The sequence below is a fragment of the Gobio gobio genome (assembly GCF_949357685.1).
Source record: "Gobio gobio genome assembly, chromosome: 1".
NCBI lineage: Eukaryota > Metazoa > Chordata > Actinopteri > Cypriniformes > Gobionidae > Gobio > Gobio gobio.
The window spans coordinates 42,211,804-42,283,892 of NC_137097.1; the positions used below are offsets into that span (position 1 = coordinate 42,211,804).

Sequence of the window (72,089 nt, forward strand, 5' to 3'; positions counted from 1 at the left end):
TTCTGTAAAGCTGCTACTTTCTGTAAAGCTGCTACTTTCTGTAAAGCTGCTACTTTCTGTAAAGCTGCTTTGAAAAAATGTGTATTGTGAAAAGCGCTATACAAATAAATTTGAATTGAATTGAATTGAATTAACCAAACCAAAAAGTGTGTGACCAGCCAACAAGGGAAAAAGATAAACAAATATACTAAATTATCTTTTTTAATGTAAAAATGCAGAAAGTTTATAGGTTTAGGTGTAGGATTATTGAATATACAGTTTCTACGGAATAAAAAATCATTACGCCAATGGAGAGTCCCCACAAAGATAGCGAAACCGAGTATGTATGTGTTTAACAAGTATTAAACATATATATATTTCAGTAAACCTAGTGCAATCAAATTTGCACAAACTTGCATCTCTAAACTAATAGAGAACACTGTGGATATCTCAGATGATACTGCCCTTTTTTTGTCCCATATTATTTGAGACCAACCACAAAAAGAATCATGAATGAACTGGAAATGTTACGTGGAATCAGGATCAGAACTACAATCGTTAAATTCCTTAAAATTCCCAAAAGTTAAATTTTGCTTGTGCAGGTAACAGACAAGGACTTTCTTCTCTTTTGCCCTCTCCTTCTCCATCTTTCCTTCATAATGTACATAATGAAAACAGAAGAGTAAATAGTGTCATAAAGAAAGAGGCCCTGCCTGGGCACTGAGTGGGATTTAATTGACCATATGGGGGCGTTGAAGTTGATCTCTGACCCTACCTCCATCAACCCTTGGGAGCGCCCTAAAATTATATAATGGACAGAAAAGTGGGCCAGCCAGCCAGGCAAAAAAGGATGATACAAATGAACACACACTTCCATACTATGATGTCTGTATTAAATGCACCTCTTAACATTTCCCTATGGATGTGCATGCAGAAGCTTGTTGTTTCTTACACTCCCCAAGTGTAAGAAACAGCTCGTGTTTTGAGGCCGCTCAGCAGTCTGTCACTTGGTTAGACTCCCCACCATGGCACTTCTTTCCTCCGTTGCCAACATTCTCTCCCCCATTTCTGCTCATGCATATGGATAAGCTTAATTTAGAAGGACAACAGAGCTGCTTTAAGATCTGTCGCAGAGAGACAACGTAGACTGACACATGAGAGCAAAACAATGCAGGCCATTCGGTGTCCAGGGCAGCACTGAATGTGAAGGAGTGCTGGACAGAGGTCTTGCGAGCCTTTGATGGGGAAACCAGTTTTGTAGGGTTACCTCTCTTTTTTTAAGGTGAAATGTGTATTTTATGCTTAAATGTCTATCTAAAACTGAACCAAAAATTGTCATTAATTAAAAAAAATGTCAAAGTCCATTTCAATCTCATGCAAGGCAAATAGTTTCTTCATGTTTAATTTCATTAATTCACATACAGTCTGAATTATTGGCACCCCTGGTAAATATGATCAGAGATGGTTGTAAAAATAAATCTGCATTGTTTATCCTTTTGATCTATCATTTAAAAATTCGCAAAAAAATAACCTTTCATTGAAGTAAAAGAATGGAAAGTCACATTATGAAATAAATGTTTTTCTCCAAAACACGTTGGCCACAATTATTGGCACCCCTAGAATTTTTTAGGAGTAAAATATCTCTGAAATATATTCCCATTAATTTTTTTATATTTTAGCACACCAGGTTGACTAGGAACATGAAATTGTCCGGCTATGACGTCTTGTTTCACAGAAGTATAAATATGAGGAAACACAACGGCCAAATTCCCTTAATCATCATCACAATGTGTAAAACCACAGAATATAGTTCTGTTGTGCAGCAAAAGATTGTTGAGCTTCACAAAATAGAAAGTGGCTGTAAGAAAATAGCTAAAGCATTGAAAATCCCCATTTCCATCATCAGGGCAATAATTAAGAATTTCCAAACAACTAAAGATGTTACGAATCTGCCTGGAAGAGGGCGTGTGTCTATAATGTCTTAATGCACGGCGAGGAGGAAAGTTTGAGTGGCTCTCCAAGACTCAAAGACTCTCCAAGGATCACAGATGGAGAATTTCAGGGATTAGTTGAGTCTTGGGGTCAGAAAGCCTAAAAAAATAAAACAACCCCTACATCACCACATGTTGTTTGGGAGGGTTTCAGGAAAAATCCTTCTTGCTCATCCAGAAACAAACTCCAGCATATTCAGTTGTCAGACACAACTGGAAATTCAAAAGGGACCGGATTCTATGGTCAGAAGAAACTATAAAAAGACATTACAAAACAAACATTAAAATCAACACACAAATGTGTCACTGAGCACAAAATTAAGCTTCTGCCATGACCATCCCAGTTTCTTGACATGAATCCTAGAAAATGTGTGGGGTGAACTGAAGAGAAGAAGCACCAACATGGAGCTGGGATTCTGTATGGAGGAATGGTCTCTGATCTCTTGCCAGGTGTTCTCCAACCTCATCAGGCATTATAGAAATAGACTTGGAAAAAAGAGGTTGCAAAAAGTATTTAATAAAAGGGTGCCAATAATTGTGGCCAACGTGTTTTGGAAAAAAGCATTTATTTCGTAAATGTGATTTACCCCCCACTTTCAATTATTTTACTTCAATGAAAGGTTAGATTTTTGTGAATTTGTTGAATAAAAGATAAAAGGATAAACAATGCAGATTTATATTTACAGCCATCTTTGATCATATTTACCAGGGGTGCCAATAATTCTGACCATGACTGTATTTCCTTGATGGTTATATGACAAACTTGCGAAATCTCTTTTGTGAACACTTAACTAGGAATAGTTCACCCAGAAATGAACATTCTGTCATCATTTACTCACCTTCATCTTGTTTCAAACCTGTTTGACTTACTTTCTTCTGTGGAACATAAAAGAAGACATTTTGAAAAATGCTGGACTAATAACCAAACAGTTTTGGTTCCCATTGATTTCCACTGTATGCACAAAAATTACAGTGGAAGTCAATAGGAACCGAAACTGTTTGGTAACCCAACATTCTTCAAAATATCTTATTTTGTGAGCCAAGAAAGAAAGAAACTCGCACAGGTTTGGAACGTCATGACGGTGAGTAAATGATGACAGAATCTTTCATTTTTGGGTGCACTATCCCATTAAGCACATAAACCATTAACAAAACAATTGCATGTGTTGTATTTCTTCGTATAAAAGCACCTGCTGCTAAATGAGTAAACTTTCCCATGTGTCAAATGTTGCTTTTCATTAACTATTAACATCTTACTCATTGCATTTGCTGTAAGAAACAAGACCTTTTCCCCAATCACTATTCCACCAGCCGATCCAGATCTGGCCTACCGTCATCTGTTAACATGAATCTGAGAGTTTCAAGATGACATGAAGCCGTGCAACCTGCAAACTTTCTCCCAGAACACTGTTCTGTTCAGCGTCAGCCATTTCTGCCTTTGAGGGATTAGAGTGATGTCATCGGCAAGGTCTCAACCCTTTTCGCTGTCATCCTGGCTCAGGTCGCCGTTAAGTCCGAGCACCGCAGCTTTTGCATGCGCTATAATTCAGACTGTGACTTTGATGATAATAGCACTAATAATGGCCTGACAGTGACGGATGGGTGCAGGCAATTTGGGGGCCCGTGAAGTGACCCCCGGCCCAATCAGAGCACTTCCAGGTTAAATGTGACCCCAGGCAGCCGGCAAATAGGGAGAAGTGCTGAATGGATGAAGGAGAAAGAGAAAGAATGAGGGAGAGAGAGAGAGAGAGAGAGAGAGAGAGAGGTAAAGCACTGAAGTGAAGAACACTCCTCAGGATAATAAGTAATTGCTGCTATATGCCATTTATTTCCTGTTTGGATGCTTCTGCAAGATTCCGAGAGTAGAAACTCTGTCCGCTAACCACAGAGGCAACCACATTCGAATCCCTAGAGCTACACTCGAAATTCTGCCGCGTTGCCAAAACCTTTCGGTTTCACAAACCAAGTCTTTGGCCGCAAACACAGTTCTCTTAATCAGTCCAAACACCTCCCCGGGCAGCAGTGGGAATGCTTGGCCAGGCCATGTGTTAGACATTAAACGCAATCAGTGACGGCGTTTTTTGAGTGCTGGAGAGATTGAGAGGAAGGGAGATCCAGGTTGATAAATAGCAGAGCCACTCAAATGCCCGTCTGTTCACGGGGAGTCTGGGTAATCAAACCAAGGCCTGTTTGCTTTATTTATGCCGCACGTCAAAATGAGAGATTTATCGTTATTGCGAGGCAGCTCTTGATTAGTGAGGAGAATGTGGGAAGCTAACCTGGAAAGGCTCTACTGGCGTTTAACGTCTTCTTGTCAGGATGAGCACGAAGCAAACAATAGATGCATGCTGGTTAAGATGGAAAAGTGACAGGGATTAAGCGTTCTTTGTGGCGAATGCAATCCTGGGCACAGCATTTTCTCATGATTACTGTACGAAAGTGCTCTCCAACTCTGTTCAAAAACAACCAACATCTGATTGCCATTCATCCTTTAGCGGTATCATCTGCAGATGGGAATTGACACCAAAGACAACATGAGCTATGGAAATGATTAAGCAAGACCTCCACAGCAAATAGCTTGGTTATGCAGTACTATAATTTCAATTTCCTTTGCAAACAACTGGTTCAATATACGCCTGGACAGACCAAATAAACACTTCTGACGTACTTACGGTTTCTTGAGACATATAACCTTTTATCTTTCCCTGCCAGAAACAAACGGCATGTTAAGAATTAACGTAAGGTTCTTCCCTCTAGGTCAACACCGTTCCTAGCCGTTCCTGTATTTTTCCATTAATCCTCCTCCATCTCCCTTAATCATACTGCTGGCCCGGCGACTTGAAAGGCGCCAAGTAACACGCAACCTGTCAGATCTAGCAAGGGAAAAATGAATTAAGTCCAGAGGGTAAAGTTGGGACGGAGAGAAGTGTGAGTGGGCCGGGTATTGAGCCCTGGGGCACCCCGAAAGTCATAACTCAGAGCTTAGGTACCGCGGCCCGCCTGAGGAGTTACCGTCTGCCAATTGATTTAGTGTCATCTGAGGTCTTGGCCGCCTCTTACGATTATGTGCCTTATTAAGTGATTCTCTGAGCATGACAGCTTTAGGATATTAGGTGGTACTTTCTGTGGCCTTTTTCTAAGTACATGAATCGCCTGCTTTTATTAGTCTGAAGGACACTGCTCAATCCTGGTCCGATGCTGTGAATCCTTTCCTATATAACGCCAGTTGGAAAAACACACTCACATTTTCCATTTGCCGCAGTTTCCCTTCAGCTTTCACTAAGCATCTCTACAACTCTAGTTTTAACATTTTGAGGTCGCAACCCTCTGGACTTCAACATTTCTAAAAAACTGAAACACAAATATTTTATTACCAAAACATGCTATAACACCAAGAGAGCGTGTTTCCTTTAGAAGGACATTTCCTCTGGATAGTGTTTATTTTCTTTCACCTTTGTTTGATGGAAAGGTTACGCAAACATATATAAAAGAACGATTTTTGTTTGATGTGTGTATATCTGTGCCTGTGTGTGGATGTTTATGTGTGTGCAAAGAAGCCAAAATTGCGAGTTAAATATTGTCATAGACATTCATTAGCCAAGTGCAACAATTGCAGGGGACTTTTGACCAAAGTTACAACTGCAGGATTATTTTATCAGAAATCACATACACAGAGTTCCCAGAACTCACCAGGAAAAATCTCTTCATCCTCCATGTTGGATAAAATTCCTGTACGAGATATGCTGTTTACCGTGACTCCATGGCTTCATGCATTACTGGAAATAGACAAAGAGAAACCAAAAAAAAAGATAAAATAAAGTCTTACACTGTTAGTAATACATATACTGTTTTCATCAAATGTTTCAGGGGTTTCAGTTCTGCATTTTTAGATGATTTGAATCAGGCACAATTTAGAATTGAACAAATTGGCTCATTTTTCAATCAATGAGTCAGCATTTGAACTGCATTGGCCACACCCTGGAAGTCGAACTGGATTGACAGGAACACATAACTATTCATTCAAAGCGATTCATAAGATAATGCCTTCTGGGAGTGTGCTTCCCTTCACAAATCCATATGTCTATTTATAAATAATTGACATGTATTAGATTATATCAGATAAATGTATATATCTGTCTTTGTGCGTGTGTGCATGCGTCAGATGAATGTAATACTACTGTTTAAAAGTTTTCAGATACAGAGCTGTTATTTTAAATTGCAATAAGATTTCACAGTATTACGTTTTTACATTTGAGGGTTTTTTTATATCAAATTAATGCAGCCTGGTGAGCATAAGAGACCTCTTTCAACAACAAAAAAATATTTGAACAGTAATATATACTATACAGATGAATGCATCTGTCAGCCTATAATACTGTCAAACTTCAAGGCTTTCAACATTTTAAAACAAGGCTGTCATCAAACCATCATTCAAAGTTTGTCTTCATGAAGTTTCCTTTGTCTTAAAAAAAAACCTTGCATTACCCCCACATTACCTTTAAGGACCATCTCAAACTTCACATTCAGCAAGAATGTCAATCACCAAACATGAAACTATATCACAGCCAATGTGTTAAAGATATAATCGTTTCACAAAGATAACATTCAATATATGCAGTACTGAGAAATGTTTCCAGGGTCAGGACTCTTTAGTCAAGGGTGTTTACTGCTGAATCTTTATGCCAAGAGTTTGACAACATGGCATTATGTGCAATTTATGTCAGGCTTGGTTTTGTGTGTGTGTGTTTATGTGCAAGAGTGTCTATAAAAGAGAGTGTGACAGAGATTGCATTCATATGTATGACCTTCCTCTTTAGAGGCATCGTCAAAGATCACAGTCAGTGTTGACAGAGATATTTCTCCCATGCATTGCAGCGGTGAGGGCTGCTGTCTAAATGCTTACTCACCAGGCGCCGACTGCACAGGCCGCCAGCAGAGCCAGCCAGTGGCCCTGAATGCCCTTTTGCTGACTAGACTGTAGCAGCCAATAAATGGAGCTGTCACTGCTGTCAATCTTGCTTTCTCAGACACAATCGCCCTATCACGCCCACACATGCCATCCTGCCCGCCTCAATTATGTCCCTAAAAGGACCGCTTTCTCTGACAGCCCTGCCTCTTGTATGACAAAATGCAAAAATGGCCAATCATCTCAGTCTCCGCCCTGGGGATTGAGAAAGAGAGAGAGAGTGAGAAAGACTCTTTCTTACGCAATGTTGTATTTAAATGTGTAGCTTAAAAGTCAATCTCTTTAATTCATGAAGCATATTATGAAATTATGTTTTTGAATAAATGTTATCATAAAATCTTCCCTCATATGATGCATGTGATACCGTCACTAAACTTTCACAAATGGGGTCAATCACATGACATCTCACCATACATAAAAACAAACATAACAATTAGTAACATAACAAGTGACTGATGAAGAATTCACACTGCTCTGTACCTTCATACATCTCAGATTCTTGGGATTTCATGGATAACCTGAAAAGGGAGGAAAAGCAAGCCAGGTACAAGGCCTCAGAACCTCCCGTCGGAGCCTGTCTGGTCCACCTGCATTTTGATACTCTATCGCCATCTACTGGATGGAAGGTTGATGCGCAGGTTTGCTGTAAAAACATAAATATGCGTGAAATGTTTGTTCTATTTGTAACATTAATCAATCAATATATTGAAACCATGCTCATAAAAAGTATTTCATTTGATATTTACTGATAAAATAAACATTTTTACAATATTAGTCCCATTATGTCAAGGGCATTTTCATAACCGTGACAAAAATAATCATGAAGGTCTCATTTCAGAATTTGTTATCCTTACTTCAAAAATACCAATTTACATCTTATGTCTAATTTCCTACACATTTTTTAATTTTAACTTTTATCAATTTAATGAATCCTTGCTGAATAAAAGTATTAATTTATCTCAAAAACATCTTATTGACTCTTTATTTATTAACTTTTGATAATAAATATATATATAAACAATGAATATGCTACCTCCAAGTGATTAAAGATCTTACATTCCACTTTGTGGTTCGAAAGAATAGAAACTACTTTGCCAGCAGGGAGGGTTTCTTTAAAAATGCATTCCATACAAATTACTTAATAAAAAAGCATTCAGTAACATGATCAAAGCACCACAATATACAAGTAATGTAATCTGATTACTTTTGGATACCTTTTAAGGTCACATATAGGGTCAAGTAAGAAGCAATAAGGAGAATGTCTGCGCATGCACCAGTAGGTGGCTCACGTGAATCATGACTGGCAACAAAACCAGCTGCCAATTATGAATCAGTTCTAATGTCAACCGAATTCGCAGTTACTATATATCATCCACCCGCCACCCACCCAAACCTTTGTTTTTCTCTGATTTAAATATCCGCACCCGGTCCTCACAAAATATTTAAATTAATAAGTAAAAGAGTGACGCATGTTCGTCGCGTTTACCGTGAAATATAGTTCCGTTTCTTTAAAAATCAACACATTAATGATTTCTCTCATGGATCCACCTGCAAATAATTGGTTATTTTTTATTACTTGGAATAACTACAACAGCTAACAAGGTAGGGGCTAGCTGTAGGCTATTTTGAGAAATGAATAATGGTGTTTATAGCTCTATATATATATATATATATATATATATATATATATATATATATATATATATATATATATATATATATATATATATATATATATATATATATATATATATATCACACCTAATCTGTGATATTATTTGAATACATTGGAGTAAATATTAAGCTATTTAGAATAGCCTAGGTTAGACCAACAAATACAAAATAAAATACTCAATAAAACAATCAATATAGGCCTAACTATTTCTATTATTGCACAATTATTCAATACTAACCCATTACTTTTTGTAAAACATTTAAAATAATATTTCTCTTAGTGGCTATCTAGGCCTACTATTGTCATCTTCTATATGGGACCTTGACGTTTGATACATTGGCTACTGGCTCTCGGCCTGAAAACTTTATCATTTATTTCTCTAAACGACCTCGCCTATACTTTCCTCTTGATTACTTTTCTGTTGACTATATACTCTGTGAAAGCTCTCAATTCCACTGGTCTCCTCATATATTCAGAGACCTGTCGCCGTGTTTACCCTTCGCGAGGATAAATCGTGTTTTTTCCTATCCCGCGCTTCCATCTCGCGCCGAGCTCGAGCGTTCCGAATGGCGCGAGGGTTTATTTGTTTAGGAGAGCGGCATTTATTTTCCGCGTGGTCTGTTTGGGCAGATGGCGGGTCTCGCCGCGCCAAGTGGAACCGGGTGTTTATTTGAAATGGGGCGTGCGGCACGCGAGGGTATTGAGGAGCCCCGCGGACCATGTGTTTCTCTGTGCGCCCTGATTGGATGACGCGGAGTTGGCAGGCGACCTGACGAGAAACAGGAGACAAAATGGCGGGCTGTGTCTCTATGAGCGCATAGGCCTGGGCCTTCCATACGGCTGGGTCTGGTTGAAAGCGCCTGGCTTCATGGATGGTTTCATTTCATGAGATCTCGAGATCCAGCACAACACATATTTTAATATGATTTTAAGGTCCTATGACAGTGCAATGTAATTTGGTACAATACTTAAGGAAAGGACCCTGATAGTTAAATAACACAGGCCTCCAAAGTACACCATACCATTCAGTTCTTACAAGAAACGCACGATTAAAATAGTTAATTTCATGTTAGCTTTACAAACTTTTTTCTTTCAGCAGTTTGATTAATGGTTAATATTCTGTGTTAAAAAGAAACTGGCCAGGAACATGAATGTCATGAACACTTGATTTATGAATTGTTAGTTATAGCTTGAAAAATGGGTTTTCATCGGCTATTTAACCTCCATTTTCAGGTGTAATTTTACTAATTTTGTTACCACATTTTGTTTCCATATTTATCTTTCTAGTAGGCTACCACTGTGGTAAATAGAGAAATTGTTAAATTGTTCTGTGGATTAAAAGTGAAATTGTGTGTACATTTGGAAATTACGAAATACTTGTCTTTTCTATGAATGTGTTGAGTTGATAATCTATGTTTTAAATGATAAATATAATAGTACATGTGTTTTAAACAAAAATGTTGGCAGTAAAAACTGTTAAAACCCTTTCTTTTGTGTTGAGGGCCTATGGTGATTGACAGCACACATTAAATTAGCCACTCCCTATAGTTTTAGCCCTGCCCTGCATTTGGAACGTCATTTTTTAGAGGAACCAATCAGTAAAGAGCCAATCCATCAATGTCAGCTCCTTAGCCAATCAGGGAGAGTATGCTAAACAGCTTCTAGCCAATCACACATAGTTTGTTCATGCCATCTCCTATATATGCAGCAACCCCTTGCTGTGCTACATGATTTGACTGAAAATCTGAGTGGGATAACAGTTTCATGATTTGTGCTGCTGTTCTGGTGAATGTGGATTTTAACTCCTGCAATGAAAGCAAAGGAATTATTTCAGATTATTGAACTCTGATGTGAGGCTTGTCATATCTGGCTGGTTTGAACATCTCGCAGAAATGAGTCACGGTCACACATACACAATATCTAAAAATACAAACACACATTGGAAGACTGGACTATTGACAGAACTGTCATTTTTGTGTAATAATACACTTTCAATCACCTCAGTTTCTAAAAAGGTTAAACTTACAACACAGTCTCTTTCACATGAGGTTATACTCACTCCATCAACTATTCCAAAAAGACCAGCAGTTACATTTCCCCATGTCAAGCATGACGCTCTGCCAAAATGTGAAATATGAGGAACAGTTCAAAGGTCTCACCATATGCCAACTGGCTGCTATGATGTTAAAAAAAAAACAATGTGACATCAGCGTTGTTGCCTATTTCCCATATGCCACTTATACCCAATTATGGGTGACCATTTGACCAATCAATGTTTCAGAACTGAACTCCCTCGTAATTCATTCATTATAGAGTCAACTTGATGTTTTGATCAATGTTACTATAGCATATGCTCTTATATGTCTTAAAGCTCACCTTTATTTAAATAATGCACACCACGTTTGACTTATTTATTACTTCATACTTTGTTTTGTCAATGTTTATCCAGCCATATACATATACAGTGAACACCAGGGTCAATAATTAATGGGGGATCAGGCCAAAATGCCCATTTCGCTAGCATTTTGTCCCTGAAAAGGAAATTTAATTACCCATACCCTCTTTTTATTTGTACACTGTAAAAATATATGGTCAATAAGTTATGGCAACATATGTTTTTACATTGCTTAACTCGTCAAAAGAAGAGAAGCAATTTTCATCTTTTTTTATAAGCTATACATGAATCAACTAATTTTAAAGTCAGTTTTATGTCATTTAAATTGAAATTAAGTTGAGTTGAAATTAAACATCCAAGTTGATTGTACTTAAATATTTAAAGAAGCATTATTTTTTTACAGTATCAAGTCTGATATTGTTCTTCATGTTATACTCTCGGCCTATATTTACTGTCACATAAAATATGTTGAAATGTATTTTATTTTATTAGTAAGAGCCTAATAACTATATCTAATGATTTACATTGTGAATTCATTTGAATGAACTGACTCAATTTACTTATTTGACATTATGCAGTGAGAATGTATATTGTTAGAATAAATATGCCCTCATAAATGTACAAAAATGACTCTGAAAATCAAATTCAAGGGGCAAATATTTCACATTTTAAAGGATTTTTTTTTTCTTTTTTTTTTCTATTTGAATGACAAATTCATCAGGTGTTTAGTAAAGTGCCAAAGCGACGAGGTGCAATGTGAAGTGCAAATAATATTTATAGCTCAGTCTTCCCTCAGAAGTGGAAGTCGGTGTCAGGCCATTGAGGAACTTCAAGTCAAGTCACCTTTATTTATGTATAGTGCTTTATACAATGGAAATTGTTCCGAAGCAGCTTCACAGTAATAAACATGAAAGTAATAGAATTAATGATGCAAACTTCATCAAATATGAGACGGATTCAAACTCTGCTGTAAAGTACACTCTTAAAAATAAAGGTTCTTTATTAGCATCCATCCATGAAGAACCTTTAAAAACATTGAATCTTTCCATTGTACAATAAAGGTTCTTTAGTGGAAAAAGGTTCTTTAGATTAATACAATTTTCTTCACACTTAAAAATGGGTTATTTAAAGATCTGTTCACTGAATGGTTCTCTTCAATGGCACAAAACATGGTTCCTCATGGCATCCCTGTGAAAAACCCTTTTTGGAAACTTTTATTTTTAAGAGCGTAGGCTAGCAAGATAATATTGTAATTATTCAGCTCAATTCAGTTCAGTGACAATTCAGTTCTTTAACTGTGTAAAGTAAAGCCATTATGAAATAGTTCAATTCTGCTGTAAAGCAACTCTACAGAAGACAACAGTGTCATTATTCAGCTTCATCCAACATGTCAGTGCAGTCAAATCGATAAAATTGCTGAATATTAAGGCCGAAACTGATCAATTAGGATCAGAGTTTGAATTTAATCTAGAAGTGTCTAGGCCAATAATTTTTTTAATCTTTTCTCCTCAAGCTTGTAAAAAAATGTATAATTTCTTTAAAGTCAAGAGACAAACAAATGAACTGTAAAATCAATGGGAGCTAAGATGATTTATTTTTGTTTATTGTTTGGGACAAACTGACAGTAGCAAGTTTCCGTATAGGATATGATACGGACATCACACTTGACTGACAGATCACAGATGTCAGTTCTGAATCCAACTTTCTGCTGTTGTCTTATTGAATCTAAGGCCTTCAAAATGCACGCTTGAATTATGAATGTGTGGTTATGAGCTTATATGAAAGCATTTCTTTGAGTGCTATAGCTTTATGTCATTTATGCAGGGGTTTATCTTTCATCGTGTCAATGAACTACTCAGCACAGGACGAACAAGGTCAGTTTTCTCATGGCAAAAAAGTGAGAAAAATATTCTCAAGGTTAAGTCCTTGAGGAAACTAGCTTTTGTGACCTCGCAGAGGGCTGTATTTCGGGACGAGACCACAGCGTTGCGTGCCTCTGTCCCATGAAGATGTCTGTGACAGATGAAGGGACGTTCTTTCATCTGGCGCTTCTTCACTTTGAAGCACTTTGTGAGAGCAGCTGCAAGCGATCTGAAATCTATTAACACCCGCTACTCTCTTAAAAACACATTTCCTGAGGATGTGAAGATGCAGCCACACATGTGTCATGCGTTCGCTGTGTGACCCCTCCATATAATTACATGCAGGAAACATGGTGGCATAAACGATAGATTTCAACAAGGGTTAAAAATATATCCATGATATGTTTGGGAGAATGGATGCTGTAAAGAGGTGCTGGTTTGTTGGTCGTTAGATGGCCTCACATCCTGGCCACGTGATGTTCAGCTGGTTTCATCTTTTAACACTGCAGCTAGCCAACAGACCGTGTTGACTGAATGACTAAATGGTTTAAGACGTATTGAAAGAGAGTGTTGCTTTAGGTGGTGAGAGTCTGGCTTTTTCAAGGGGACAGTGTATATTTTCACTTGTCCACTAGATGGAGCAACCGACAAACACATCACAATCATTCCTCATAGATTTGGGTCCAATCCACCACATCCAAAATGAGCTCTAATGGATTGAGATCTGGTGACTGTGGCGGCCATTTGAGTTTAGAAAACTCATTGTCATGTTCAAGAAACCAGTTTGAGCTATGACATGGCACTGCTGGAAGTAACCATCAGAAGATGGGGCAGCTGTGGTCATAAAGGGATGGACATCGTCAGCAACAAGGTATTGGCTGTGGAGTTTAAACAATGCTCAATTGGTATTGGGCCCCAAAGGTGCCCAAAGTGTGCCAATACAATATCCCAGACTACCAGCAGCTATCCTTGTTGTTTACATCAAGCAGAAACTGAGACTTGTCCGACCAGGCAACTTTTTTCCAATCTTCTATTGTCCAATTTTGGTGGGTCTACGTGAATTATAGTGGTGATCTGATCTTCTGCTGCTGTGGCCCATCCGCTTCAAGGCTCGGCATGTTGTGCGTTCAGAGATACTCTTCTGCAGACCTCGACTGTAGCGTGTGGTTATTTGGGTTAACCTACTTTTGCCCTTCCATTAGCTGGAACCAGTCTGGCCATTTTCCTCTGTCCTCTGGCATCAACAAGGCATTTTCTGCCGCTCACTGGATTTTCTCTTTTTCGAATCATTCTCTGTATCCCTAAAGATGGTTGTGCGTGAAAATCCCAGTAAATCCCAGTTTCTGAAATAGGCCTACTCAGACTGCCTTTCCGGCACCAACAATCATATCACATTCAAAGTCACTTAAATCACAGTTCAACCCAAGGCTACAGCTCAGGGAAAAAAACATTGATATATAGGCTATGAATTGTCTGAAACTACACCTGCATGTGAATTTTGGATACAACATCTGTCTGTGATGGGGGAACTGCAGGATATGGGGATATGGGGAAAATAACCCATAATTTATGGTTATAGGCACAAATGTATCAACAGGTGGAATACAGCAATGCCAACATTGCTGGTTTTAGAGTAGGGCCTCTTTTTCTTTCTTTCTTTCTTTCTTTCTTTCTTTCTTTTATTATATTTTTTTTACAAAATATAAAATTGACCTCTTTTTAAAAGATAAATACATACACAAATAAAGTAAAAAGATGTTGGCACAACAACAACATAATGAGCCCAAATGGGTCCAAACTTAACCAAGAAATGGGAGATTAAAGGAAGAAAATTATATCACCATGCACGATGAGAAAATAAAGATAGTAAAACATTTGAGAAAGTTCTGACTAGTCAGCGCTCGCGCTGTGATAATGAGCGCTTCCATGTCATGTGGCCATGAGGCACCTACATCCAGTGCTTTCTCATATCGATATTTATCTAGGACTATAGATTGATGCATGTATTTAAAAAAAAAAAAAAAAAATCAACCTTCTAAAATTAAATCTAATTAATGATGTAGGCCTAAATAGTAGGTAGGCATTCATAGTAGGCTGTTTTTAAATAACAAATCAAGAAAATCAATTTTAAGTCTATAAACTTTAAAAAAGTTAAACGTTAAAAAGAAAAAGTTAAATACATCTACGAAGATGACAATGATGATAAAATTGTCTATGTCATTTTTAGCCTTCGACCGCTTTGGGAAATATCTTGTTAACATTTTATGTGAGTTCAAATATAGGCTATGCTTATGCTTAGGAACAGCAACAGACGATTTAGTTTCTAGCTATAGGCTTATGTCACAATTTTAAGTCTCGATATTTGTTAAATCTGTTCTTTCCAACACGGATGGACTGGACATTAATAAACGTAATCAGTTTTTTTTCTCATTATCACGATAGAAAACAATCTATCACCGTAACAGAACTGAACCTGCATTCATGCTGCTTCCAAAAAACCTACATCACAAGACAACAATAAATCCACTTTTATAATCTTAGCCTATATGCTCTGGAATAGGCTACATTTAGTAACGATTGGGTTTTCTTCTTCTTCTTCTTCTTCTTCTTCTTCTTCTTCTTCTTGTTTTTTCATGTTTATGTTGAAAATGGTTTGGGTGTCAGTGATTATTATTATTAATCAATAATATTTAAGAAGCAAGTAGCCTAATTTAAATGCAATATTAGCTATTAGGCTATTTTATTCATTTTAAGATCGATGAGGATTTTATGCAAGAACATTGTTTACTATTTTAAATTCTGTCGTTATTATTAGCCTAAATTATTTATTGTAATAGGTATAGGCCTACTGTGTATGAATGCTTATAATGTCGTATTTATTGCTGCCGTTTAGGCTATAGGTTATTTTATATGTAGTGTTATTTGTAGTTGTTTCATTTAATTACCTCTATTAAATAACCTCTATTCATTTAATTACCTCAAATAACATCCGTTTTATTTACTGATGTTAAATAAATTAACATTTATTTAACTTCTAAAATAATTAACATTTTAAACTATTATTTATTTATTTCATTTTATAACCTTTCATTAGGCCTATCTGATTTATAAAATATGATTAAAGGCCTTAGGAATTAGAACTGAATTTGAAGTTTAATTTAGTGCAATAGCAGATCTGATTCGACAGGCATCGGCTGTCTACATCTTGCATGAATTTCGAACAGAAAGTATCAAATGTGATTGGGTGTTGAATGTTTCCTCCGCTTTCATAAGTCAACACCCACCTTTACTCACTGTGACCACTCACGCTTTGACAATTCCACACCAGACGATCCCATTGGTTCAGTCATGTAGGGGGAGACTTGGCTTTGCGATTTCCATTGGCCTACGCCATCCAATGGCAGACTAAGCCACGCCCTCTTTGTAATTATTATTAAAATGCATGGGTATTTATACAGAATATTCATGATGAAACAAATCTGATTGGTCAAGATTCACTCTTCTCTAACCAACAGAGAAGCGGCATCGTTGTCGCGCTGTCACGCAGACAGAAATGACCCAACAAATGCTATAGAAAAACATATTTATTTGCTTTTAGTCACACGTTCGTCCGTAATTATTTCCCAACATCATGGTTTAAAGAAATTAAACAAATAATTCAGGAGATGCACACAGTTTTACTAGAAAATAAATCCAATAAAATATATTTTGCTTTTGTGTGTAAAATATTACTTAGTTATTTGTATTATGTTCATTGTATTACATTGTATAATATTGCCTCTTGCTCATTTAAACAAAATACATTTAAAACAGCAAGCCTAATGTAACAGAACTTTGTGAATTATATTTTTTGACAAAAGGTTGTAAAGCAGCCATGACTTATAAAAACAAAAATGACAAAATTGACACAACTAAAACAAGTTAAGACAATCAAGTTATGATCTGTGATTATATCACAGGTCATGCTAAAACAAAATATGACTGCACCTCTTTTAACAGAACAGCGCTATATCAATATTTGCATTAAAAACTATAGCTTTAAAGCAGCTTTGGAAATAGACATGTTTTTGTGTATTGACAGTTAGCAAAATGGCTCTGCATTTCATATTTAAAAAACATAAATGATCCAATTTTGACAAAAATATAAATATTTCAGCACTAAACATGAGATGCAACTGATTGCACCACTTCAATAATTAAATTACAAATCATTAAAAATGAAAATATAAAATAGAACAGAAATTCCCTTTCAATAATTTAAAGATTCCTTCAAGATATTTTATTTTAGAATTGACCACTTGATCTGCTCCTTTGCTGACTGTAACACCTGAAAAATCAAACAGAATTTCAGTGAACAAGGCGGATTTGAATGACACAACACACCTCAAAAAGAAGCATTACTCCACACATGCAATTCAACGTGTTCTGCGGCATGACATTCATTTGAGTTGTTAATATGATTTTTTTCACATTCCTTCCATAAAATGCGAGTAATAATATAAACTAAATAAATGCAATGTAGTTGTAAAACACCATTTTAAATTTCTCTGATTTTATATTACGGCCACAAGGGGGCATCTGAAGACCACATTGGACTTAGACGTTTCTTTACAGCTGTCTCTTTCATAATTAAACTTCAATTTAGATTAGTTTCATTCACATATCTATGAAACTACGCCTCTGTTGTCACTCTAACAAAATAATTTAAAGATTTATCTAAAAGATCAAAAGGTTTAATACAATTTAAGAGCTCCAATACTTCAGCATGCACATTTGTGAGTGTTCATGCACTTACATTAGAGGTGAGAGCCAGTTTCTCAGTGATGTGCTGTCAAGGTTAGAGTTAGTGGCAAAGATTAGAGAGAGACAGGTGATAAAGATGTTAATGACAGTGCAGGCGTTAATGAGTTAGACAGAAAGTGAAACATTCATATATATATGCGTGAATGTGTGTGTGCGTGCGTGCGTGCGTGTGTTTATACCTGTGCCACACTCTGTTCTGATAATGGGTTATCATCTGCCTGCAAAGTAACCAAAATCAGGAAAAATTACATTTTGTGTGAGATGTGAAGTGAAGGTTAAGATCAACAACACACCACAACTCATCTGCCACTACTGTTAAACACCACAAAAATAGTATGCCAAAGCTATAGTAAAGATACAAAGAGAACATTTATGCTCCAAAATCATCTGTAAATATCTCTGGTTGATGATAATGCCAGCTCGCCCAGTTAACAGAAGTGTTAGTTCGCCTTTAGAGGATCTTCTGACAGCCTTGATAATGGACATTAACCATTTTCTTTTGTCAGTTAAGCACTGTTTTTTTATTTATATATGGAAATATAATGTAAAGTTAGCATGCATTTGATTGCATTTGTCATCATTGAGTTTATCATGACATTTCAGCCATCAATCACTTTCTAGATATTATCACCACCCACTGGTCGACCACTATACTACTAAAATTCACTAAAATATTTAAAGATCACAAAAAAGTCCCAGCTAGAATGTATTCAAAGACAATAGACTGCAATTAATTACAAATAAAATCAATATAAATAAATAAATAAATAAATAAAAACTGCACTGTATGCACTATGTAACATTTTTTTCAGTAAAATATCCACAAACCACAAGGCCAGGGTTATATATTTTGTTCAGTTGAGTACTTACAATATCCCAAATGTTTCCAACTATTTGTAAATCGTGAGAAAATGCTATTTTAACCAAGGAACCGGGACGTGTGAGGGAGTCGCCTGTGAAAGGCGCCATATCTGTGTTACCCTCGGTTTCTGGTTTTCTTTTGCAGAAACGTTTTACTCCTATTGCAGTGTGCAACAAGTGTCATAGCAGCTGTCCAGCGAACGCACAGAGTAACGTCAGAACATCCTTTTCAACATCACATCCTTTTCGGAAGTGGCGCCGGCGACTGTGGCATAATAAAAGTCCTGCTGCTCGCGAGGCGTGTGTTGCGCTCTTCTTATTAACAATGGCTCCAGCGGCCTTGCTCAGCTCCACAACACTTGGTCCTGCTCTGCTTCATACTACAGTCATGTTAATAATCGCATCCATGAACATGATTTCTGCCCGAGTCCTATCCCGATTCTTTTCCATCGGCTGTGAGGAAAAGATCGCATGTCCCAAGATTCTGCTCTCAAACTTGACATCATCGAGCTATACGCATTTGTTTTAAATAGGCCACCTCTAGTGGACGGAAAAGTTACAAAGTACACCTTTAAATCTTATTTCAAATTAATCATTTAATTTATGGGTGGATCTTAGTGTGGCAATATCTTACCCACGATGACGTCCCTGCACTGGAGTAAGAAAAAATATTATATATAATAAATCCATGTTGGTTGGCAACTGTACTGGAGTAGGACCATCACTAAAATTGAGATAAAAAATCTAAAAGATAACCAAATAAAATGTGCCATAGCTGTTCAAATGTCTTCACAGATAATACATTGCAATTTTACTACTAATAAAAAAAAGAATACATTACATTTAATTAATTTTGTTTTTAGATTTATTTACAAAACACATTAGTCAGAGACTAGAGCTTTAGATTTTACCTTAATTTAACTGTATTATGTATTTGAAGTGGGACAGTGTCTTCCTCCTTGTACTGGAGTAAAAAAAGCCAACTCATAAGAGCACAAATCAGAATTGTCGACTTCTGAAATCATGCCCGGCCATTGACTGGGCGAGTTTATGTGAGCGTAACTCAAAGATGTGACTCAGTGTCTCCCTCTCCGCAGCAAAAGGTTTATGGTCAGATGTCAGCGGGATGTTTTCTTAATATTGATCGGCTACCTCGGTTACAGCTCGTCCTCTTGTGAGCCTTACACACGCTTGTGCATGCCATGCAGTTACCTGCCCACTCTTACCCTCATCCCTCTCTCTCTCTCTCTCTCGTCCCTCTCCGGCTTTAAAGCGGAGGGAGAGAGGAAGGGGGGCTGAAGGAGAGCTACAGGAGTAGCTGCCGGCTCTCTCTTTGGCCCTCCACGTTACCAGTGATGTAATCAAAAAGGACGAAGGCATACGCTTGCTCCGACAAACACTGACAGGGCAAGAGAGGGGACATTTAGTCTGCGTGCGTGTATTTATGCGAAAGGGGCACATTAGTTATAGAATAATGGAATGGAGCCTTCTGTTTATGTCTCTTTCACATTCTACACATTCAAAAAAAGAACCTAAACTGGTCAAAGAGAAAAGGGAATTTCCTGTCAAGCTGAAATGATGTGTCAAGGTAATTATATAGACAGGAATCAGTGATTCTGGGTATAAGAAAAAGGCAAGCTAGAAACTGTGCTGACTTGCAGTATACTATTGATATATCTGACGAATGTCTGAGCTCTTGGAGCATTGTGAAGCACAGCTCATAGAAACAGAAAATTAGCATTGACAGTTCATTACACAATTCAATCTTTGATACACTCTCTTACCCTGTAGTTGACCTTCTCAATGACCTGTTGGGGGTCACTCTCCAGGATCACCCTGTAAACAAGTTGAAGAGCATTATCTTATATTATTGAGAATTATTAATAATAATATATATATTTTTAAAAAGCTTTCCTGTAGCTCAAACAGTAGAGCATGGCGCTAGCAACGCCAAGGTCATGGGTTCGATTCCCAGGGAAAGCAAGAACTGACAAAATGTAAAATGTGTACCTTGAATGCAATGTAAGTCGCTTTGGATAAAAGCGTCTGCCAAATGCATAAATGTAAATGTAAAAGTCCATATTGGTTGACAGCTGTGATGGGAAAAGAACCATCACTAGAATTTGTCCCAGTTACTGGTATATTTACTCTAAATAAATCAAATAACTAGTAAATATGGGTAACACTTTAGAATAATGGTCATTAGTTAACATTAGTTAACTACATTAGTTAACATGAACTAATAATGAACTGCACGTATAAAGCATTTATTTATCTTTGTTAATGTTAATTTCAACATTTACTAATGCATTATTAAAATCTTGTTAACGTTAGTTAATGCACTGTGAACTAACATGAACAAACCATGAACAGCTGGATTTATATTAACTAACATTAACAAAGATGAACAAATACAGTCACAAATGTATTGCTCATGGTTAGTTAATGTTAGTTAATACATTAACTAATGTTAACTAATGACCAAGTGTTTTCTAAAGTGTTACCGTAAATGTATTTAAGATAAGGCCTTTATCAGTGTCACTGCTGTACACATTATCTGTTTGTGTTAATTTAAAGGGGTCATGACATGAGAAATCAAATTTGCCTTGATTCTTTGTCATATAAGAGGTCTTTGAACCATTAAAACATCCTCCTCATTATTAACAAAACATTGATCTCCAAAAATGATTTTTTTGTTTTGTTTTACATTTGCATATGACTGCCTCCAGAGCAAGACATCAATGAATAGTTATACATAATCGTACCCTAGCCCCGCCCACTGGTACCCAGTGGCATAATGGCTGGCACTTGCCTACACCAGGGACCGGTTGCATACATAGCCATTATGTTAAGACTTAGTTTTAAGAACTAGTCTGACCACCTAGCAGTTAGCCAATGAGCAAGCAGTCTTACCTTTTGGTTTCAAATTAGACCAATCAACCTTTAAGTAACTGCCTTTTTATAAACAAAGGTTATAAACATTCTTAAAGAAAAACAATTGATGACTAACTTGTAAGACTAGTCTTAGCACTTTATGCAACGAGCCCCAGATGTAAGCGTCATGTCAAAAGCAAGTCTGTCTACACTAAATGCATGTTCAGGTTCTGACATCACACACTTGAGTCTACTTGAGTGAAAGAATATTCGCTTTTAAACAGCTAATTTGCATCTCTGTACAGACTTCAAAAGGATCCCTGCGTCGGAAACAGGTGGATAGTTTATTTCAATGTCGTCCTGTGTTGGAGGATTATACTGTATGTTTGTTCAGAGCATTTGACTACAGATTGTTTTGTAAACCAGGCACAGGGTAATGGAGCGTTCGCAAAGAAACTTTTTTGGAAAAGATGAAGCAGCCAAACTGTATTGGATCTGACAGAAGCTGGATAATATATGGACAATGTTTTCAAATCACTGACTCTCGTGCAATAGTGGATGGGCGTTAATTCCGTTTCCTATGCAATGACATTAGTCAATCAAAACAGTGGCCGTTTACTGACAAACCTTAAAGGAACCGCCCCTTAAAAACAGATCACTTCAGACAGAGGATCAGAATGAAGGTTGAAAATAATCATATTTCTGCATGAATATATATGTGTTATATATACAAATTATTAACATTATAAGGGAACCTCAAGTAACATAAAATCCATGCCATGACCTCTTTAACTGTATTGCGTCACTATTATTGCTGTATGCCTATAATTTAATTGTTTTAATCGGTTTTAGGTTTATAGATATACAAACATAGGTATAGAGATAATTTTTAATTTATTTACTTAAATTTTATATATTGTTATATTCAGGTACCTGAATTGGCCTATTGCAGCCATCACCTTTACTAACACAGATCCATATTACAATTTTGTGCAATTAAGATAATCACATACACACTACCATTCAAAAGTTGGGGTCAGTAAACATTTTTAAAATAATTGTATTCAGCAAAGACAAATTCAATTGATCAAAAGTGACAGTTCTTTTGAACTTTCTATTCATCAATAAATCTTTTTTAAAAATATACCACGATTTTCAAAAAATATGAGCCGTACAGCTGTTTTCAACATTAATAATAATAATAATAATAATAAGAAATGTTTCTTGAGCAGTGAAGGGTCATGTGACACTGAAGACTGGAGCAATGATGCTGAACATTCAGTTTTGATCACAGGAATAAATTACATTCAAAATCAAATGATCGAATAAATGCAGCCTTGGTGCGCATAAGACATTTCTAAAACATAAATCTTACTGATCCCAAACTTTTTAATGGTAGTGTATGTTCTCTTGCTGTTCTCGACTAACTGAATGTGCAGATTTTAGAAGAAGAGAATAATTTATTATCTAATTACCCTCCATCGATGATTTCATCCACCACTAGGAACACTCCATCCATATTATCCAGCAGAGTCCTTTTCTCCACATTCTTCCTGTTGGAAAAGAACCAGGCACCTGAGCACACAAGTCTTCTACTGTGACATCCTTGACATCTTGAGCTGCACAGTTTCTATGGTTACCACAGAAAGGCTTGCATGCCAAGAATTCTGTGAATTCTGACATAAATTAGCCTAAAGGGCAGCTGGAACGTCACATGGTATCAATGGAACTGTTCTTGAAGATCAAAACATGCACTGGCCGCGGTGTTGTCCTAATATTACATGGCCTCAGATTTCATAAATTACTGTTCAAAAGTTTGGGGTTGGTAATATTTATTCATGTGTTTTAAAGAAGTCTCCAAGGCTCCATTTATTTAATCAAATATTATTACAATTTAAAATAACAGTTTCCTGTTTTATATGCATGTAAAAATAATAATAATAATTTGATAAATTCATGACATATATCCCTTTATTCTATAAACCTATTTAGTCAATTCATTTTTAGTACATTTAAATAATTTGTTATCTTTATCCCCCAAAATGTCAGGTGGTGCAACTGTTCAAACAAATAAACATACTACTATATAACATGATGTCATCTTAATAACAACAAAATTCAAAACTAAATACTATGGCATCATTTTAGCTGTTGAACTAAGCATAAAGCTGTAGCATAAAGCAGTTAAGATGACTGAAAAACTTTTGTACAGCAATTTGTATATTCTCAAATGTCAGGGTGGCACAACTGCAAACATGGCTCTTTTATTATGAATTGATAAGGTAATAACAGTAATCATGATAATGCATCATCCAGAATACCCAAACTGATCCTTGTGGCAGAGTGAAAAGGCTTGTAAATCTTTCTCAAATACAGATAAAAACTGCTAAATTCAAAGTATGGTTAGGTTGGTTCACTTTCCATGTCAGGTGGTACAACTATAGTATATACATACAACTATTTGGTTGTACCGTGGCCGCCTGACATAAAAACAGTCAAAAAATTATTTAAACACTTTGAAATGTTATTTAACTAAAGTCAACTAAAACGTGTTTTTTAAAAATGCATTACATCAAAAGAGCATGAACTCACCTCAACATCAGACTGAGAGACTCAAACAAGCAGTTCAGCACTGCCATTAACATGAGCTGAGTATTAGACAAATACAGGAAGACAGAGAGACAAAAAAGGAAAAGGGATGAAACACTGTGCTGACTTTTTGTTAAATCTGTATCCTCTTAGAGACACAAAATGACAGCGAAGTCAAATATTGTCTAAAAATGACCAGCTCTCTATAATGGTCAGAAAGAATGACTGTCACATGCAAAATGAGTGGAGTTTGGGCAACATTTGGATGGACAACAGGACTTACCTCATTCTCCTGAGGGCTGCCAACTACATAGAAGAACAAGTCTATGCTGCTCTTGTAGACTATCGTCATCCCTTCTACGAAGGCAATCTCATCTGTGGACACACATGAACATTTGTATGTGTATAAACATCAGAGATCTAGAAATAAAAACTCCTCAAACTATCAAATCTTTTTGACACGTTCAGGCAAGTCTTTTTCAAGCCAACAACAAAGTTAGTCTTGATTAACCTTAAATTTATTGTTTGTTCTGTAATGGGCGACATGATGGATACTCAGCTAACATCAATTCTTTTATCAAAAAGTGTTTTCGTCTTACCCTGATTCGCTATGGTATGCCTTTTATAAGTGTTTATATTTTAGACCTAACGGGATGGTTTTCGTGGGAAATTGCGTACATATATCACTCACCCGTGTGTCTCGTCATATCTATGAATAGAGAAAAGTTGCTCTGGCTACTTTGATGCACGTATGGTGCGGGAGCGGCATATGTTAGTTGTCATAAAGAGTGAGAAGGTAAATGTAGCATGTACATCTCAAACCTCCAGGAAAATCACCTGTTTTAAAAAAAACTGCGAACAGAGGGGAGTCTGCTGGTGAAATAAAAATGTGACAGAGATCGTAATAAAACCAGAATCAACATTGGCTTTTCAGAGATGGCGAAAACCGAGGGATTTGAAATGTTGTAAAAGCGACGTGAGTCAGGTATTTTATTGAAAAGATAAACTTCCATATGTAGCTCTCTAACAGAGTTAATTATAAACAGGGGTGCACAGTCAGTTTTTCAGTCTGGTTTTCACGAGAGCACCTGGAGATTCGGTTTGGTGCTCACACTGCACATAGTGTGACCCTTTATATAACTGTAAAAAAATATATAATAATAGCATTATTGCACTTCAATCATGTCCAATTAAGTCAAAAACACCATAGACAAACTTTTAGTCAACTTTTTTATTGGCATATTTTGCAAAATTTACATTTGGCAATATGGCTCTGTTCTAAATTCCCCATGAGCTCCATGAAAAGCCAAGACTGGGAACAGCAGCAGCTTCTGGGGACAATCTCCCATTTTTTTAAACTGGGAGGGCAGCGTAAATCCCCCATTGAGAACAGAGCATGCAATGACAACAGAATGACATTGATTAAGTTAAACACAGTTTAAGGAGGAGCTGGGGAGGAGGTAGGTTGCAAAGCAGCATGCAGTGGAAGCAGCCAAGCAGGCAGACTGAACTTAAGCTGCGCTTAAGTAAGGCGCCCTGTTTGAGAGTTGCCAATTGAGTGTATAGGAATCAGATCAGCTGATATGGGCTGGGTTGGAATTTTTCCAATCAGCTGATAACGGAGCTTGACTATACATGGCCTGCCTGAACTAACGCAGAAAGCTTGATTTTATTTTAATAAAATAATAAACAAAATAATAAATAAAGTGTGATAATACTATTATATTTTCAAATAAAAAAATAGTATAAAATAAAAATACAATTATTTTATAGTATACTTAAATACAGTGCTAATATTAACACTCGTTTTGTTTTGTTTTTTACTTTTTTCTTTTTATAAGAATTTTCAACATTTTCTAACCTAAAATCAGCAAGCTTTTATTTTGGCGGGTTGCCAGGAAGTAAGTATATGCACTGCCGGTATTAGCACTGCCGAGTGAAGCGCATCAGCGGATGTCAGAGCATCGCGTTTATTCATTGTTCAAATGGAAATCTTATACAGTATTATGTAGTTGATCTAAAACAGTGATTATGCATTAACAGCTGTCAACCATGACAGGTACGCAAATGAGTGCTCTGAACTTATTTACCCAGCGCACCTGCGCACCACTTATGTGCACCCCTGATTATAAAGCATTATCTAGTGTGTTAATGGTCATTTCATTGTGGTTGTTGTATCGCTGTGCTGGAATTTATTTTAAAAATAGTATAATCTCTCCCTCTCTTTTTTTAGTAATGAGAAAGAATCATATTTATCCACAGTCACGTAGAGCCAAAGCCCAACCCAAAAAAATGTTCTTCTGCAAAATGCATGCAGTTTTGTTCTTTAACCACTAGAGGGTTATAGTGTACATTGTAAGTTATAGTGTACCTTTATATCATGGGTGTCCAATCGTGCTCCTGGAAGGCCGCTGTCCTGCAGAGTTCCACTCTCCCCAATTAAACACCAGCTAATCAAAGTCTTACTAGGCATACTAGAAACTTTCAGGCAGGTGTGTGTGGAGGCAAGTTGGAGCTAAACTCTGCAGGACAGTGTCCCTCCAAGACCGAGTTTGAACACCCCTGCTTTAAGCGATGAAAACGTTATTTTTGAATGTCGTCTGAACATTTAAATCATTGTAAGAGTTAGGCTACAATTTGCAATTATGAGAGCATTACTTTTGTATGTTCTTTTAAACTCTCTGAAACAAGTAGTTAGTAATGTTAAAAAAATGTCAAACATTCAACTAAACCGATATCTGTGACCGATATATAGATATCGTATCAAAACGTATAAATAATGTTTTTGTTCTAACATTTTTGAGGATGTTAATCAAGGGTTAGTTCAACGAAAGATGACAATTATCCCATGATTTACTCACCCTCAAGTCATCCTAAGTGTATATGACACTCATCTTTCAGATGAATATAATCAGAGTTATATTTAAACATGTCCTGGCTCTTCCAAGCTTTATAATGGGAGTAAATGGGAGCCCAAAATTTGAAGCCCATAAAAGTGCATCAATCCATTATAAAAGTACTCCACATGGCTCTGGGAGGTTAATAAAGGCCTTCTGTACTGCCTTCCGTATTCAACTTACGGAAAAAGCGTAACTTGCGCAATGTAGGGCATAGCGTAAGCGTTTTGAACTGCGAGAGGTGTTTCACTTTCTGCGTAAGTTGAATAAAGAAAGCGGTCTGGCTTTATAAAGTTTTAAATATGAATATTTTTCTTACACAAATACATCGCTATATAGTTATATACAATAACTCAGATTGTATTTGTCTGAAAGAAGAATGTCATATACACCTAGGATGGCTTGAGGGTGAGTAAATCATGGGCTCATTTTCATTTTTGGGTGAACTATACCTTTAAAGACCAGATAACTTTTATTAACTTTATTGGAAGGGCGTTTTGTTCTTAACTTTGACAAAAACCTTGCCAGAACGTTAGCTAAAGTTCTGAGAACATTCCCTGTTAGCTGGGTTGAATGAGACCGTAGAAACTACAATACTTAAAAGCAATATACAGCACAGTAAAAAGGTCCTGTGAGTGCATTTTACATACAATTCTAGGGATAATTCAAGATCCGTTTCAGTTTTGTCTATTTATATGTACCAGGAAATCTGAGCCCAGATAAGTGTTTTACTTTGGGATGCTGTGCTAAAAGGCCGGGGTGTCTGATTACTGAAAGTTTCATGTGAAGCAAAACATTTGGAGGTCAAAAGCTATTTCTGCCCCTTTTCAGTCAAGAATGACTCTGAGAAATTTAAAGAAATCGGACAGTTTCACCTTTCATCGGGTTCACCTTTAAGAGACAAATACAGGTGTGTATTTTGACCAAGCTAAAACAGTTAACACCTAAACAGGTGAAAGGATCAGGGTGGTTTTGTTATCCTGGTATATACTCCTTCACACCACAGGGCAAGTAACAGAATCATTTGATTTCTAGAACAGGTTCTCCACCCAGTTTTCCAGTAATCTGACCCACAAGCCCCAGAGGAACCTCCCAAACTCAAATTCTAACGGCCAAGAACCACTGTAAACTAGTCTGAAAGTTGATCCGGGACTAATCTGGGCCACTTCTTATTTTAATTAGAGAGTGGATCTGGTCCTAATCGACAGAAAAAAAGTCTCTAAACTCCCCTGAATTTAGTAGGAACCACTGATCAGTAGAGAAGAGTTTGAGTTGGAACATAAAGCAGCCTATCAGGTCTACTCACTACTAGCAATACATTTGGCAGTATCCCAGCTAACAGGGAAAGTACTCAAAACTTGAGCTAATGTTCTGACAAGGTTCTCTCAAAGTTATGAACAAGCATTCTTCCAAAGAGCATTAATGGGATATTCATTCAAAGTTATCTGGCCTTTGGTAATGTTCTTAAAACTTACTGTCAGCTTTATGCGTTTTGTCGAAGACGTTCTTTTCAAAGTTCTTCTGCTCTTTCATGGAAGGGTAGAGTTCTGGATCATAGTACTGTAATTGCACATGAGTACAAATATAATTGCACAGTAGTTAATCATGATAATGTATGTGTAAATAGCGATCATTTCCATCTTCTGTAAAAAGAAAGAATAAAGGGGAAAGGGGTCTAAGCACCTTCGAAAGCAGTCGGTTTCCATCGTTGTCTACGATGAAGACGGCCTTCACTGTGTACAGCGTGGGTTCCTGCATGGTTGAAAATAAATCAACATTATTTTCAAGCATTCAACATTACGGGGACTTTTTTTGTATCTATGATGTCATAAATACACCTTGAAATGCTATTGCCTACAGACAGAAAAAAAGACTACAAAAAAGAGAAGATCCAGAAGAGGCTGTTTGTTGGCTTTCACTCGACTGCGTCCGGCCGGGCCAAAGTTCTGTCATGCACTGACTACCACTGATTCAAAGTCTGAGTGTATCACAGAACTTGAGCCAGGCGAACAGAAGGAGAAAACTATCCTTCGGTCACCTTTTCAGATCATCTGGTTGGAAATACAAGAGAATCCTGTCTCGGTACAGACCTTCAGGTCACAACAATGAAACTTCGCCCTTTGTAAATTGTAATATCTATTTCACATACATAAATTCTGTCCAATATAACAATAAACTATATGCAGCATGTATCCATTCCACCCAAGAAAGGATTCCTTGTGTGTTCCTTGTTAAGTAAACAATGACCTTAACACTGCAAAGCCTTGTATTTTTACAATGCTAACTGTAAATCTATCAACCCTGCTACATTACCCTTTTAAAGGAACTATAATATTCCAATATATAAAATGTTAAAAGTTATCCTTCGACTACTAGTATGTTTTTAAATCTTAAAGTAATGTGGGCTATTTTAAATATTACCTTTTCGACATATAAGGCATTTCTTTCATAGAATAACGCCGTCAAAGAGGTGCTGGCATTTTTTCTACAGCTACAGTATTAATGATTTGCAGTTAGAATTTATGTTGTCTATATAGGTCAACTCATAAGAGTATTAAAAAGTCCATGGCAAGCAATAACCCTGATCTCCTCCAAGTATCCACCTGTGGAATCAATCACGCGCACAACAGGCAGCGCGCGCTCCGCTCCGGCAGAGACGCATCGAGTACGTGGCATCCACGTCCCACTTTGAAAAGCCACATCTTCCACGACTAGACCGAGAGGAAAAAAACTTTCAGAACAAACTGAACATAAACAAACCCGCAGTGCGCAAGAAGTGGACACACTAGGCTATATATTCGCATTGTGCACTACAATGATACCGTTTATAATTAAAAAATAATAATAATAATAATGTTACGGTTTGCTGCCATACATTTTCGGTCGCTTGTAAACAGAAACCGTATCGGTTTCTGCCAACGATTTCTCTATTGCGGGGAATAAAATACATGCACGAGCATTTATATTACAAGACGAACCACGTTTTCAGTAGTTCACAACTGTTCGGTTTCTTAAATATTGTTCCAACTTAGCACGCTAAGCCTTAGAATAATATAAAGAGAAAATAGTTGCTGTCGAAAACATAGATTTTCCATAGATTCCAAGAGAAAAGCAGCGCACAAGCTACTTCAACGTTTAAAATGAATAAAATAAATAAAAACTGCGATTAAATGGCAAACATATCTTACCAGAGCCGCGGAGTCCATGGTGGTAGCACAGTGTTGACGTGGACAGCTTTGAGCTGTCATTACAGTAGCGCTCCTAAAACCCTCTGACTCACAGGGGGCGTGTCTGCAACTGCAGTTCTCAAGCCGCCATGTTGGCTCAAACCTTCAATAGCGTTCTGCTTCGCCAGCGAAGCCATGTAGGAGCCACAATGGCGGCTTTCACCATAAGCTCTTGAGAAGTCTTGGGAACGAAATTAATATTTTTGGCGTCATGTCATTTTGCTAGTGGGTAACCCGTTTTGCATAGAAAGTTTCACGTGACTTCCACATCCAACAGGACATGCAATGAATAGATAATGAACGACTGCTGTAAACCAATATATGTAACGTCACTACTTACTAGCGCGACAGGGGGCAGCAAAGCTGAAAAGGTTCAGGGAACGAGGATGCTACAGCTTATTGTAAATACATTAATTAAAATGTCATATAGGCCTATTAATGACAACAATTATAATCTGCATATCACCACTTTAAACGTTATACGGAATAAAAGAGTTCAACCATTTTGTATTCCTCTAATATTGTATAATGTAGGCTACTGCATGGTTTGCCATACTATATATTTTATTACAAGTGTAGGCTAGGTAGGCTAATAAAATATAAAATAGTTCTGAGCAGCTATTGTTAGCATTTTGTCAGTTATCATGTGACACTTACTTGGTTCATGGTTCTAGGATAAACAAGGAAAGCTGGAAACACATCTGATGTGTTATTGGAAGAATCAGTTCTGAAAAAACGGGCCGAGCACGCGCGGGTTTTGCCGCAAGAAAACCGAAAGGCTCATCGCGTCATGCAGGGAGGAGACCATTACTTTCCGCCACTTGCTCCTGCCCCATAAATACACCCGCACACTATTATAGAGCAAGTGAAGTTGTGATTCAGATCATCCAGGCGGAGCATCCGGTCTCACGCCTTTCTAAAGTGACTACCAGAACTCTATGTCCGTAGACAAGGTAATGTTTTGACCTGATCTTATCCATAAATCTAAACAGCAGACATTGCGAGCATAGTGCGGCATGTTATGGCTCTAATAGCACTCTATATACCCTTCATTTGAAAATATGAATCACTTAAAAATGTTCGAGAAAACTAAGATGTAGCCTCTAGTTTATCAGCGTAAAGATATTCCTATTGTGCCGCGCGCTAACTGTAAATGTGCATATTTGCTTTAATTGCTTTTAATCCTGATAGTGTTATGACATTTTTTAATAGGTATTGTATTATGATTTATTGTAGTTACTGTAATCTTAATATTGTAATACATTTATTTATTATTTGAACACTTATTGGAACACTAATGTTTATTTCAGGAGAAGCGTTTTGATTACATCATAGGCTAGCTGACTCAAGTCGCCTGTTGCCCAGTTATGAAAAAATCATTAAGAAGTGGGTCAACGGGAGTGTATCACGCGTTTATGACTGCTGTTTATGATTACAGCGTTCTTCAGTGTTGTTGACTCCTCCAGTCAATATTCTCGAAGCTTCGCGCGTCCACCGTAAATTGTTCATTCAAAACACCGAAACATAAATACAGCCAGCCTCGCGTGCCTCATAATTTTTAAACCCATTAGATATTAAATATTAAATTCACTTTTTCCATTGAAGATAAGTTGCATCCTTCCTAGAGCAGGGGTTTTCAAACTGGGGTCTCCCAGGGGTCCTCCAGAAGGTTCTAAGGGGTCCCCAGAAAATTTCAGAGAATAAAAAGACAAAGCAAAAATGGATAAAGTCTACCGAACATTCTAACTGTTTCATTTCTAAATGTTTCTCTCCTTTCTTGTCGCATACTTTCCAGAATTGTGTATGTTTGCTTTGAGTTTTTCTCACTATAGTCCCCTTCATCTTGCTCACTGGGGTTGTAAGGCAGAATTCTTAACACAGTAGGCTATGTAAGCTGCTTACATACATTTATTGCTTATACAAGTAATGTTTAATTGAAAATGTTCTTCTTCAGGTTTCCAACATTAAGTATAGCCGATTTAAGTTGGGAAACAATCCCCCAGTTTCACAGACAAGGCTTAAGCTAGTCCTAGACTAAAATGCATTTTTGAGTTGTGTTAACTGAAAGAAACTTGCACTGATGTATCTTAAAATATGTCAGTGCCATTGTTTTGTCTTAAGATTCACACCAATAATGTTTTTTTTAGGGCACATTTATAAAAGTTACTTAAATGTACTAATTGAACTAATGCCTAATCCTAGTTTAGCCTAAGCCCTGTTTGTGAAACCGGGCCAATATGTTGTATAATTTCACGCTTACTATTTTTTTTTCATACATAAATATATATTGATGTATTTTAGGAAAGGGGTCCCTCTTAAAAGGTTCATCATATTTGGGGGTCCTTGGCATTATAAGGTTTGAAAACCCCTGGACTAGAGAATGTTCCGGATATACCAGAACGATTTGCTAAGTGAACAGGTGGTCGCGTCACAGCTGGAACGCTCTTTGACCAATCAGAGGCAACTTAAAAATAGGCTAGGTGTAATGAGGTCTCGGCCTTTTACAGTAGCCTAACCATGATTTTTCTCATAAACATTTATAACTTTATAATTTCCATTTCCAACAAACTATTTTAAGCCTTTTACATCTCTCATATGTAATGCATGCCTCTCACTTTTTGAAGCTATATTAAAAACATTAGTGATATTTAAAGTATATTTTATATTGAATACATTTAAAAAATGACCAAACACCAAAGAAGAGTTCATCTAAGCAACAACACATTTGCAGTATAGCCTACATTGACTAATGTGTATCTTAAATTCGGATATTATGCTATATCATTCTTCTCCTCTGTTTCAGGATTTTGTGAAAGATTTTTTGTGAAAGGTTTGGACCATGCCGGACCTGAAGAAGTATTTCACAGAGGGCCTGATTCAAGTGGCTATTCTTCTCAGTCTGTCCGGGATGCGTGTGGGAGTGGATCCCTACCTGCCCCCTTTTAGCGAAATCATTCAGGGCCCAAGTTTAGCTCTAACTCAGACTCAATTCCACAATCTCCGAAACATCCTGGATGGACATAACCTGCACCCAAAAAGCGTAGACCTAGATGGGTTCTTCACAGCCCGCAGGCTTCTGAGTTGGGTACGTTCCCTAGACCGCCTGCAGGTGCCAGCGGCGGAGTTGGAAGCCTGGTTGGTCCACAGGGAGCCAGACAATGGGGTCTCCATTCCAGGTCAAGTAGGTCTTCTTGAGGAAGCTGGAGGACTTGAAGATGTGGAGGAACCCTCAGAGCTAAGCATGAGGTTGGGAAATGGAGGAGAACTGGGTTATGATGTAGTTGAGGATCAAACCCTTGGACCTTTGGGGCACATGTCAAGAAACCTGAACCATCCAGATGAAGATGATCTCATTAAAGAGGTAAGCAGTGAAGTCAGTGAAAGCTTCAAAAAAGGTTTGCGGTTTATTGCATAATATAAGGTATAAGTTGGTGCTAGCAACACCCTTCATTAGTGGTTAAATATTTTTGTCTTTTTTGTCTTTTTTACAACAAGAAAAAATATTTGGAGACACAATTTGATATACACTATCTTTCAAAAGTTGGAGGTCAATAAGATGGGTTTTTTTTTTATTTAAAAAAAAATGAATAGCCTACTTTTATGGATGCATTAAAAAGTGACTAAATATAATGTTACCAACATTTTCTACTTGAAAAAATGCTGTTCTTTTGAAATTAAAATTTTTCAAAGAATCCTGAAAAAATATTACACAGCACAACTGTTTTCAACATTGATAATAATCAGAAGTGTTTTTTTGATCATCAAATCATCATATTAGGATGATTTCTGAAGGATTATGTGACACTGAAGACTCGAGTAAGGATGCTGAAAATTCAGCTTTACATCACAGGAATAAATCACATTTTAAAATATATTACAATAGAAAAGTTATTTTAAATTGTAATAATATTCCTGTTTAATAGTTTAATATTTTTGATTAAATAAATGCAGCCTTTCATACCATTATTATTTCATTTGCAGTGTATTTGTCTTCTACAGAGCGAACATGGAGAAAAAACAATTGTTATATCTGAGGTTTTATTTCCTCATGGCTTTTGGATTCCATGCCCTTGCCCTTATAAAATAAGGAAGTGTTTTACCTGTGAATCTTATTAGGTTTTTAGCTGATGCATTATACTTGGCAGCGAGTTGCAAAATGATGTGAAAGAAGTTAATGCACATGAAAGATTACTTGAATGAACGCTATACATCACGGTATGCATTTCATTTATTCAGATATCGATAATACACAAGTATAGCTTAACCATATTAAACAAACCTGATTTGCTAATTGCAATTCTGAAAACACACACTCAAAGAGCACTGGCTCAATACCAGAAACATCTGGTCCGGATATGCATGCACATGGATTTGTTATTGAGTTGGACAGATGCATGTGTCCCAGTCTTTGCCCTGAGGCACAGCTGAGTGTTAAACAACTTCAAACATCTTGGCTGGGTTTCCCCTCCATGTGTTACTTCAGTGTCGCATGTTGTTTTTTTGTCCTACTGACCGTTAGAGTGTCAGGAGACCCAGAGTATTCTGGGTAATAGGGGTAACTTGTATACTAACATGTTACGTAAGTTTCTGTGTTGTAAACACAATTTCAACTAATCATTTTCAGACTCAAGAATAGGTAGAAAATGATCAATCTTAGATCTACACTGTAAAAAAAAGTCACAAAAAGTGCCCCAAAAAATAGGGCACAATGTACTGTATAAATATTATGTAATTTTCCGTATTGGTTTCTCACAGGTGTTTTACCTGTATTTTGAATTACACATTGCATTAGTTTGTGTTTTAAGGGTTAACGGAAATTTCCGTAAAATTACTATAGATAATGTACTGGCAGAAAATTACCAGTACATTTTCCGTTTTAATTTTTTACATTGTAGGTTCATATTATTTGTTAAACCGATACGACATATAAAATACTAAAATTAGCATAATACGAGTAAAAATTGTAAAACGAGTATATCAAGGTTGTTGTTGTCAGTCTATTTTCAAACACAATAAACATCAGTCTCACTGTTTGTAATATTTTGTAGTGTTAAAGTTCCCCAATCATGCTATTTTAAAGGTTGCCAATTTTTGTCTTCCACAAAAGGTTTACATGCATTCAAGGTAAAAATACATAAATGACTTTTTCATAATATACACTGCAACACCGCTGTTCTCAGTGTCTAAAACGTTTCATTAAACGATTTGGTCTCTCTAAACCCGCCTTTCCTAGAGCCTACTCTGCTCTGATTGGTCAGATGGCTGGTCAGATTGGCCTACTGCTTACAGTGCATGTTGGAAACAAAATGCCCATTACCATATCTGAGGCTTTACTGTATCAATTCGAACGCATGTCCTCATCCTTTGGAAGTGCATGCAATGGGGAATTGCTTTCGAACTGTAGAAAATGTGACAACACAAACCAATCTCTTCCAGGCATCCGCTACAACTACAGTGTTTGAATGCGGGTCAAAGTAGATGTTGTTCTCGGGCAGCCAATGAAGACCATAGGATGGCATTATGTTTATGTGTTACACACATACATAGGTTTGCAACAGGAAATGCCTTTCAGGCATTTCAGAATTGTTGCTTTTGGGAGACAATAACTTTATTTATTGTGCACTTTGCTCTTTGAAACTTTGCAGACTGCATGGAAATTAATATCCATGACCTACAAAAATTAGTTTACATGACCTACAGCAGGCTGCCAGCATATGCACACAGCGCCCAGACTATTTAGTGTTACAGTACGGCTGCCTGGCTGTGCGCCCACATTATTGACATTTGTGAGAAGCATCGAGTCGCTTTTTTTGCTTTCTGTGCTCATGCATAAACTCGGTGGGACAGCTAGGGAAATTTCAACTGGATGCTTTTTGCTTTCTGTTCCTTCAATGGGCTTTGAAACTGAAGATGTTGCACACAGTACAGCACTTTACCGAACTTGAATTCCCCTTGAGTAAGGACCCTGTACTTAGAAACAGCTGCTATGTGCCAAGTCCCTACATGTACAGACCAGATCAAATTTGAAAGGTTTCCATGCACATGATCCACAGGGCTATTTCTGAACCGAGAGCCAGTCTGTTTGTTACAAAAGGCTGCATATTTGGCCCTATGGCACATTTGACCCATACTGACTGGCAGCCATGGTGTTTCTGGATCAGACTGTTGACTATTTTACCCCTAGGGATTAGTAGAAGCATGCAGTTGACAAGTTCATCTTTGAGTTTTGTGTGAGAGATGGCAAGCACTGATGCTGATTTATTCATAGTTTTCAGTCACATGACTGGTGCGGAGACCTGGAGGGCAAAACATCCATAGAACCGCAGCACAGGCCTGTACATTTTCCATCTCAAAAGAAGAAAAACTAAAATATGGGAACAAAATGCAAGTTTTGTGATCCATATACAGCAAATATCGCTTTGCGTACCATGTGTTTCTGTTATTTGGACTATTATTCCGCCCGGATCTTTTCCTGTTTCCTGTTTCCAGTGCCATTTTGTAGTCAGTTTGTAGTTTTCTTGTTGATTAGTTCTCTGATTGTACCCAGGGCACAAAAATGAACTTCATACTCCTATATAGAGTCCGTACCTTGCCAGAGGAACATAAGTTTCTTTGCTAGACCTGACCTAAATCACGATGGATCGAGCAGAGAAACTTCTGTTCCTCTGGCGAGGTACAGACTCTATAGAGGCATATATAGTTCAGTTTTGTGCCCTGTGAATTTAACTTCCCCATTCATATATTTGACTTTTTTTAAAGTACAGGTCAGTAAGGTCTGAACCTAGTAAATTAATCAAATAAAACTCTTAATATCGCTGATACCGATATATTGTGCATCCCTAATATCTGTTATATTTGCAGACTTCTATAATGTTAGATCCACACAAGAGAAGTCAATGAGAAGCTCTCTAAATCACTGTAGTTCAAACAAGGGCATCTGTACTTGACTGTGCAAGCTTTTTGTGACCCCAAATATAAACTGACCCCTGTTAGATATGCCTGGGCATGTGCTGGCTTGGTGGCCACAGCACCATCCTGGCTTGTTTTGTAATCCGAGAAGACATGCGCATTTACTTTCGCAATGCCTGTTTACCAGCTGCTGATCAAGTGTCTGGGCCCATCCCCTAAAACTGAGCTCAACATGAAAGACATCTTACTGCTCCACATACCTTAAGCTCAAAAGTAAACAGGCACTGTGACCTTCTCTGGCTGAGCATATAATGGTGTGGAAGTTAAATGGCACCCTAACCTTAACTATAAGGCAAGGGGGTTGTTATTCTCCAAATACTAAAAAAAATAAAAACATTTAAGTCAGCCATGCTTGTCACAAGGACCAGGCAGGGGTCTGCGGAAGCTAAGGGGACTTCCAGCAAAAACCGCCAAGAGACCAATCGTTTTCATTAATCCCCCTCCAGAACATGGAAAGGTTAAGTCTATTTATAGCCAAGAGTTGTCTGTTGACATGTAAATGTATGGGTTCCATATAGGCCAAAACATCACCCATCTGGATGTTTTAATTATATTAGGACTGTCAAATTATTAATCGTGATTAATCGCATCCAAAATAAAAGTTTGTGTTTACATAATACATGTGTATAATACTGGATAACGTATAATACTGTGTATAATTATTATGTATATAAATACACACATACATTTTATATATTTAAGAAATATTTGCATGTGCTGTATATATATTTATATAATTTATATTGTATATAAATATTTTATATATAAAAAAATCTTAAATATATAATTTACTTAAACTCATGTATGTCTATTTATATATACATAATAATTATACACAACACACACGTATATTATGTAAACACAAACTTTTATTTTAATGCGATTAATTGTTTGACATATTTTAGAGATGCACCGCTGAATGGGCCGCCGATATAGTTAGCCGATTTTTGATCAGTTTAAAACCATCGACATATCGGCTATTGCATGAAAAAGGACAATAACGATAATTTTGGTTAATTAACTGTGTGAATGTTGCATAATCCAACGTTTTTCTCTTGGTTAAATAATTAAATGAAAAAAATTAAAACTGTACAAAATAGCAGGCCTCGACCATACAAACTGTCCGGGGCCAGTGTGAATGACGCTCAGGACAATTGGCAGAACTTTCACTGTCCCGATCAGGCCAGTGCAGTATCTTCACGGAAATCTATCCTTTGCACACGTTTTTAAGCCTTGCCAATTCAAACATTCAAGCGCAATAAGAATCGAAAGAGAACTCAATTTGGTACTCGCTGTGTGAGAAGTTTTGTGTGCGCACATTTAAAGTAACTTTAATGAGGATATTTAATTTATACAGCAGTTATTATACATTTGATTATTCAATTTCTTTATCTGAAAACTACTGTTAGACCTACCTGAAAAGCACAATTTATTTCATATGTATCTTTGTTCTGTTGTATTTATGTTGGCCTGTTGAACGTTAAATGGATCCAATCCATGTTCAAAGAAGATGATTTGATGATGCAGCAATAACTTAGCTTGTAAACCTGAACTTAAAACTGTGGTAACACTTTCCCCCGGTTTCACAGACAATGCTTAAGCTAATCCTAGACAAAAATGCATGTTTGAGCTATTTTAACTGAAAGAATCTTGCACTGACAAATCTTAAAATATGTCAGTGGCATTGTTTTGTCTCAAGATGCACACTAGTAATGTTTTTTTCTTGGGCACGTTTATAAAAGTTACTTAAATGTCCTAATTGAACGAAGGCCTAATCCTGGCTTAGTCTAAGCCCTGTCTGTGAAACCGGGCCTTTATTTCAGAGTTCCATTCTTGCTATTAATTAGTTGCTTATTAGCATACAAATTAGCATATTGGCTGTTTATTAGTACTTATAAAGCACATATTAATGCCTTATTCTACATGACCATATTCTACATCCCTTAATCCTACCCAATACCTAAACGCTACAAAAACTGCCTTATTAACTATTAATAAGCAGTAAATTAGGATTTTATTGAGGCAAAAGTCACAGTTAATAGTGAATATGTGTTCCCCATACTAAAGTGTTACCAAAACTGCTAATTTAAAACATGATCAAAACAGTAATCCATTTTAATGACAAAAGTTATAACGGTATCGGCGAATAGTTCTTTGTTAAAATCAACCATATACTGAATATATACATATATATATATACATACATATATATATATACATACATATATATATATATATACATATATATATACATACATATATATATACATATATATATACATATATACATATATATATATATATATATACATATATATATATACATATATACATATATATATATATATATATATATATATATACATATATATATATATACATACATACATATATATACATACATATATATACATACATATATATACATATATATATAATCTTGGAAGATGGATAATTTCCTGTTTCTCAAACCTTTGCTTTGCATTTGCAGGAGGAAGATGGTACGTCTTTCTTCTGGGAAGAAGAGTCTCAGCAAAATGTCCACCAGGAGCAGATGGAAAATGCAAGAACACAACCTCTCAGCTTGTTTGATGAGGAAGAAGATGAATTTATGGTGGATAGCTGGAGAAATACAAACCCATTTCACAACCAGATGTTTGGAGAGGATCTACAGGTATGACTGAGAATATACTTACAATAAGGCACTAAATATGTAATATATAGATGTTGAATTTGATTTAAGATGTGGAATTTACATTTAGCTACAATATTTATATTTATAAAGTAGTGGCCAGAGGGGATATTTGTTTTTAATGACCCTACAACCAAAATATGGAAAATTATTTTATATCTTTTAAATATGAGGGATGAACAAAACACCAAACTTAAAGGGTTAGTTCACCCAAAAATGAAAATGTAATTTGTTACTCACCCTCATGCTGTTCCACACCCGTAAGACCTCCGTTCATCTTTGTGACACATATTAAGATATGTGTTGAAATCTGATTGCTCAGTGAGGCCTGCATAGCCAGCAATGACATTTCCTCTCTCAAGATCCATAATGTACTAAAAACAGATTTGAATCAGTTCATGTGAGTACAGTGGTTCAATATTAATATTATAAAGTGACGAGAATATTTTTGGTGTGGCAAAAAACTAAACAAATAACGACTTATATAGTGATGGCCGATTTCAAAACACTGCTTCATGAAGCTTCGGAGCGTTATGAATCAGTGTGTCAAATCAGCGGCTCGGAGCGCCAAAGTCACATGATTTCAGCAGTTTGCCGGTTTGACACGCGATCCGAATCATGTTTCGAGCATGGTTTCCGAAGCTTCATGAAGCAGTGTTGTGAAATTGGCCATCACTATATAAGTCGTTATTTTGGGTTTTTTTTGCTACACCAAAAATATTCTCGTCGCTTTATAATATTAATATTGAACCACTGTACTCACATGAACTGATTTAAATATGTTGTTAGTACATTAATGGATCTTGAGAGAGGAAATGTCATTGCTGGCTATGCAGGCCTCACTGAGCAATCGGATTTCAACAAAAGTATCTTAATGTGTCTTACGGGGGTGGAACGGGCTTAGGGTGAGTAACAAATTAAATTATTTTCATTTTTGGTTGAACTAACCCTTTATGGAGACAAAATTATTTCGCAAACTACAGCTATAGGTTTTATTTTACTATGCAAAAATTGACAAGCATAATTGACTACAATTAATATATAATCAGTTATTATTATTTTGTTGGTAAAACCATTGACTCCAAGCACAAATATGCAATATGCTTATAAAATCTTTAAGACATTTTCAATAATAGTTTAATAAAGAGTCAATATGTCCATTTTATAGGCCAGATAACTTTTGGCCATGACTGTATTTCTTAAACAGTTTTACATTAAATTCTATGAACAAAGTCTGTTTGATTATTTTGCAGAGAAATATGTGGCTAAAGTACTTTTGTGAAAAGGACACAACTGAATGAACATATTTTGTAAAAAAGTAGATTTTGGCACTGAATGTTTTGCTATTCAGTGCTGCTGCTGACCTTGATGAAGACTTTCCACATTCCAAATCAGTGCAGCACGAGCGTCGAAGCATGACCTTGACAGATAACAGTGATACAAGTTTTATTAAAGAAGAGCTCACTTGCTCTTCTTTCAGTTGTCAGGTGTAAGGGACGACACCTCTGTTTCCCTTGAAGAGTGCTTGCATCTCATCGACTCCAATTTCCCTTCAGAAGAGGATCCAGAGGTAAGAACCTGATCTAGAACGCAACATTTGTTTGAGAGAGAGACAAAAAATCTTTTGAAAAGAAATGCAGGCTTTCCAAATCTCCTTAATGTCTTCATTTTCTCAGTTGACAGATCCTGGTTTACAGAATGTAGAACATGCACCTCAGTTTCAGAGGCCACTCATCTCACCCTTGTTGCCTGAACAGGAATCCGCATTTACCTTAGAGCAACAGTGGCAAGATGTTTTGGCCATCATGGAATCACAGGTACGCAAATGCAAGTCTCAAATGATCAGTTCATCAGTGATTTAATGAACATATATGATGCACGCTATCATTTTGAGCCGTAGAAATTAGTAGTTTGACAAGAAATGCAATAAGCATTACTATGACATTATGACTTTTTTACGGAATTCAAACATTGAATGCCGTTTTGACGCTCTTTAGAGGTGCAGTAAGATTTTTGAAAAACGCTGTTGAAAGTGGATCGGACCAAGCACCAAAACCTTGTAGCCAATCAGCAGTAGGGGGCGTGTCCACTCGTGATGGGAGAGGAGAGATTGAGCAAGAAGCAGATTTGAAGAAAGACTTTAGAAAGAGAGATGACTGAGGACATTACAAAAGAGACAAGCTCAAAGGAATATCACTGGAAAAAGAAGGGCTATGATCAGGCAAGCATCCGACGGATACCTTCGACTCATGGAGTAGTGTCTCGCTGCATCTTGCAATGGACAAAACCTACCCTTACCCCTAAAAACAGTATCAATTTGAAAACTACATTCAACAAATCAGGTTCCTGGAGCGAAACGGGTATGGAGAATCACAAGGTGACATTTTGGATGTGTGTAGGGTTGGATGTCCGCGCAGGATGTCTCCTACTTGGACACACGCACAATACAATTGCTTTTTTAGGGGCCGTCCACATGTTGCACCTTTTACATGCTCAAGTTCGCTACATTTTAAATGTAGACAATCAACAAGAATTCACACAATGGAGAGCAACACCATTATGACGCGCTTGTTTTTTCCAGGCCATTTTCTCAAAAACTATTTAAATTATATCTTGTAAAAACATGCAGTAAAAACATAGAAACAATCACTTTTTCATTTAAGCCTAATGTTTTTAACTCAAGTTGTGTTTCTGGGTCAAAGATTCAAAATGATGGACTAGGTCAGGTGTTTTATTGACCTGGCAGTCAGAGAACCCTTTTTTATTGAGTTTACCTTCTCTTTACAGGACATGGATATAGCCGAAACAACAGGCGATTCCCCCCTCAATATAAGTGATTCAGACAGAAATACTGGATCCATGGACGACTTTATTCATCAGGATGTTAGCCTTCACCGAGCCACTCTGCCAAGATCCACTGAGGCACACAACAGCGTCACTATGGAAGAAACCTGTGGAATTAACAACCACTCCATGCCAAATGTCAACTTGGACACCTCTGCTAATGTAGAAGCTTTTGAAGACTCTGATATCATAGACCTCCTTACTGGGACTAGCCTGCCAATCCCTTTAGATCCTCTGCTGGAGGAAGCCATGCTTGATGAGATTGGACTAATGGATTTGGCCCTGGAAGAACTAGGCCAGTCACAATTTGAAGAGCAAAACCAAGCAGATTCTGACTCTGGTTTATCCCTGGACAATAGCCATAGTCCTATCTCCACAAATGGATCTGAATCTTCCAGTTCCTCCTCATCATCTTCATGCTCATCACCACCCTCCAGCCCAACCCCTAGTTTGATGCCCGAGGAAGGTGCCGTGGGCTACACCCATATCAAGGAAGAGGATGGAGCTGTGGGTGGCTTCATGCCAGAACAAACCAAAATGTGTCAGTCAAGTTTTTTGGAAGCCAGGCAGTTCCATCGTCTTCCTTGGCTCGAGCACATCGGACACGACCATACCTACAACCAACCTCAAAGCGAGAAGAAACCCCCAAAAGACCCATTCGATGAGTCGAAAGAGAAAGTGCTGGAGCATCTGTCCAGCCGGGATGAGAAACGTGCACATTCGTTGAATATCCCGTTCTCCAACAAACACATCGTAAACTTGCCCGTTGAAGAGTTCAATCGCTTGCTAGCAAAATATCATCTCAATGAGGCTCAGCTCACGCTCATCAGAGACATACGCCGCAGGGGTAAAAACAAAATGGCTGCTCAGAACTGTCGTCGAAGGAAGCTAGACGTCCTAGTGGGATTGGAGCGTAATGTGGATAGCCTGCGACACCTCCGGGTCAGACTGCTTAGGGAAAAGTCAGAGATCTTGTGCTCCATCAGGGAGATTAAGCAGCTTCTTAATAGCCTGTATCAAGATGTGTATGAGAGACTAAGGGAGGAACAGGGACTGCTGTACTCTGACAACAACTTTACTTTGCAGCAAGACTGCACCAGGCCTGTAACATCACAACGCAGATCAGAATCACACTCCAGACGAAACCTCAACAAGAGACAAAAACGCAAGAAGTGAGGAGGACTCTGCAATGAGCTGATGTTGATTAGTTCCCACATGTCCACCTGCTGGTTTTCCACAGTTCAAAGGGAATTTGCACCAAGTAGGGTATTTTTTTTACCCCAAAAGATCATCCTTGAAGATGTCATATACTGTGTAGGCACATAATACAATTTTACCATACTTGAAGTTCCACAAAGTCTTGATGTTTATTTAAAGGGCAATGTGAGTTTCCTTGATCTTTTGATGTAAAAGACGTTTAAATATACTCTAAAAACAGACGGGCTGCAAACGTGCAGTTCGTGTATGAGGCGGAGTCAAGCAAGAGAAAGCACTCAACGCTGTAGCCGACCATCACATGTAAAGAGGCCGTTTCTTAAAGGCACAGCAGCAAATAGCACTGTTTATTTCTAAGGGCCACAAAGAGGGTCCCTCCTTTTCAGCAATGACTCACTGACTCATGAGATTACAGCAATTAGCAAACAACAATTAATTCTCTCGCTCTGTTTCACTTGTATGTGACACAATAGGAAAGAAAAGACAATCGCAACATCATTGCTGACATTAAGTACCAAACTGGACTACAAGAACATCAAGAGTATTGGAAATTGTTCCCCAAAAAAAAGCCCTGTAAAATAATCCTATGTAAGAATGGCAAATTGTGTTTGGAATTATGCTTGGAATCCAAGTATTGAAACAAAGTTAATGCATTTTAAATATTGCTTACTGGTTTAATAAAAGTGTTGGTTTTCCATCTCGTTATCAGGGAACACCATGCAATGTACGTTTAGTTGAACTCAATTAACATTCACTAGTTAACAAAGCTGTAACATTTATGGATTTTGACCCACTATGTTTTGAGTGAACTGCAATTCTGTCCTTGTGTTTGTGTGGTTTATTTGAGATTGTATTGCTGTAACTCATTGATGAAATGTTAAAATACAGAATTTGGTATTTGTAAAAATGCCTTGTAAACTTTTTATATTCAATTTATGTACCTTTATGTTAAATATTTTGCAGTGAATTTGCTCTTGGTGACAAGCTTTTTTGTTTTAATTAAAAGCCATTTATTGTCCTGAATTTTCCATTTCCTTTCTGTAAAATAGGACCTTAATATAAAAAAAAAAATACATTTCTATTTCTTAAAATAATCATATATCAAAAAACAGAATTAATAAAAAAAGGTTTATTTCAAATGAACAAATAAACGTCTCCCCCCCCCTTGAAAAAGTGAAAATGAAAGAAAGTAACATGCTTCAGACAGTACACTTTAAAAGAGAAAACAGACAATCAGAGGAATATAATGCAGTCACATTACTGATTGTGTACAACTAAAAGTACTTCAGGCTTCTCTGGTACACAGCAAAAGAGTATGCAACTATTAATACCATAATAAGCGAAAAAACGTATCCAGTGATCAAAGCACTATTTTAGCCAAAGCAAAAACATTTTAAAGATATTCATAACATTTTAAAATGAACATTACCAATACTATAATGTTAATGCTGGTGCAAAGGTGGTACTAAGAGACCTGATCTGTAGCATGGTAATGTTGGTGAGCTTGTTAACCTTCACTACACATTTACTTTCATGATAAAATTTAAAAAAAGATGCATTAAAGCTGTGTAGTACATTCTAATTCATGAGCACCGCCAAAGAAGATGGTAAAACAGCAAAGTGTCCAACTTTTCAAAGTATTCTGAGCCAGCTCTGGCACTCCTTGATCAGCTTATAAAACTTGAAAGATCAATCTGAGAAGTTGGAATCTAAAGAGCATATTTCCTCCTCACACAGTAATGCAACTGATCAAATACACTGACAGCTAATAGTTAAAAAATAAAATCGTTTATATAAGATTATGGGAAATGCAGTTCACTTAAGCTGACTAGAATTAATCATCAAAATAAACTATTTGTGAATATATCCATACACAGCATATATCCTCAAGTGGTGAATGAATAAAAGACCAGAATACTGTATACAAGATGAATACAAATATTCAAAAATACTGCTAAAACAGCAAGACAGCACTACACAGCAATGTGCTCACTAATAAGGTGACAACAGTTTTGACAAATGCATTTACACAACAGATGACTTGAAGAGTGAGTCTCAACAAATGAGATTTTTAAAGGAAAAAAGAAGGCCATACTGCCCTGCGAAGACAAACCAGAAACTACACACTCCCAAAACTTGAGGTTTGAGCAAAAACTACGCCTAGATTCAGAGAAAACTGTGTACACACTGATATCAAATCAATCACAATTTACTCAAACTTTTTATCCATGGTTTAGTTTTTTTCTCAGTTAGAGTGTTGTATACTTACTGTGTTTTAAATTAGGCAGCATTTTACACAGTGACACGTTCAGATTAAGACATTAAATGTCCTTCAAATCACTTGTCAGAAAAATACAGAAAGTATGAGGATGTGCACATAGGATCCATCGCATTAAGCTTATACATAATCAGGCGTTCACCACCGGGAACGACAACTGAGCAACTACTGCAGCATATACACCCCATTTCCCATAACCAAACAAAAAAGAAAGAGAAAGAGAAGCAAAGAGGAAATACAGTAATCCTGTTTCTCATGGGGGTGAGTATTCTGTCACTTTTGCCCACAAAAGATGACTTCACATCTGCAGATTATGCTCTGATTATATTTTGAGTCCAATTTTATGGCATTGAGTGTAAGAGTTTGTCGTCTCAATTTCCCCCCCTTCTAAACTTCCCATGTCCCCTTCCCCACCAAGTCCACCCAAACTAGTCTAACAGCACCCCTGACTTGCCACCTCTCTTGTTCTCCCTCACAAGCCTAGTTCTTATCATCCTTCTTCTCTTCTTCCTCAGAAGGGTAAGAGTGCCATGTCAGTCGCTCTTCGTAGAATGAGATGACCACCTGCGGGCACTTCACATTGGCCTCTTTGGCTGGAACGAGATCTGCCTCGTCAGAGTTTTTCCTGTAGAGAACAGGCAGAAGGGAGTACAATTAAATAGAAGCACTTGAAATGTAATTTAGCCCAACATACAGAATGGGGTTAAATGGGGCCTGCATAAGGCTACATTTACACTAGATTTTGTTTTAAAAAGCACAACTTTCGCTACGGTTACACCTGACGTCCACACTACTTCGGCGTTTTCTCTGAACTGAGACTTCTCGAAATACTGCAGACTTAGTTAGAAAACTCCAGGGTTAAATTTCAGTGTAGACGGACCAAAACAGAAACGTTTAAAAAAATTAAGGCGTGGCTGCTCCTTGATTGGGTCTTCAGAATCATTGCGTATCCTCTCTCTGATTCATCAAGCCGCTATTATATGATCATTACGCTACTGGAACGCGACAATAACAGACCAGCCTTGACAACAGTGTAAACAATAACATTGAGACAGAACTGCCAGTTTGCTGACTTGGTTGTCCTTTTTACAGCCTTTGTGCATTTTAGAATACTGAAGCCGCCTACATGCGCAAGAGACAAGCTATTATTAGAGCAATTGGCAACTTGTACGCACATGCCCACTGTGCATGAATGGTCATGTGACATGCGTATTTGGTCATGTAGTGTGGATGGAGATCTTTTCTGAAAAGCAGTGGAAATGGCAGTATGGACAAGAATCGTTTTCATTTTAAAACGCTGTGTTAAAACGAAACCGCAGCAGTAGATAGCCTAAGAGAAACATTCTGCAAGTTTCACTATCTGGGTTGAGGCTGAAAACTAAACTGGATGCCAGATGTGAGAGTCTTCAGTATGAATATATGAGCACAAGAATGCAAATAAAAAAAAGAACACAAACGTGTCTAAAAAGGTGAATTGTGCTACAATAAATGCTAAAAAAGCTCATTATTGTAGGTTAAGAACACCAAAACCCTGCTTTGTGTGTGTGTGTGAACATCAATAGCCTAAAAAAAAGGCAAGCAACACTGGCTTTACAATGGCATCAGACAATCAGACCAAAGGTGGGAAGTTTTCATTATTTTCACAACTGTATTTTATCACGCTAGTGGAGCACAAATTACACATTTCAAGTTTTAAAAATTTTAATATTTACATACCATTTCATTAGAAACATGAGCTCGCCGCTGGAATCTGTTGCTCCAATTATGCGTTCTGGATCTAAACCTCGTGAAAAGCCCCTCGGCTTGTCTTGCTGCAAAACATTAGGAAATTATACATTATTGTATGTAGTAAAAGGTTTCCTCCAAGTAGTCTTCCAAACAGGAAATGTTTTTCTTTCTGATCAGCATGTCTTTATGTGGGGTTCGGATCACCTTTTTTAAACTTTAGATTTCACAGGGACAGTAAAGTAAAAAGGTGGTACTAAGATTGTCTTGCTAAGGATAATTTGAATTGAATTCTAAAAATATATCGAATTCATAAAGAATCTTTTTTCATGCATCACATGTCTAAAAAATGTACTTGAAGAGAAGCAAACACAAATGATGAATGCATAACAAAAACATTTGCAAGATTTACAAGCTTTCAATGGGATTAAAAAAAACTAAAAACAAAAAAGAGTTTTTATAAAAAAATCAACTCTTGGACGTAAAAATTCCCAAAGTTGAGACAAATATTTATTTACATTTTTTTATAAAACAAAGCTTGTGCATATGCAGTGTTTCCCATTAATTACCTAGTCTCTGAGGCAGCACAGTACAACTTACAAACTCACAATAACAAACAATTTCTCTAATTTCTCCTTGTTTTGCTCCATTGCTTTGGGAAAGTGTCAAACAAACTAAAATCAAAAGTGTGATATGACTTTGTGCCCTTATCAAATCACAAAAGACTATACTTGTTTAATTTAACAAGTATATAGTCTGTTTGCGCTGCGTATACACTTTATTCATGCGATCAGTTTGTGATCCGGTGTTTTCTGTGTCTCAGAGCGGCTCTGTTCACAGTGAATCTATGCACTGAACTCCATCTCTGCATGTGCTGTGTGAGTTTAATGCCGCGAGCACCAGTTACCATTTATTTTCCCATTTGCATAATTTCAAACATTTTTGTGGGAAGATTACAGCATTTCAATGAATTTGTAATGTATAAATATTGCGATTTTTAAACCACAAAGGCTGCTATTAAACTCTGGTCACGTGACACGCAAGAGTAAAGCAGTCTGCAGAGGAAGCATCAACTTATCAGGTCTAAAGAAGTGTTGGTCATACTATAAAGTGATTTATTGCTTGTATTTGTTGACTAATAAAGAAGATACAGAGCTTAAATTGAATTGCATATTCAATCGCACTATTGGTAATTTGTTTTAATTAAAATTTAAAAAATAATTTATTAGATTACTTTCCAAAATCGTTCAGCCCTACCCAAAACACCAGTGTGAATGTAATGTAGACCGAGACAAAAAAAAGGGGGAAAAAAAGAGGTTTAAGTCCCCTTTAAAGTTGAGGTACAAGTCAATTCACTGACTTCTTTATTCAATTTGCACAATTTGAACATAGGTTGGAGCTCTTAATTTTGAAATCTCAAAGTGCTCCAGATAGATGAATTTAACATTATAAAATGTACAAACTTTTCATATGGGGGAGACATGCCTCTAGACACCCCTACAAGGATCAAGGTCCACCCCCTATAGCAGGGGTCTCCAAACTCGGTCCTGGAGGGCCACTGTCCTGCAGAGTTTAGCTCCAACCCAAATTAAAACACCTAAACCAGCTAATCAGTGTCTTACTTGGGCCTGGTAAAACACTGATTAGCTGGTTCAGGTGTATCTATTTGTGTCTGGAACTGAACTCTGCAGGACAGTGGCCCTCCAGGACCGAGTTTGGAGACCCCTGCCCTATAGTCTCACAAAATCCTGTGGGAAACACTGGATATGCCAATTTGTATATAATATTTCAGTTTAGAAACAACATTTGTAATCAAAAGTCTATAAAATATTATTCATCAAATGGAATGATTAAGTCTAACCTCATCTTTCCTCTTTTTAGGCCGGCTGTCTTCTCCAGCATCTGTGTCAGATTCTCCTTTCCTCTTTCCAGTAGTTTCTTTCTTCTCATCACTTGCAGGTTTATGTTTTAGCAGGTACTCTGCGATGAGATCAGGACAGTCCAGGTTGTCCTCTGGTTCCCATGTGTTGTCTTCACTAAAGAAAATGAAAATAAATTATCAATCACTTAACAGATTTTTAACATCTTTTTCCATGGAGAAGGGCTGCACCACCAACCAGAAACTACATATTTATTAGAAAACCATGTATTCTCCTCTTAATATAGTTCTTTATATAATGATAAAATAGCCAACATGTTTGCTAGGAAATCAAGTTTCATGCCTTACACGAATGCATTTTAGTAGAAATCTAGCTGATATTTGTTACTTACTCTGAGAAGCCCTTCCATTTGAGCAGGAACTCCACTCTGCCCTTTACCACCCGTCTATCCAGGACTTTCTCCACCACATACTCTTCCTCTTCCTCTACAACCTCCTCCACCTTCTTCTTGTTCTGCTTCTTTCCAGCAGTGGCCGCCAGCTTGTCGTCTGTGGAAAAGGAAGGTCAGTCTTTTATGTGAAAAAACCCCCCATCTTTTTAAGTATTCGAACTGTTAAAAAAAAAAAGTGTAGCAATACTAGCAAGTTAAACTTGAAACAGACACTATGGGCCTGAGCAGAAACACAAACAGTGATACTTCACAAGCAGGGGGTTGTGTGCAAAAAGGAAGAAATTATTCAAGGTCCAAGGTCAAAAAAGTCTGCCAACATTAGGCAAATCTTGCTGTTATAGAGAAATTTGACTACAGTATAAAACCACAGCTCTTACTGATAAATTCTTGCTTTTGAGAACAAGGTCAGAAACAAATCTTTCAGGATAGTAAAAATTTTAATTAGCAAAATAGTCCTTTACTAACCCTCAAGTCATCTGAACTATATAACAGTATAACACACCTGCCTAAAAGGGATAGTTCACCTAAAAAATGTAATTCTGTCCTCATTTACTGACCCTCACGTTGTTCCAAAACTGTATTTATTTCTTTGTTCTGCTGAACAAAAGATATTTTGAAGAATATTGGTTACCAAACAGTTAATGGGCTCCATTGACTTTCTTAGTATTTTCCCCCAAACTATGGAAGTCAATCTGTTTGGTTACCCATATTCTTCAAAATATTTTATTTTGTGTTCAGCAGAAGAAATTCATACAGGTCTGGAACAACATGAAGGTAAGTAAATGACATTTTTCATTTTTGGGTGAACTATCCCTTTAAGCTGTTCAAACTTTCACTTGTTAAGAATCAGCATGATCGCAATGTTAGCATCACATTCCAAGTGGGGCAGATACCATTTTGAACTAGAACCACTTGACGCTTATTACACAACTTCTCACGACTAGTAAGCGACCAATTAATCAGGAGATATTGGCATCAAATATTTTTGGGTCGGCAAGAATGTTGTTTCTGAAAGAAGTTTCTTATGCTCATCAAGGCTGCATTTATTTGTTTTGTGTACTATTGTAATATATTAAAACATTTAATTTATTCCTGTGATCAAAGCTGAAGAAACTTATTATCAATGTTGAAAACAGTTGTGCTGAATATTTTTATCGAAAGTTACTTTTTTCAGGATTGTTTGGTAATAATAATAATTGTAATAGAAATCTTTGTAAGATTATAAATGACTTGCTGTCACTTGATCAATTGAATCCTTTCTGAATAAAAGCATTCAAACAAATAAAAATCTTACTGACCTCAAACTCTTGAATAGTAGTGTATATTTAGTATACAAAATAGTACATTTTATGAAAATGTCATCTGTCATCATTAAACTATTGCACCATTAATATCTGGATTATATCAGTATTGGAGGCAATTCAACTCCATAAATATCAACATCCATTACACGACTGAATACACCACAGTATTGCTAATGTGGAGAACAAATGCTTAACTACTAAATCACCCACAAATGAGGGTAATGCAGCCTACACATAAGTTGAGGAAAATTTCAGTAACATTTTACAATTTGATCTCATTTGTTAATGCATTAGCCATGAACTAACAAGGAGCAATTCACATAAACAGCATTTATAAATCCTTGTTAACGCTAGTTACTAAAAACACAAGTTAGTTATTAGTTCACAGTGCATTAAATAATGCTAACAGATACAACTTGCTTGTCTGGCTATCACCAGACCAAGCTCAATTCAAGATTGAACATTGGTCTGAGGAGTCTGCTATGTATTTTCTACTGCACAAGAGGCGTGATCAACTCTTGCATAAATTAAACGACTCTGTACGCAATTGGATATATAGTCCTTCAACCAATCAGCCATAAGAAGCGTGATCAACGGTCAACGACCCACCGTTTCTCTATCCGTCATCGTGTTAAACCCGCCAATAGCGCGCCAGGTGGATAAGCCAGTCTGTGATTGGTTCCCGCAAAAGTGTAACAGAAGCAGTAGAAATTAATGTGCAGGTTTCCAGACTGAGTTGCAGTGCGAAATCAAATCGCCGGCAGATCGGGCTGGGTTTACCCAGTTTAACACCTTGCCAGTTAGAAAAGTACAATTCAATTAGTAATTAAACTTGATTTGAAAAATGTTACAAACAAATGAGACCTTATTGTAAATGCTTCCCAAATTTCTTCAATTTGAAACTCTCGTTCTGTCCTTTTTGTGCACCAGACCCGAATCATACCTCTGACCTTATAAATCACCAGCAGAAGCAGCTCTATTAGTCAGTGACAGATAATGGATCACATGGCAGATGAAACAGCGGTCATGAAAACAGACAGTTACCAACAACCAGTGATTAAAAAATAAAAAAACATTTCAAGGCTTGTTTATAAGACTAAAACAAAAACAAAAAAACTTTAAGGTGATCAGAACATCTGGAAATAAACCCTCCCCCCACACACATTTGAAAGAAAAACAGCAGTGAAGAAGAAAGTTGTGAGACACCTTCGGTGACGCTGGGAGCATCACTGGCTGTCTCTGTTGGTTGGCTCATGCTCGTCATGAAGGGGGGAGGCTCTGTGGAACCTTCCGGTTCCTTGTCAACGTCAACAGTGCTGAACAGAGTGAAAGTGTGGATTAGACGGGATGAGGGGGGGGTCAGGTGATATCAGGGAAAGAACAACACAACTTTATACAGCACTGCGGATAACAGTTTGGTGGCTCTAATAAATACAGCATTTCATAGTGCACAGCTCCCATCGAATTGCTTTACAGTTCAAACCTTATAACAGGTATGCATTTAGAGTTAATCCGACAAAAAACGCATTCAAAATATCTGTGAAATATCTTAATGAAACCTATTTTTAGGACAGGATAAGAATCGATCTTTTAGGCCGCATAAAGGCCTAGGTATACTTCACTTTTGACACGTACGCGACGGTCAGCGTACAATGTGCGTGATGCGAATTTCGAGTACAGATTTTTGTAACCACGAGTTAAATTCGCATGTTGCACATGCGAATGTAATTTTTTTTGGGTAGAATTCACATGGGTTGTAACTCGTGGCGAGAGATTGCTCAAAACAGCGCATGGCTTGAATGCCTGTGTACGCGTACGAGTGAAAAGTAGTATACTTTCGGCTTTACGTGGTTCAGGTAGTGATGGTTCAATCATAAACGATTCATTCATTGTGAACAAATCTTTAATATGACTCAGGAACAACAAGTTGTCTCAGAGTGATTCGTTCATTTGCCACGCATGTGCAACATCCCATAGGTTCTGTACAGTAAATTAGGCCTGCTGCGATAGACCGGTAACATCACTTGCCAGAAATCATAGGCAAATCGGTCCTCGTGCACATGAGTGACAATCACGCAGTGTGAATTATCAAAGATGTGATCGGAGAGAATCACCCGACGCCCGTGAGATATTTTGCATGCTAAATATCTGGACCTATCGGCGACTCAAAATCCTGCTGTGTCAAATGTGGTTTGACTGAAAATTACATCGGCGATGACCTACAGCCAATGAGAGAGCAAGATACAGAGCATCTGGAGGTTTGGGGAGGAGTTATAGACCAGAATATCAATATTTAATAGATATATTCACAATTATGTCAAACAGAAACAAAAGCACAAACATTTGCTTAACCAGCCGCAAGCAGCACATTGCAAAATCATTTATTTACCTCAAACTCTCTTTGGAGAACACAATCCTTGCTCCCTGCGTCTCCCCAAGATTTTCCTCCGCCATAATCTTTTTTTTCTTTTTCTTCTTTTCGCTGCAAATCAGCGACATACAATTTGGAAAGCAAGCTTTTTACAGTCTATCATTTTTTAACAACAACTCCGGTCTGATGTACGCGTGATCTTGCGTGTGTTTGGTTGTGAAACAGTTTGTGGATGAGACAGATGTTGGCGATTCTTCCTATTGTGAAGTCATGCAGTGTAAAACCCCGTCTCCGATCCATCATGCAGTGCGAACACAGCAGCGACTGAATGCTGGCCCAGATAGTAGTGTTAAAAGAGCAGTGATGCGACGAGTTTGAAAATCGTGCAGTCTGAACTCGGCATTAGAGAACAGACACTACAATTAAAAACTAAACGTATCTGCTCAATGCAGCTTGAAACAAATGAGAGTCGCAGCACAGACTAGCAGGAGTTTTCACCTCACCCATTTCGTCTCACTCTTTACTGACAAGACGATGGCGGAAGATTTGGTGTCAAAGCTAAATGTAAAAGCGCCTATTTAAACGAGTTTGTCATTGTGCGGTGTTGTGTTTTTCATTAAAGGGTTAGTTCACTCAAATTCTGTGTCAGTCTCCTACACTGTTTACGTTGGCCAGCTCCTGCGTCAGTATCACACGCATGTGACGTGGTGCTCACGTGAACAGCATCGACCAATGGTAAGCCGGCGTTCTGCAGTAGCTCTGGCGTAACTCGGAAGCACTGTACCATATTTACTACGTCAACAGCGTAGGAGACTGACACAGACGTGAAGATATAGTTGAACAAAGCCGTTATTTTTGCGCACAAAAAGTATTATCGTCGTTGCATAAAATTAAGGTTGAACCACTGGAGTCACATGGATTATTTTAACGATGTTTTTCCTACCTTTCTGGGCCTTGAATGTGTTAATTAAATTGCTGTCTATGGAGGGGTCAGAGAGCTCTAGGATTTCATCGAAAATATCTTAATCTGTGTTCTGAAGATAAACGAAAGTCTTATGGTTTGGGAACAACATGGAACATGAGAGTGAGTAATGACAGATTTTTTATTTTTGGGTGAACTTACCCTTTAAGAATAATAATGAACCCACCATTCAAGCAATTGCAGGCCCCAAATTGGCGTTAATTCGTGCTACGCATGACATCACCCATTTAACGTAAATGAGAAGCGTTAACGCCGACGCCCTGTGTGAATGCAGCGTAAGAGAGGGAATGGAATATGTTGCACATGCTGCTTGCCAATAAGTAAAGAGTTCTCAATTTATGATACTTGCCCATCTCTTAATTGTTTGTACTAAAAATACATTGTTAAGAATAGCTGGCCTGTTATTTATTTCAGTAATTGATATCTGTGAACGGTATCGGACACTACTGCTTCCAGTGATCGGCCAAAAAAATCCTAATTAGAGCCCCCTTAGTTCCCATTAATACATTGAGGTTTTTTTTGGACATTGTCAATTTGGAGTAAAATGGACTGAATAGTGACTCAATGTCATAAACTAAAAAATTCCAAACAGCAACAGGTTCCAATGTTATAAATGTAAATCGAAATAAAAACACAGCAAAATCGTTCTTAAATTCTTAAAGCTGCTGGCTGTAAGTTTTGCCTTTGTGTCGCCATCTCTGTTTGAAACCTGCAATTGCAGTTATTTGCGGAGTTATCATCTGTACGTGAGCCATGCGTCAGCGCGGATGAATCTAATGTTTAGAGGAGTATGTGCAGCTTGCAGTCAGACACCGCACCCGTGTGGATACTGTACTTCAGAATCACAGATTCTACGTCTTGGATTATAACCTAAATAAGAATTTTCACCGGAAAATGTCATCTGAACAAGTAACATGTCTGCCACTTTTGGGAACAAAATATTACAATAAATCGCGCTACCAATGGTGATTAAATTGAAAATAATTGGTTTTAAATTCTACAAGTTGATTAGGCATCACAACATTATTATTTACAGTATGGGAAATTGATTTTTCTTTAGAGATTTGCTAAACAAAAAAAACTACATTTAACAATGTTAAGTGTGTATTCAATTATTAGCGTTTTTTAAAGCTTGAGTCCGTAAGTTTTGCCTCTGTGTCACCATCTCTGTTTGAAACCTGCAATTGCAGTTATTTGTGGAGTTATCATCTGTATTTGAGTTGTGCGTCGGCGCGGCTGCTCAGCGCGGAAGAATCTAATGTTTTGAGGAGTAGGCCTATGTGCGGCTTTGTAAGTAACAAGTAACATGTCTGTCACTTTTGGGAACAAAACATTACAATTAATCGCTCTACCAATGGTGATTCACTCTAACGATCCCTCATATAACATCAAATGGGCAAATTGTTATTATTGTTATACTTTGTTCTCAAATTGTTAATGTTAACAGCATTAGCATTTCGTGACTACGTGTATTTAGTGTGTATTAGCTTTACCTGTAGATTTCAATTTCCATACAGTCTAATCTTTTGCTTTTGACTACGGGTGAATCTCTAGTTGTCACTGTTGATGTCATTTGGGCTTTTCTGGATTACAATACGCCATAAAAAATGGTAAGTTTAATTACTGCAGCTGCTGTGAGAAAAGGCTATAAATGATCCACTGAAGAACATTCTCCTCGCGTTTCTCGCGGTAATCCACCAGTACCGCTCAAATTATAACATTATTACAAACATAGCGGGCTTATGGTAAGGAGCTAGTTTTGAGTACTGGCTTGTTGTGTAGACTACTTGCGCAAATTGATTTTGGATAATTTTTAACCAAAAAAAAGTTAAGGACTACAACTTTAAGTCTGCATACCATATCTTGTGGCAAACGACCTGCATAAACAAATCAAGTAGGCTGTGTTTTTCTGTCTATTTCTTCTTTTTTTGTTTTGTTTAACAGATACCTTAACAGGAAAACAATACAAATGTGTTTTGCTTTTGTGGGGCTATCAGCAAACACTCACCAGGCTGAAGCAGTGAGATGTGTCACCTAAAAAGGGCGTAAAAACACAAAACCTAACAAATTAAGCACCATCCAATTAATGTAATCACCTTTTCATTCTTAACACTTGATTTTATCTCTTCGCTTCTTAAATGAAAGAAATATGCATCCTTATGTTATGTCTTCATATCAACAGTGTGTTAGGACCAGCGCACCTCTCGCTCAGTTAAATATTGGATTCAACTTCGACGTGCACGCGCAGACGCCTTGCCAGAATGTTCGGGCCATTTCAGCCAGTGAGGCGAAGAGTTACATTTAAAAGTAGCAATGCAACGGCAAACGCGATGTATATCTCTTTAAAACAGAAGAGGAAAAAAGTATCCCCGAGTCCCTTTAACGACAGGCATGTGCAAGAAAGGCGTTTCTGTCTCGCGCGGAGATGGAGGGCTGAACTGACCCTTTTACACGTAGTACAATTTTGGGTCCAGCAGCTACCATGACACCAACAACATTTATACTGTCCGATAAATACATGCATAAAACGTTCCAATACACATTATATTTAAGTGTATAAACCCAAAAATGGCCCTAAAACACGAGACACCGACTAGCCTTGTGGCTAATGTTGCAGAAGCATGGTCGCTCACTTCTCCATGTTGACCTGGATCCGAGTAGAAAACTACCACAAATATCTCCGATATGACTAAATATTATTCAATAGCAATTCGTTGCTTTAAAAAACTCAAAACATCTGCCTGTTAATTATAAAAAGAAATCACATTCCTTAAATGCAAACATAATCAGTCTTATAACGTTAGTTGTTTTCACAATCTGCATGCAGCGCCACTTACCTGTGAATTACGGAATGAAGGGCGAAATAACACCAAATAAGGTGATTGCCTGCAGATATGGCGGCTTTAAGTGTCGACAAACGTTTGAAATCTGTCGAGTGGGGAAAGAGTTTGCTATTATTTTATCGAGGTTTCTTGGATGGTCAGACAAAAGGTAACGCTACACGCAAGCTGCCTCCAGCAACCCGCCAATTCCGACGGAAAGAACGTGCCTCTGTAGTACGTACGCGGGTGGTGCATCCTGGGAGTTGTAGTTTTATGCGCGCAATATAAAAAAAAAGACAAGAAAAGATGTTTGTTGTTCCCTTCGAATATGCCTCAAATATTCTAATGTTTTTTTCAAGAAATTTAATATTTAAGTGCCTGAAAACCTTTCCTTGATAATTTGGCTACTGGACAAACCAAACTGACATTCTTTAGAAATTTTGCAGCAACTTATGTCGGTCATTAGCTTCTTCAGAGAACTGGCCTTTTGAAATTGCCTAAAGATTTTCCAATGGGTTTCACCAGATGAACCTCAAACAATGCCTCAAGAGGAAGTTTGATAGCTCTTGGAGCACTTGCTTTTCTCAGAACTGAACATTCTGAATATAATAGGTTTAATGCATTTATGAACATTGATGATATAATTAAAAAGTTATATTTTATGTGAAAAAGTGTGGCTGTGTAAACTAACATCAGAACTATTTTTGTTTGCTGTTTTCATAAGAAGGGGGGGAATACAAAATGTGTGGAATTAATTTTTCTCTCATCTGTTGGTTCAGATTCCTGTGAAAACTGACCTGATTTCATTACCTGGTTGCCTTAACATTTTGAGTTAATTGAAATTAAAAATTTGAGTTAATACAAATTTCAGATACAATAATATTTTGAGAACCAATTTCCTTCATTGTATTAACTAAATGTTTTATTTCAATGAACTAAACATTTTAAGGCAACCAGGTTACTTATTTTTTAAAGTTAAACCAACAATATTTTTTTTACAGTGTACACGTTCATTTCAACTCTCTATATTACAATTTACATTCAGCTGACTTACAATTTTGAGTTGATTTTGAGTTAAATTAACTTAAAAACATATGTTGTCATAACTTATTGATCCTATAATTTTTTTACAGTGTGGAAATGTAAATGTCTACTTGAGCATTCAGTTGTATAAAAGCTGTGCTTATATTTTGATTTAGTATATAGATTCTAAACAGTAGGCTATGTGAGACGTATAGGCTATTGAAAGAATTGAGGGTCCTTGGCATCAGAACATTAAGTCTGGATTATGGCTCATGTTAACTATAGCTTGCAATCAGTTTAAACTGTTATGATGACATATAAATATCACACTTGACATGTCACACTTATTATATATAATGAATTTCGCATAGCTGCTTGTGTCTGAGAGAGCATGCTGTCTATGCAGCATTTGTATTGCATAACAGATATTGTGTGCCATTCTGTGCATATGTTTTTAATCAATGGCAAATAAATAACTGAGTGAAACTGCCATTTCCCTCCTGAATTGTGTCCTAACTACATAAACAGCTGCCGCTGTGCTCGGGTCGATGACACAATGTGGTTCAGACCCAAAAGTGCAATGTGAAAAGACACCTGCTGAAGAATGGGACTGGAACTGAATTCTGGTTCAGACCAAGCAGTCGAACCAAGTGTGAAAACAGCATGACAGCCTGTCATTATCTCAGAGCTTAAGGTAAATATAGTGTCAGAGATCTGCAATTGAATCCCAGACTGTTGCACAATGGTGCACTTTGCCCCACTGAACAAGAGCATTTTAACCTTGCAAGCACAAGAAACGGCCTCTGTTATATCTTGTTTTGCCCTGTTGCAGCTCCACTTTAGTAACAGGTTCATCTCATGGCCTATTTGCATGGCTGCAACCTCGTACTCAAAAAAACCCCCAAAAAGATGCAGTGTGTGTGTGTGTGTGTGTGTGTGTGTGCACATGTCGGGTTAATGTAGAGGAAAAAGACCTGCTCAGAAATGAGTGGAGAACAAAGGAGAGGCATTAACAAAATTCATCATCTGTCTGAGTGTCGTGATTGAGTTAATTACCTCATTACTCAAACAAACCAGCCACACCATCCGCAAACAGAGGGTGAGATTTATATTGTCTCATGCAGCGTCTGCTAGGGTCTGGATATGAAATTATTATAACTCTGCTTCTGTCCTTTCTCTCCAAAACATTTTATTATCTGATGCATAAAAAAACTAAAACTATTTAAAACTCAATACATACCTATGGCACATGGCAGTCAATCCAGATTCTGCTAGAAATCAGAAGACAATATTAATAAACAAACTTACTCTTAAGATATGGCTGATGGCCTCCATGGAACATACAGTCATTTTATTGAAAACTTTATGTTAGCTATATCTCAGTGATCATCTGGTGACTTTTTGTCCAATTTGCTGGTGAGGTATACAGACTGCAGCAAAATACTTATAATGGCTTATAATGGATAATTATTTTAACTACTGCTCAAGTCACAAAAGTGTAGGTCATCACATATTTAATACATATGTCCCACTTATATAAATGACATTGGTAACACTTTACAATAAGGTTTCATTAGATATCATGAACTAATGAACTGCACTTCTACAGCATTTATTAATCTTTGTTAACGTTAATTTCAGCATTTGCTATGCAATATTAAAATCAAAAGTTATATTTGTTAACATTAGTAAATGCACTGTAAACGAACATGAACAAACAATCAACAGCTGCATTTTCATAACGTTAACACAAATTAACAAATACAGTAATACATTTGCTCATGAATAGTTCATGTTAGTTAATACATTAATTAATGATAACAAATGAAATCTTATTGTAAAGTGGTATGACGTTTATACATAGAGGCCTGGTTTCACAGACAAACCATGCAGGATTAGTTCTTAGTTAAATTAAGACATTTAAGTACCTTTTTAAGATGTGCCTTAGAATAAAACATTACTGGTGTGCATCTTGAGAAAAAACAATGGCACTGACATATTTTAAGATGCCTTAGTCTGGGACAAGCTTATGCCTTTTCTGTGAAACCGGTGGTAGTAATCAAAAGTTCAGTAAGATTTTATTTTTTATTGAAAGAAATCTCTTATGCTCACCAAGACTGCATTTACTGTAAAAACAGTAAATTGTGTGACATATTGTGTGACATATTGTGTATTTTTTTTACTTATTATGTAATATATTTAAAAAAATTACACTTTTAAATAACTGTTTTCTATTGTAACATATTTTAAAATGTAATTTATTCCTGTTATGTCAAAGCTGAATTTTCAGCATTACTCCAGTCTTCAGTGTCACATGATCCTTCAGAAATTATTCTATGATGATTTTATGCTCAAGAAACATTTCTTATTGTTATCAATGCTGAAAATAGTTGTGCTGCCTTTTTTGTGGCAACCATAATGCATTTTTTATGAATAGAGTAAATTCTGATCAATTTGCATCCTTGCCTTGGTGAATAAAACAAAAAAATAAATAAAGAGGATGCAGGTGAGTTTCCCGAAGGGTGGATTTTATTTGAGGTGGAAGTGCAAAGATGTAGGTTAGAGTGCAGGCGGTGGGAGCTCGGTGCTCGGCGTCTTGTCTTCAATCCTCCTGGTGTCGTGCTGTGCAGTGTGGGTCCGTGCTCTTCTCCCGTGAAGTGGCTGGCGGTCACACGCTGCTGTCTGTGGGAAATGGCAGAGGATAAGGTTAGTCGAGTCTTGTGGAGACATCTCTCACCTCTCTGCTCGTCTCTCAGGCTTATAAAGCGGGTGCTTGACGATCCGCAGGTGTGACCGCTCAGTCCGCTGTTCTGTTTCCAGGGCGACACTGATGGAGGCTCGGGACGCTTGTCACCCCCCCCCCCAAGCGTCGACCTGTTCCGCCGGAGAAGCGGGGGAGCTGGGGGAGGGTGGAGAGTGGACCCTGACAGACCTGCGAAAGCTGCCCACATCCTGGAGAGACCGTCGGCATTGGCGTTGGCCGTCCCCGCTCGGTGTTGTACGGTGAAGCTGAAGTCCTGGAGCGCGAGGAACCACCGAGTCACCCTGGCGTTCGTGTCCTTCGCTCGGGCATTCCACTGCACGGGCGCATGGCAGGGTAAAATAACGTCCGAGGAGGTAATAGCGGAGCTCCAGGACTGCCCACTTGACGGCCAACGCCTCCTTTTCGACGGTCGAGTATCGTTGTTCGGCGGGGGTCAGCTTCTGGCTGATGTAGATCACCGGGTGTTCCTCGCCGTCCAAGACCTGGGACAGAACGGCTCCCAACCCAGTGTCAGACGCGTCCGTCTGCAGCAGGAAGGGGCGGTTGAAATCGGGAGCCCGGAGCACGGGCTCTGCAGTGAGGGCCGTCTTGATCCGCTGGAATGCCGTCTTCCTCTCTGTACACCACGGGACCTTCTCCGGTTGCCCCTTCCTGGTGAGGTCTGTCAGGGGAGAGGCTAAGGAGGAGAAGTTAGGGATAATACACTGGTAGTACCCCGCCAACCCCAAAAAGGCCCGTACCTGAGTCTTCTTCTCCTGTGGTCGGAATAAGCCGCGTCCCACCTGGCAGCCCAGGTACTTTGCTTCAGCAAGGGCCAGGTGACACTTCCGGGGGTTGGCAGTCAGGCCAGCCCGGCGTAGCTCTGACAGCACCTTCCACAGCCGATCCAGATGGTCCTACCAGGTCTCTGAGTTTATGACGACGTCATCCAGATACGCGGCCACGTAGGTCTGATGCGGCCGCAGGAGGACTACCATCAGGCGCTGGAACGGGGCCTGGGGCCCTATGCAGACCGAAGGGAAGAGGCCACTCGTGGTGGAGAAGGCGGTCTTTTCCTTGGCGTTTTCCATCAAGGGGACCTGCCAGTATTCTTTCGTCAGGTCGAGGGTCGAGATGAACTGGGCCCTTCCCAGGCTATACAGGAGCTCGTCGACCCGGGGCATAGGGTAGCCGTCAAACTCAGAGACCTCGTTCAGCCGGCGGAAGTCGTTGCAGAAACGGAAGGTGCCGTCGGGCTTGGGGACCATGACGATGGGGCTGGACCACGGGCTGCGAGACGGCTCGATGACCCCCAACTTCAACATCTCCTGCACCTCTTACTCGATGGTGTGTCGCCGAGCCTCCGGAACCCGGTAGGGCCGCTGCCGTACGACGACCCCCGGTGGTGTGTGGACCTTCATGCTCCAGAACGTGAGTCCGCCCGGGTCGGTGAGAGAACACAGCAAAAAACTGACTGACCAGGTGCACCAGCTCGGACTTCTGAGCGGCGGAGAGCTTGGTATAACTGGTTTTCCTTTCTTTTCCCTGGCTGGCGCACTCGGTAGGTGACAGGGCCGACCTTCTCAGTGACGGTGAATGGCCCCTGCCAGGTGGCGAGAAACTTACAGGCGGCCGTGGGAACCAGGACCAGGACGTGGTCACCCCGCTGGAACTCCCGTGGTTGGGCCGCCCGGTTATAGTGCCGCTGCTGGGATCGCTGGGCCTGGGTGAGGTGCTCCCGGACGATAGGCATGACCCGGTCGATCCGTTCTCGCATCTGCCTTACGTGCTCGATGGTGGTTCGGTGGGCGGCTGGTTGCTGCTCCCACGCCTCTCCTCGCGACATCCAGGAGCCCACGGGGCTGTTGGCCGAACAGGAGCTCGAATGGGGTGAAGCCCGTGGACGCCTGGGGAACCTCTCGGATCCCGAAGAGCACGTAAGGCAGCATCTGAGCCCAGCCATGTCCTCGGCCGCCACCTGGCGCAGCATCCGTTTGAGCGTCTGGTTGAAACGCTTGACCAGGCCGTCGGTCTGGGGGTGGTAGATGGTTGTGCGGAACTGTTGGACCTGGAGGAGCTTACAGAGGTCGGCCATCACTCTGGACATGAACGGGGTGCCCTGGTCAGTCAGTATCTGGGACGGTATGCCAACCTGACTACTCAGCAGGAATAGCTCCTGGGCGATGGCTTTGGCGGTGGCCTTGCGGACTGGGACGGCTTCCGGGTAGCGGGTGGCATAGTCGACGATGACCAGGATGTGCTCATGGCCCCGGGCGGACTTCGGGAGCGGCCCTACCAGATCCATTTCAATCCGCTCGAAGGGCACCTCAATGATGGGCAGAGGAATCAGCAGGCTGGGGGGAGGGAGATGGGGTGACGTTCGTTGGCAGGTTGGGCAGGCTTGGCAGAACCTCTTGACTTCGGCTTCCAGGCCTGGCCAGTGGAACTGGTCCCGAAGGCGCTGTATCGTGTTCTGGGGTCCAAGGTGGCCTGCCATCGGATGCGCGTGGGCTATCTCCAACAGGGCCCCGGTCTTGGAGCGGGGCACGACCAGCAAACGTTTCTCCTCCCCCCTCCGCTGGGCGACACAGTAAAGCAGACCATTATTGATCACGAAGTGAGGAGTGGGGTGGGGTGCAGGCTGGAGCTCCTTCCCATCCACCATTCTTACTTGGGCCCAACAGTGTTTTAGACGATCGTCCTTGTGTTGCTCCTTGGCAAAACCCCCAGCCCCGGAGACCTGCTGGTAAAGATCAAATAAGAGGTTAGTGTCATGAGGGGGCAACTCACCATCCCTGGGGCTGTCCGAGGCCAGCAACACGGGACGCCGTTGGGCCCTCCTGGAGGTCCTCCGCTTGGGGCAGGTCCCGGCCAATAACCAATGCTGGGCGAGGCGGGAGAGACTTGCAGCTTGAGCCCTGGTGGGCCGGCATGTATCATAGGACCACTCGTGAAACAGTTGTGCGGCGCTAAGAGCCGATAACCCCGCCCAGCCCAAGATCTCACTCTTCAGTCCTTCATAGGAAGCACTCTGTTTCGTGGTCAGAGCAAAGTAAGCGCGCTGTGCTTCTCCCGTCAGGAGCAGGGCTAGGATCCGGCCCCACTCGTCTCTGGGCCACGCCTCCCGGACGGCAATGGCCTTGAACATTTGTGGATATAGAGCAACGTCATCGTGCACGTCATCCGTGGCACCAACTGCGTCGCTTGGACCCGGGGATTCGCTGGGCAGCAGCGGTGCGGAGTGCGGCGAGCTCCCGTTCGGTTTCCCCTTGGCGGGAGGCCATGTGTTCCATTATTTGCTGCTGGCGGATGCTCACCTCGTTGAGGTGTTTCAGAAGCTCGTCCATGTTGGGGGAGGAGCGCCACCTGGGGGAACAGAGAGGGTAGGTGAGCCAACAGAAAACAAACGGAAATCCCCAACCAAAACAATCCGAAGGACTTCCGGGATGAACCCGGAAGTGCGAACTCAACGTGCAGGGAATGTGTCGGTGACTTCTTCACTGTCATGCCTGCATTCTCCACCAGTGTGACGGGGTGAAGAAGCACACGACACGAGGATGCAGGTGAGTTCCCCGAAAGGTGGATTTTATTTAAGGTGGAAGTGCATAGAAGTAGGTTAGAGTGCAGGCGGTGGGTGCTCGGCGTCTCGTCTTCAATCCTCCTAGTGTCGTGCAGTGCAGTGTGGATCCGTGCTCTTCTCCCGTGAAGTGGCTGGTGGTCACACGCTGCTGTCTGTGGGAAATAGCAGCCGAGTCTTGTGAAGACATCTCTCACCTCTCTGCTCGTCTCTCAGGCATATAAAGCGGGTGCTTGACGATCCGCAGGTGTGACCGCTCAGCCCGTGATGAGCGGGTGCAGGTGTGGCTGTTCTGTTTCCAGGGCGACGCTGATGGAGGCCAGATGTCACAATATATATATATACTGTATATATATCATCTGTAATATTTTTGCTGTTTCATGCATACTGAGCTGTTGGATTCCCATCCTAAACATGTATAAAGTAAAAAAAAAAAATAGTTGTACGTTTGATGGAGTATTTCTGTGCCAAAAATACTCCTTCCGGTTTCATATATGTGTTGGAAAGTTTTTTTCTAGTATGGGTATCTGACGTCAGATAGGGCGGAATGTCCTTGTATGGACACGTGCGCTGCAGTCACAGGACTTCACGAAACCAACAATGTCACCAAAGAAGTGTGTTTTTGGTTGTCAGGGCAAGACAACCCGGCACAGCTTCCCAAAGAACCCAGCGTTAATGGGACAGTGGTTGGAGTTTGTTTTTTCCGGAGCAGCAACGGAGCTGTGCAAGTGTTTTTGTTTGTTCCCTGAATTTCGGCGACGATGGTTTATAAACAAGGCCCGGTTCAACTCCGGATTTGTAGGTCGTCTAATGCTGAAAGATGGAGCAGTCCCAGCGATTAAGGTTCACGGTCGTATGTTGGAAGCAGGCGGTGAGTAAAACTGCTTCAAATGTCTTTGTGTTGTAAGCTATCGATTTGCTCATTCAAATGCGCTACTATTCCATTGTTTTTCTATGTAAACACACACTAGTTTGACGTGTAAAGCCGTTCCGATTGCTACTGCTAACATTAAATCGCATGCAGTCGATAAACCAAATTGTGTCCTCATAAACCATGAGTAAACACACACAAATGTTGCAAAACTCGCGAGCATGACAAGCCGCTAAGCAAATATATACAGTTACAGTAGCCTACACACATAGAGACGTCCTGTTGTAGTCGTTGTTGCTGCTTCTCCTGTTCAATTTCAGCCTCTAGATCTGATTCTGGATCATATACAGTATGTATGGCTAAATCTGATTGATCTCAATGGTTTATTTAGGGTAACGTTTTTTCTCTCTCCACGTTTAAGGATGTCACAGCTTCCAGACGCTCTCAACGCAATAGCTGCGCGCTCGTGAGTCTTTAGCTCTGCCCGAACGGTATGCCCCCAGCCGCTCGGTTTTTCTCGGAAAGACTCGGTACAGCATATCTTTCTTTTATAAATATAATAAAACTAAAGACTTTTCGGAGATATGAAGGATGCAAAACTACTCTATAGGCAATCAAGATTGACATGAGATTGACTGAAACTGAGTGTTTCACCCCCCCCTTTAATGAAGTGTGAAGAGGGGGGCGTGGTTTAGCAAAGTCTGTGACGGGAGAGAGAGTCAGAGGACGAGCGGCACGTAAGTGGATCAAGCACAAATGATGAACACCTGTCTCTTGTTGCAGTAATTGGCGTGGAGAGAGTACATAAAGCAGGAGGAAACGAGAGGGAGGAGAGAGAGCTGGAGACGGAGAGACAGACTGGAACTCGGCTGGGGAAGGAAGCAGAGAGGAACTGCTGGAGAGAAACCGACGATTGAGAATTTATGATACTATATGAGGAACTTTTTATGTTTGTGCGAAGTGCACGCTATTGTAACCTGAGTAAAACTGAGTTAATAAAACCCCCACGAGTTCCAGCAAGCCGACCCCTTTGTCTTCTTCCTTACCATCCCACGAACATCACAACACTGGTGCCGAAACCCGGGAAAGGAAGAAGACCAGAGCCGCCACCATGCAAGTCCCGTCCACGACCGGTACGCCATTTGCGGAGATAATCCAGTCACTCGTGGGCCTGCACCAGGAGCACCACCAGACGATGCTGGAGGTTAGAGAGGAGCAGGAGCGGCGGTTCCAGGCGCTCCTCCTGACCCAGCAGCAGGACCGCGAGCTGATCCGGAGCTGGATAGACCGGGAGGTTCCGGCCGGGGGAACACCATCGACCCCGGCCCAGGCCACCCACATGCAGCTCAGCAAGATGGGACCGCAGGACGATCCGGAGGCTTTCCTGGACCTCTTCGAACGGTCCGCTGAAGCGTGTGGGTGGCAGCGGTTGGACTGGCCAGTTCGCCTCATCCCGCTGCTGTCAGGGGAGGCACAGATCGCAGCCCAGCAATTGCCAGTCCAGAACCTCCTGGTATATGACGACCATAGGCGTCGATTTCGGGGGGGACGGGGGGACGCGTACCCACCAGATTTCGTCATGAGTCCTTTTGTACCCACCACTTTTTTTTTTTTTTTTTTTTTACCTCGAGTTCAATTTTGCGGTGAAGCATTGCTGACACACACATATTATTTTTTCCTCTCAATTGTGTCGTAATAACGATATCTTATGTCGTTTTAACTACATCTTTTCTCATAATAACGAGATCTTATGTCGTTTTAATGACATCTTTTGTTGTAAAAACGTTTGAAAAGCAGAAGCAAGCTCCGTAAAATAGGCTCTTCCGCTGCCTGTATCAGTGGCAGTGCCCATAACACGAAATTGTTGTAATGGATTGATGTAGCCTATACAGTTCTTAACAGCCATGGGTAGCAGGTGCCATGGACCGCTCATGATTTAGCGTAATGACGGACCCCGGTGCAGCCACAAATATCATAATTATCTATAGGCTAGGCCTACTGTAATTGAGACATTCAAGAAATGTATTAAAAAGAAAGACGCTTTCAGCCTTACTCAAAGTAGAGCCCTACATTTCTGCCCAAGCCTGACGGGCCCCGACTTTTTTACGCCCTAGGGCCGGGCTTCGGGCCAATTTTCCAGTCATAGCCTACCTCAGACGCGGGCCGGGCTTCGGGCCTTTTTAGGCTATAGGACAGCGCTATGCAACACGCATCGCCTCAAATGAGTAGCTAAAGCAAGCCAACACGCAAACTGCCACAAGTGAAACTGAAAATAAGCTTTTTATTAAGTTTTAGATGCTCAAAAGCACAATCATCTTCATTAAAATTAATGAGACTAAATGCTCTTACCAGTGTTTAGGTCGCTCGTTCTCATAATGCGGTCTTTGATGTTGAAAAGAGCTGATGAATAAAATACTCATATCGGTTGATTTCGTTGACATGAACTCCGTTAAATGTGCATATAGCACGGGAATTGAAGATCGGATATATATTAATTTCGCGGAGAGGTGTAGCCTAAGGTAAGACAACCAGCATGTTTTTTATTTTTAATTATTTGTTTAGATTGTGTAGCCCGTTTTGTTTGCGCGCGCCGTTGCGATCTGCCTGCCTAATCTTGTCAAAAATGCCTTTTTAATGTGATGGTGGTGATAATAGGCTAAACGTTTAAACGATGCTTTAAGTGTTTTTTATGGATTTAATAAGCAAGACAGTGTTGATTTCAGAGGCTAAAGTGTTGGGTTAACTCACTGTCGGCCGCTGGCCGCTTGGTCGTCACTTTAAAAAGCAAAAACTTTAGTTTAACAAACATTAAATGCTTTAAACATTTTTCTAAATTAACTTAATAAAGAAACAAAACGAAATATATCTACTTTGACATTAAAAACAAAACTGAACTATTTTAATGGCTGTAACTAATGTGTAATAGGGAGGATAAAAAAAAACACGGGCTCCAGTGGGACTCTGATAATGAAGTGGTAAAAAAAATTGCAAAAATGAAAAATATTAAAGAATTCGCGGGGCGCTTTCGTCGGCATGAGTAAGATAGGCTATAAGACCCGCAATATGTCTCTCATCTGACATTTTTATTTATTTACATTAGTAAGCTGCAGGACATAGTCTTTCAAAACATGACCTGCGCGAAAGAGAAAAAAAAATGTACCCAGCACTTCTCAATGCGTCTCTGTCCCCAGCACATTTCAAACCAAACTGACGCCCATGATGACGACCTTCGACGGGCCATCCTCCAACGGGTCGGTCTTTCCTCCGAACAACATCGTCAGCGGTTCCGATCGCTGACCTTGGGGGAGAGCGGCCGGCCCTTCGTGATGGCCCAGCAGCTCCGGGATGCTTGCCGCAGATGGCTGGTGGCCGACCAGAGCGACGTCGACCAGATCGTAGAACGAGTGGTGCTGGAGCAGTTCATTGCGCGGCTGCCCAGGGAAACCGCACGGTGGGTCCAGTGCCACCGGCCGGCGTCGCTGACGAAGGCCATCGAACTGGCGGAGGACCAGCTGGTGGCGTGCCCGGGGGTCGGCGAATCCCTTCCGGCGGCTTCACTCTCTCTCCCCACCCCTTCTGTTTCTTCCCCGTCTCTTTACAGGCCGGTTCCGGCTCCCAGGACGAGGGGGGGCTTCCAGAACCGGGGTGCAGCTCGGGGAAGGGCTGGAGGTTTCCCGGAGCGGTTCTTGGGCGCACAAGCGCCAACCAGGGGCGTGGAGCCGACGGAGCGGCACTTGTCTGCGGGTCCCGTTTCCTCCCTCTCTCCACGCCAATTCATTGATCCGCTTGCTGCCACCGGGGCGACGGGGAAGCCTGGGCCGGCCTGTTGGCGCTGCGGGGACCCGGGCCACTTCATAGATCGCTGTCCAGTGATGGAGGTGGGGACGTTGATCCGGGTCCCCGACGCGCCACAGGCTGCCCTCGATCGAGACGGGCTGTACCAGATACCAGTGAGTATCCAGGGGGGTACCTATCCGGCTTTGGTGGATTCAGGATGTAACCAAACCTCCATCCATCAAAGCCTGATACAGCCGTTGGCATTGAATAGGAGCCGCATGGTTAAGGTACGGTGTGTGCACGGGGATGTGGTGAATTATCCGCTGATGACTGCCGTCGTTCAATTTCGGGGACAAAAGCATAGAGTGGAGGTGGCGGTTAGCCCGCACCTCCGACATCCGCTGATTTTGGGAACTAATTGGCCGGCTTTTAGAGAATTATTAGGGGTTTTATGTGCGGATGTTTCTTGGGGGGAAACAAGGCGGGGAGAGAGAGCGGTTGTGCAGGTGGGAGAGACTGAACCAGGACCCCCGGGGGTTGTTTCAGAGGGACCGAGCGTTGTGGAGAGGCTAAACCTCACCGAACGTGATGACTTCCCTCTGGAACAATCCTAGGATGAGACCCTAAGAAATGCGTTTGCTCAGGTCCGAGCGTTTGACGGTCAGTTCATCCACCCGGACCAACCGGTCTCTTATCCTTATTTTGCCATAATAAAAGACAGGTTGTATCGAGTGGTCCAAGACACTCAGACAAAACAGGATACAACTCAGTTGTTAGTTCCGAAGAGCCGTCGGGAAATGCTTTTCCAGGCGGCTCACTCTAATCCGATGGCAGGGCATTTAGGGAAAGCGGCGACACTGAATCGTTTAATGGTCCGGTTCTTTTGGCCGGGCATTCCCGAGAATGTGCGCAAGTGGTGCGTGCCGTGTCGTGAATGTCAGCTGGTAAATCCGCCGGCCGTACCAAAAGCACCATTGCTCCCACTTCCATTGATGCAGGTCCCCTTCGAGAGAATTGGGATGGACCTCATCGGACCATTAGAACGATCTGCACGAGGGCATCGTTTTGCATTAGTCCTGGTGGATTATGCAACACGATATCCCGAAGCAATTGCCCTCCGCAGAATTTCGGCTAAAAGTGTTGCGGATGCGTTGTTTCGCTTAATCTCCCGAGTGGGGATCCCGAAAGAGATCCTCACTGATCAGGGCACGGCGTTTATGTCACGTACACTTCGCGAACTTTATGAATTATTGGCCATTAAATCGATTCGCACCAGCGTCTATCACCCACAAACGGACGGCTTGGTGGAACGATTTAATCGCACGTTGAAGACAATGATTCGAAAGTTCGTACAGGAAGACGCCAAAAATTGGGATAGATGGTTGGATCCCCTGTTGTTTGCCGTGCGCGAGGTCCCGCAAGCCTCCACGGGGTTTTCCCAGTTCGAGCTCCTCTATGGACGTCAGCCCCGCGGGGTGTTAGACGTTCTCAGAGAAGCTTGGGAGGACGGACCTTCGCCAGCGAAAAACGAAATTCAGTATGTCATGGACCTGAGAACAAAACTCCACACATTGGAGCGGCCGGTGCTGTACATCAGTCGCAAGCTCTCAAAGAGAGAGACGATGTACAGCACCATAGAAAAGGAGTGTTTGGCAATCCGATGGGCCGTGCTCACCCTCCGGTATTATCTCCTGGGGAAGGAGTTCACCCTCTGTTCGGACCACGTCCCTCTGCAGTGGCTCCACCGCATGAAGGATACCAACGCGCGGATCACCCGTTGGTATCTAGCTTTACAGCCGTTTAAGTTCAAGGTGGTCCACTGGCCGGGGGCGCAGATGGTTGTGGCTGACTTCCTTTCCAGAAATGGGGCGGGGGGGGGGGGGGGGCTGCAGGCCGGATGGCTCCCCGGCCTGAGTCGGATCAAGGATCAAGCACAAATGATGAACACCTGTCTCTTTTTGCAGTAATTGGCGTGGAGAGAGTACATAGAGCAGGAGGAAACGAGAGGGAGGAGAGAGAGCTGGAGACGGAGAGACAGACTGGAACTCGGCTGGGGGAGGAAGCAGAGAGGAACTGCTGGAGAGAAACCGACGATTGAGAATTTATGATACTATATGAGGAACTTTTTATGTTTGTGCGAAGTGCACGCTATTGTAACCTGAGTAAAACTGAGTTAATAAAACCCCCACGAGTTCCAGCAAGCAGACCCCTTTGTCTTCTTCCTTACCATCCCACGAACATCACAACATGAAGTTCAAAAGAGACTCGTGGAGGTAAAGACAAGCAGTTTTGATTAATGAAAATTAATTCATTCGTACTTGACAATCACTAAATTATCACTAAATCACTAATGATCGCTTGTATGATACATTTTTATAAATTGTTAATTTTATATTTAAGAAAGCTGAATATTTCAAAAGTCTGGCAACACAAATATTTTCCCATA

The 72,089-nt window shown here is 39.5% G+C and overlaps 3 protein-coding genes across 18 annotated transcripts; 1 reads left to right on the plus strand and 2 right to left on the minus strand.

Annotated features, from left to right (window-relative positions):
- Positions 1-16,434: 16,434 nt before the first annotated feature.
- Positions 16,435-30,842, minus strand: copz2 (COPI coat complex subunit zeta 2; the record flags this gene model as incomplete). 13 transcript variants are annotated; one of them, XR_013817014.1, is made up of 11 exons in its annotated part: positions 16,439-17,195; positions 17,664-17,696; positions 17,851-17,889; positions 19,745-19,931; positions 20,317-20,368; positions 22,882-22,959; positions 23,999-24,054; positions 24,279-24,370; positions 28,368-28,452; positions 28,576-28,644; positions 30,081-30,159. XR_013817014.1 is itself a non-coding variant. In XM_079823043.1 (10 exons), the coding sequence occupies 10 exons, from the start codon at positions 30,138-30,140 to the stop codon at positions 17,148-17,150; spliced, it is 612 nt and encodes a 203-aa protein (XP_079679169.1). In that variant the 3' UTR covers positions 16,438-17,147. The 13 variants fall into 13 exon arrangements, 7 of the variants coding, with proteins under 7 accessions (XP_079679172.1, XP_079679171.1, XP_079679174.1 ...); XR_013817018.1 differs by having other exon boundaries at positions 19,759-19,931; positions 30,081-30,149; XM_079823043.1 differs by lacking the exon at positions 19,745-19,931 and having other exon boundaries at positions 16,438-17,195; positions 30,081-30,156.
- A 96-nt stretch (positions 30,843-30,938) lies between these two features.
- Positions 30,939-44,857, plus strand: nfe2l1a (nfe2 like bZIP transcription factor 1a). The gene is made up of 6 exons (XM_079822990.1): positions 30,939-31,072; positions 32,923-33,480; positions 39,580-39,762; positions 41,261-41,350; positions 41,457-41,597; positions 42,568-44,857. The coding sequence occupies exons 2-6, from the start codon at positions 32,959-32,961 to the stop codon at positions 43,798-43,800; spliced, it is 2,169 nt and encodes a 722-aa protein (XP_079679116.1). The 5' UTR covers positions 30,939-31,072; positions 32,923-32,958; the 3' UTR covers positions 43,801-44,857.
- Positions 44,837-57,885, minus strand: cbx1a (chromobox homolog 1a (HP1 beta homolog Drosophila)). Of its 4 annotated transcripts, none has more exons than XM_079823004.1 (8): positions 57,668-57,883; positions 56,839-56,864; positions 53,867-53,959; positions 52,684-52,793; positions 50,114-50,270; positions 49,704-49,878; positions 47,834-47,928; positions 44,837-46,742 (listed from the first exon to the last, which is right to left on the minus strand). In XM_079823004.1, exons 3-8 carry the CDS (start codon positions 53,929-53,931, stop codon positions 46,598-46,600), a joined length of 747 nt encoding a protein of 248 aa, XP_079679130.1. In that variant the 5' UTR covers positions 53,932-53,959; positions 56,839-56,864; positions 57,668-57,883; the 3' UTR covers positions 44,837-46,597. The 4 variants fall into 4 exon arrangements, with proteins under 4 accessions (XP_079679130.1, XP_079679129.1, XP_079679132.1 ...); XM_079823003.1 differs by having other exon boundaries at positions 56,839-56,890; positions 57,668-57,877; XM_079823006.1 differs by lacking the exon at positions 53,867-53,959 and having other exon boundaries at positions 57,668-57,885.
- Between the last annotated feature and the right edge of the window lie 14,204 nt (positions 57,886-72,089).

Coding starts and splice junctions, on each gene's coding strand:
- nfe2l1a (XM_079822990.1), top strand. CDS start 32,959: ATGCCGGACCTGAAGAAGTATTTCACAGAGGGCCTGATTCAAGTGGCT. Junction 39,763..41,260: donor TGTTTGGAGAGGATCTACAG/GTATGACTGAGA, acceptor CTCTTCTTTCAG/TTGTCAGGTGTAAGGGACGA. Junction 41,598..42,567: donor TGGCCATCATGGAATCACAG/GTACGCAAATGC, acceptor TTCTCTTTACAG/GACATGGATATAGCCGAAAC.
- cbx1a (XM_079823004.1), bottom strand. CDS start 53,931: ATGGCGGAGGAAAATCTTGGGGAGACGCAGGGAGCAAGGATTGTGTTC. Junction 52,794..53,866: donor TTCTCCAAAGAGAGTTTGAG/GTAAATAAATGA, acceptor CACTCTGTTCAG/CACTGTTGACGTTGACAAGG. Junction 49,879..50,113: donor AAATGGAAGGGCTTCTCAGA/GTAAGTAACAAA, acceptor CATTTTCTTTAG/TGAAGACAACACATGGGAAC.